We start from the raw sequence: 72,089 nt of genomic DNA, 5'->3' as shown, positions 1-72,089 counted from the left end.
TATTATGTGTGTTTTTCCGCGTTATTTGTAATTTATTTTGTACATAATGTTTCTGCCATCGTCTCTTATAACCAAAAAGAGCTTCTGGATATCAGGACAGCGATTACTCACCTCGCATTGGACGAAGATTTTTTCTTCAACGAGGCGGCCGCGAAGGATATCATACAGACACCCGACAAGGCCCAAATCCCCGTCATTCGTGTGAGGAAGATCCGGGTGCCTTGTAAGGATCCGACGGCGAGCGAGTAAACTGCCTCTTCCATCAATCCTATTAGCCAACGTTCAATCTTTTGAGAATAAAATGGACGATTTAAGATTACGGTTATCCTACCAACGGGACATTAAAAACTGTAATATCTTATGTTTCACGGAGTCGTGGCTGAACGACAACAATGATAACATTCAGCTAGCAGGCTATACGCTACATCGGCAGGACAGAACGGCTGACTCTGGTAAGACAAGGGGTGGCGGTCTGTGTATATTTGTAAACAACAGCTGGTGCACAAAATCAAATACTAAGGAAGTCTCAAGGTTTTGCTCGCCTGAGGTAGAGTATCTTATGATAAGCTGTAGACCACACTATTTACCAAGAGAGTTTTCATCTATATTTTTCATAGCTATCTATTTACCACCACAAACCAATGCTGGCATTAAGATTGCACTGAATGAGTTGTACAAGGCCATTAATCAACAGGAAAACGCTCATCCAGATGCAGCGCTCCTAGTGGCCGGGGACTTTAATGCAGGGAAACTTAAATCCGTTCTACCTAATTTCTACCAGCATGTTAAATGTGCAACCAGAGGGAAAAAAACTCTAGACCACCTTTACTCCACACACAGAGACGCATACAAAGCTCTCCCTCGCCCTCCATTTGGCAAATCTGACCATAACTCTATCCTCCTGATTCCTGCTTATAAGCAAAAACTGATGCAGGAAGCACCAGTGATTCGGTTAATAAAAAAGTGGTCAGATGACGCAGATGCTAAGCTACAGGACTGTTTTGCTAGCACAGACTGGAACATGTTCCGGGATTCTTCAGACAGCATTGAGGAGTACACCACATCAGTCACTGGCTTCATCAATAAGTGCATCGATGATGTCGTCCCCACAGTGACCGTACGTACATACATACCCCAACCAGAAGCCATGGATTACAGGAAACATCCGCACTGAGCTAAAGGGTAGAGCTGCCGCTTTCAAGGAACGGGACTCTAACCCGGACGCTTATAAGAAATCCCGCTATGACCTCCGACGAACCATCAAACAGGCAAAGAGTCAATACAGGTCTAAGATTGAATCATACTACACTGGCTCTGACGCTCGTCGGATGTGGCAGGGCTTGAAAACTATTACAGACTACAAAGGGAAGCACAGCCGCGAGCTGCCCAGTGACACAAGCCTACCAGACGAGCTAAACCACTTCTATGCTCGCTTCGAGGCAAGCAACACTGAAGCATGCATGAGAGCACCAGCTGTTCCGGATGACTATGTGATCACGCTCTCCGTAGCCGATGTGAGTAAGACTTTTAAGCAGGTCAACATTCACAAGGCCGCAGGGCCAGACGGATTACCAGGACGTGTACTCCGAGCATGTGCTGACCAACTGGCAAGTGTCTTCACTGACATTTTCAACATGTCCCTGACTGAGTCTGTAATACCAACATGTTTCAAGCAGACCACCATAGTCCCCGTGCCCAAGAACTCTAAGATAACCTGCCTAAATGACTACCGACCCGTAGCACTGACGTCTGTAGCCATGAAGTGCTTTGAAAGACTGGTCATGGCTCACATCAACAGCATAATCCCAGAAACCCTAGACCCACTCCAATTTGCATACCGCCCCAACAGATCCACAGATGATGCAATCTCTATCGCACTCCACACTGCCCTTTCCCACCTGGACAAGAGGAACACCTACGTGAGAATGCTATTCATTGACTACAGCTCAGCATTCAACACCATAGTGCCCTCTAAGCTCATCACTAAGCTAAGGATCCTGGGACTAAACACCTCCCTCTGCAACTGGATCCTGGACTTCCTGACGGGCCGCCCCCAGGTGGTAAGGGTAGGTAACAACACATCTGCCACACTGATCCTCAACACGGGGGCCCCTCAGGGGTGCGTGCTCAGTCCCCCTCCTGTACTCTCTTTTCACCCATGACTGCATGGCCAGGCACGACTCCAACACCATCATTAAGTTTGCCGACGACACAACAGTGGTAGGCCTGATCACCGACAACGATGAGACAGCCTATAGGGAGGAGGTCAGAGATCTGGCTGTGTGGTGCCAGGACAACAACCTCTCCCTCAACGTGACCAAGACAAAGGAGATGATTGTGGACTACAGGAAAAAAAAGAGGACTGAGCACGCCCCCATTCTCATCGACGGGGCTGTAGTGGAACAGGTTGAGAGCTTCAAGTTCCTTGGTGTCTACATCACCAATGAACTATCATGGTCCAAACACACCAAGACAGTCGTGAAGAGGGCACGACAAAGCCTATTCCCCCTCAGGAGACTAAAAAGTTTTGGCATGGGTCCTCAGATCCTCAAAAAATTCTACAGCTGCACCATCGAGAGCATCCTGACTGGTTGCATCACCGCCTGGTATGGCAACTGCTTGGCCTCAGACCGCAAGGCACTACAGAGGGTAGTGCGTACGGTCCAGTACATCACTGGGGCAAAGCTTCCTGCCATCCAGGACCTCTATACCAGGCGGTGTCAGAGGAAGGCCCTCAAAATTGTCAAAGACTCCAGCCACCCTAGTCATAGACTGTTCTCTCTGTTACCGCACGGCAAGCAGTACCGGAGTGCCAAGTCTAGGTCCAAAAGACTTCTCAACAGCTTCTACCCCCAAGCCATAAGACTCCTGAACAGCTAATCATGGCTACCCGGACTATTTGCACTGCCCCCCCACCCCATCCTTTTTACGCTGCTGCTACTCTGTTAAGTATTTATGCATAGTCACTTTAACCCTACCCACATGTACATATTTCCTCAACTACCTCAACTAGCCGGTGCCCCCGCACATTGACTCTGCAGCGGTACCCCCCTGTATATATAGCCTCCCTACTGTCACTTTATTTTACTTCTGCTCTTTTTTTCTCAACACTTTTTTTGTTGTTGTTTTATTCTTACTTTTTTTGTTTAAAATAAATGCACTGTTGGTTAAGGGCTGTAAGTAAGCATTTCACTGTAATGTCTGCACCTGTTGTATTCGGCGCATGTGACCAATAAAATTTGATTTGATTTGAAACCAGGCTTGCCATTCATAGCAGACTTTGAAAAGGCATTTGATAAAGTATGACTGGAGTTCATATATAAATGCCTTGAGTGTTTCAATTTTGGAGAATCTCTTATAAAATGGGTTAAAATCATGTATAGTAACCCTAGGTGTAAAATAGTAAATAATGGCTATATCTCAGAAAGTTTTAAACTTTAAAAAGGAGTAAAACAAGGATGTCCACTATCGGCATATCTATTTATTATGGCCATCGAAATGTTAGCTATTAAAATCAGATCTAACAATAATATCAAGGGATTAGAAATCCAGGGCTTAAAAACAAAGGTGTCATTGTACGCTGATGATTCATGTTTTCTTTTTAAATCCACAACTTGAATCCCTCCACAGCCTCATAGAGGATCTAGATACATCTCTGGATTACAACCAAATTATGATAAATGTACTATATTACGGAAAAATCACCCTGATTAACTCTTTAGTATTATCCCAGTTTACCAATTTGCTTATGGTCTTGCCTACGCCTAGCGAACAGTTTTTAAAAAAATTATATGAGGAAAAAAAAATCCATTTTATTTGGAACGGCAAGCCAGACAATTAAACGGGCCTATTTATATAATGAATATAAATTGGGGGGAAATACATTCTGAAATATTAAAGCATTAGATCTATCACTAAAAGCTTCAGTCATACAAAAGTTATACTTAAATCCGAACTGGTTCTCTAGCAAATTAGTACGATTGTCTCACCCCATGTTCAAGAATGGCCTTTTTCCCTTTATTCAGATTACAACCTCTCACTTTCAGTTATTTGAAAAGTTAATAATCTCCCAAATATCACTATTTAAAAAAATAACCCATAGAAAGTTGGCTGCAATGTCAATGTAATCCTCCAGAAACGACAGAACAAATAATGCAACACGTGGTTAAACTCAAATACACTAATTGATAAAAAGCCAGTATTTTTTGAAAAAATGTTTAAAAAAGGTATAATCATCGTAAATGATATCATTGGTAGGACTGGTGGAGTTATGTCGCACATGCAGATAACAAAAACATATAGACATGTCCTTTCTACCCAAAATTACAACCAAATAATTGCAGCATTACCGCAAACATGGAAGAGGAAAGTGGAAGGGTGGCCCTGCATAAAGAGCATAATTGGTTAAATAAAAAAGTATATCAGGTTCATTTAAGGACCAAAGGATTGATAGCCATCCCATATAGATTGCAAAATAGTTGGGAAGAGATTTTTGACGTACCGATTCCATGGCATAGTGTTAATGAACTGACACGCAAAACGACGCCGGATTCAAAACTTATAATTTTTCAATTTAAATTATTATACCAAATCCTTGCTACCAATATAATGGTATTTATATGGGGGATACAATCTTCCCAGCTCTGCAGATGTTGCTGCGAAGAGACAGAATCATTAGATCAATTGTTTTGGTACTGTCCATTTGTGGCTAGTTTTTGGTCACAGGTCCAGGAATGGCTGAAGGATTGCAATATTTACCTGGAGCTAACCCTGCAGATAGCACTACTGGGTGATCTGAAAAGTCATAGTCAATTGATCAATAATATAATAATACTTTTAGCAAAAATGTTTATTTTCAATTTACAATCTGTAGAAACAATGAGAATAGAAGGGTTCAGAACTTTTGTGAAACAGTACAGTTGAAAAATATATGGGAAATAGAAATCCAATATGGATGGTGTTAAGAGATAGATGGGAGGTGTTGAATGGAGCTGAAGGATGGGACTAATAACAACTATCAACAACTAATAACAGCAAGATAACTAATGTAGGGAATGCTGTGTCCATAATAAGTTTATAGGTTGAGAGCTTTTGTGAAGGAGCACAGTTGGAGAGATATGGCATATAGAAGCAAACCGGATGGACATCATGAAAATGATTGGAGAGGTTGAGGGTAGAGGAAGTTCAGGAGTAAAAACAAACAAAATAGAATCATTGTAAAATTGACTGTGTCCATAAAATGTATATAGTATGTATAAGCTGGAAGTAGAGCCCTAAGCGTTGTTGTTCACTAGTTTACTCCAATTAGGGAAGGGGTGGTGGGGTTGGAAAGTAAGAAAGGGAAATAGATAGATATATATTTAAAGATATATATTTATGCGAGGGGAAAAAAACATGGGGGATTGGATGTGATGCAGACAATTACATTGATGGAAGTTACAATCTATCTGCAATATTAAAGCTGATCTATCCCCCCCCCCACCCACCCCCCAAAAAAGTTGATCATGTTGTGAGATGGAAGCTATTTTCTGTTGGTTGTGAGCAAACATGTCCAACAGAAATAGAGGGCATATTTGTTGTCTTAAGGGGGAAGGTGTTACAGGTTTTGGATTTTACATTTATGTTTTGAGGTTGGACTTTTAGCACGTATAGCACGTTAGCACGTAGGGTGCACCGATTGGTATCGCCTCGTTAGTCAGTATGTTACACCTGTGCTGGTTGCCATCTCATTAGTGGGAAGGTGTTTCACCTGTGCTGGCCCAGGTGCTATTTAAGAGTGGCTGGCTCAGTGCTCCAGTTGTCTTGAGGGATGTGGAAGACCTTTAGTTGGCTCTCCCTATTTGATTTCTATAAAAATATTCCTTTGTCTGATTTTCCGGGTTGGGTTTTTCTTTTGTTTGCCTCTTCTTGGACAAATTGTGGGCGCTCATGGTGGGTGTCTATTAGGTTCCAGTTGTTGTTGCTGGTCATCTTTCAGTGGACACCCCCATGAGTGTCTTTCAGAATCCCTCCTAAAATCCAACCTGTTTTGTTTTGGTTGTTGCCAGTGACTCTTTGTTAGTTCCCCTTTCTGTTTTCTAGGATCTTCTATTTCAGCTCATAAAACATGGGACCAACACTTTGTGTTTATTTTTGTTCAGTGTATTTATTACGATTAAGCTTTTATCAACAAATGTTTTTTCAACTGTGCAGACATGAAACATTACTTTTATCCGCATACTGGAAAGAACACCAGAAGCAAAAAAAAGGGGGTTAAGAAAGGATGTGTCATAAAGAGCAGGTTTTCACAGGTCTGTGCCAGGTAATCATTCTCTTTGCATCCGAAATGACACACTATTACCCATATAAATCACTACTTTTGCCCAGAGCAGGGGAAAACTACTTTTCCCCTCTCAATGAAGCCATGAAGTACAAAGCCGACCCGGGTACTGCAGGCTGTTTCTAGAAAGCAAGATCCCCATTATAGGCAATGGGAAAATGGCAATCTTCGTGGTGAATATTAATGTAAAAATATAAATAATCTGAAGACAATCATGGTACCAATAATTGCTTCTATTACACCAGATGTATGTCCTTGAATTATTATTTTAAATTGGTCAAGTGTACTATAGCGTAAAAATAGGATGTAATTTCAGATGCAGCCCTCATCTTATTCCTGTACGTCCGTTAGGTCACTGTGCAAAGTTAACTATTTGCTGTGTTGTTACAGTTTTTTTTGATTGCTTAAGCACGATTTTCAAAACAGGGCCCGTGTTTTCAAAACACTACACACAATTAGCACAACCACACACCCAATTAGCAAAACACTACAGATCCTTTGCAAAATTAAACACTCTTGTAAAAACTATACACTTCTTTTTAAAAACCACACTTTGTTACCAAATGAAACACACACATTTCACATTACTATACTCTGTTTGCACGAGTTACACTCTGCTGTGATAAACCTAAAACACTTTTAGCACTTCTACTTCCCTATGATTAGAGTAGGCTACTCTCAACAAAGTACAAATATAATGTAAATTCACCAAACACTACACAAGACCAATGTTGCAGACTGAAGAAACTCATTTATTTCTCAACACGCCCAAAATGTTGACATGGAGATTCATAATACTGTAACCAAACGTCACTTTACGTATTGTAAGTTCCAAAAAAATTAAAAAAAATAACTAGACATTGTCTCTTCGCCTAGCTGGATCTGGCCAGAGAATTTCATCAACATCGCAGGCAATGTTGTCATTAGCAAGACACCTTGGAAAGAAACGTCTTGAATGACGAATCCATCCTTGCATTGCTGCTACCTCCATCTGGTCACAGGCCTCCTCCATGGCTTGGATGAGGGGTACCTCAGCCTGGAGACGGAGATCATATACCTTCCACCGCCATGCCGAGAAAAACTCTTCTATAGGGTTGAGGAATGGAGAGTATGGTGGAAGATATAGGACGGTGAAATGTGGATGTTGCTGAAACCAGTTCTGAACCAGAGCAGAGCGGTGGAAAGACACATTGTCCCAGACAACAATGTATTGCATATGATCGATTTGATTTGCTGCTGTTATGTTGTGCAATTGGTCCAAGAATGTAAGTATGAGTGCTGTGTTGTAAGGGCCCATATGGGCATGGCGGTGGAGGACCCCATTCTGTGTAATGGCTGCACAGAGTGTTATATTACCCCCACGTTGCCCTGGGACATTGACTATAGCCCTGTGGCCAATGATGTTTCTTCCCCTCCTTCGTGTTCTCGTCAGGTTGAACCCAGCCTCATCTACGTAAATGAACTCATGCTGGATCTCCTCTCCATCCATTCGTAAAACTCTCTGAAAAACAGTGTCAGGCAAAATTGTGTAGATCTAGTATACATATTACAGTACAGTAAAAGATTATGAGACAGTATGCAAGATCACACTGCTAAAGTGAATACATACCTCTGCATAATCATGCCGCAGTCGTTTCACCCTTTCGGAATTGCGCTCGAAAGGCACTCGATAAATTTGCTTCATTTGAATATGTTTTTTTTTTAGGATGCGTGCCAGTGTTGATGTTGAGACCTGATGGATATCGTTGAAAATGGCGTGGTTATTGACAATGTTAGCTTGGAGCTGCTTGAGTGTTATAGCATTGTTGGCCAAAACCATGTTTACTATCTCCCCTCTCTTGCTGTTCTGTGAACATAGGAGGCCTTCCCCCTTGTCGTCCCTGACCCTCAATCCTATGTAGAAAAAAAACAGTATACAATAGTACAGTAATTTCACAGGAAAAGGTAACAGAAGTGTTGATAGTGCATAGAATATAGTACTGTAAGCAGTTACTGAAACCGTGCAGATGTTTTTGATATGATGATTTTTACAATACCTATTTTCCAGTCGAAATGTTCTCATCACACTTGCCACTGTATATCGGCTTAGATTTGGCTGTACTCGCAGTCCAGCCTCCCTCAGCGTCAGGCCGTGGTTGACAATGTGGTCAACCAGTGTTGCGCGGATCTCATTTGTCAGATTCGGTCCTCTTTGAGCACCTTCTTGTCTTCCTCTTCCTCCCCTTCGTCCTCCTCCTCGTTCTCCTCCTCGTCCTCCTCGTCCTCCTCGTCCTCCTGGTCCTCCTCGTTCTCCTCGTTCTCCTCGTCCTCCTCCTCGTCCTCCTCGTTCTCCTCGTCCTCCTCGTCCTCCTCGTTCTCCTCGTCCTCCTCCTCGTTCTCCTCCTCCTCCTCGTCTTACTCTTTCTCTGACTCTTTCCATTGTGCTTGAAGACCGATGAACTCACCTGCTGCTTTTTATAGTGCTTATACACCTGATTGGTGTGTCTACAATTAAGCAAACGAGTGTTTGCACACCTGATGACTGTGTTGAACCAATTGGTTGGACGGTGTGGTAATTTGACAGTCAGTGCTTTGGTATTGCAAGGACGTGACTTCATGATAGATTTTTGTGTGTAATGTATGTTAAGTGTGTTTAGTGTTTTGCAAATCACTGTGTGTAGAGTTTTGCAACAAGTGTAAGGTTGACAATGTGCTTATAGTTGTGCAAATATGGGCTGATGTTTTGCTTCTTGAGTGTAAGGTTTTGCTAATAGTGTACTACTTTTAATTTTAGTGTGTAAGCAATCCAAAAAAACTGTAATACTGACCCATATGATAACCCTCCATGTTCTGAGCTGTGTGGAGCAGCCCATATACTCCACAATTGGAGGAATTCTCACTAGCTCACTGATGCAGGTGATAACACACACAACCCTACATTTTGTGAACCAATTTGGGAAATCAACCAGCAAAAAACTCCTGTGAAATGAAATGAAGCCAACGCCTGCCTCCACAAAACACCATTGCCTCTCGCAACACTCCATTTTACAGTGTGATATTAGACTGTTACATTGCAAGTTTGTTTTGTATTCTTAAAATCAGATAATCACTCCCAAAAAGCAGCAATATAAGCATTAGAAACCTTGATGTTTAATTACCAAGTCAAGTACCATAGTGTTGGAGAGTTAAGATACATTCTTAAAGTCTGTTATTGTATAAGGTTCACCTGCCTCCCCACCTCAGACGTGGACCCCTTGACTTCAGATCAGACTTGTGTTCAATTTGAAATAATTCCATATACTTTCTGTGCTTGATTGAGCTTGCCTGAGGTGCGTTTCAACAAGGGTAATAGTTAGCTATCATTAGCCAAAGTTTGCGAACATATTCCATTTGTTTTGTGTTAGCCGCGACCGTTAGCAAACAGTCGGAGAAGATAGTGTGCGGCGAACGTTAGTGTCTGTTTCGGGTCTAAACTGCCTCTAAAAATAATTAAGACTTTCTACTATATTTAGTAGGAATAGCTAAGTCGTTTTCAGTTTGAATATTGTCGCTAAAAAGCCATAGTAATCCTTACAAAAGTAGCTGTCTGATGTTTCACTGTAACATTTTGAAATGTTCATTCAAATCGTCCAACTGAAATTGTTACTCTGACGACATGGTCACTGCAAACAAAAAGCCTTGCTGAACTCGCCTCTGGCTTAATGGACCAAGAGAACAGTCACAAAGCTTATCTGGCACTCCAGGCAGGCTAGCGCAAACGCTAAAAGTATTTGGACCCAGGTCTGCTTCAGATGAGTTTGAATGGAGTTGTTTACACACACATTTACAACAGTACGGGGTAGTATGACAGTCATGTACTACATTACATTTGTCATTTAGCAGACGCTCTTATCCAGAGCCACTTACAAATTGGTGCATTCACCTTATGATAGCCAGTGGGACAACCACTTTACTATATATTTTTTTTTGGGGGGGGTAGAAGGATTACTTTTATCCCATCCCAGGTATTCCTTAAAGAGGTGGGGTATCAAGTGTCTCCGGAAGGTGGTGAGTGACTCCGCTGTCCTGGCGTCGTGAGGGAGCTTGTTCCACCATTGGGGTGCCAGAGCAGCGAACAGTTTTGACTGGGCTGAGCGGGAACTGTGCTTCCGGTAGAGGTAGGGGGGCCAGCAGGCCAGAGGTGGATGAACGCAATGCCCTCGTTTGGGTGTAGGGACTGATCAGAGCCTGAAGGTGCCATTCCCCTCACAGCTCCGTAGGCAAGCACCATGGTCTTGTAGCAGATGCAGGCTTCAACTGGAAGCCAGTGGAGTGTGGTGACGTGAGAGAACTTGGGAAGGTTGAACACCAGATGGGCTGCAGCGTTCTGCATGAGTTGTAGGGGTTTAATGGCACAGGCAGGGAGCCCAGCCAACAGCGAGTTGCAGTAATCCAGTCGGGAGATGACAAGTGCCTGGATTAGGACCTGTGCTGCTTCCTGTGTAAGGTAGGGTTGTACTCTGCGAATGTTTTAGAGCATGAACCTACAGGATCGGGTCACCACTTTGATGTTAGCGGAGAACGACAGGGTGTTGTCCAGGGTCACGCCAAGGTTCTTTGCACTCTGGGAGGAGGACACAACAGAGTTGTCAACCGTGATGGCGAGATCATGGAGCGGGCAGTCCTTCCCCGGGAGGGAGAGCAGCTCCGTCTTGCCGAGGTTCAGCTTGAGGTGGTGATCCGTCATCCACACTGTCTGCCAGACATGCAGAGATGCGATTCACCATCTGGTTATCAGAAGGGGGAAAGGAGAAGATGAATTGTGTGTCGTCTGCGTAGCAATGACAGGAGAGACCATGTGAGGATATGACAGAGCCAAGTGACTTGGTGTATAGAGAGAATAGGAGAGGGCCTAGAACTGAGCCCTGTTACATCTCCATTATGAACAAGTTGTTAAAACTGTTTATTTTTTGGGGGGGGTAGATCAGCTATAATATTGCAGATTGTAGCTTCTATCAATGTAATTGTCTGCATTTCCAATCCCCCATATATTAATTTTGTAAATTTATATTATTTAAAATACATTTTCCTTTATTTTACCCTAACCCCTCCCCTTATTGGAGTAAGCTAATGGACAACAATACTTAGGCTTATACATAATACATGCATTTAACGGACAGTATATTTTACATTAGCTGTCTTTTTGTTTTTCTGTCCCAGCCTTCAGCTACCTTCAAGACCATCCAGTTTTGATTTCTAGCTGCCATACAGTACCAGTCAAAGTTTGGACACACCTACTCATTCAAGGGTTTTTCTTTCTTTTTACTATTTTCTACATTGTAGAATAATAGTGAAGACATCAAAACTATGAAATAACACATACAGTGAGGGGAAAAAAGTATTTGATCCCCTGCTGATGTTGTACGTTTGCCCACTGACAAAGAAATGATCAGTCTAAAATTTTAATGGTAGGTTTATTTAAACAGTGAGAGACAGAATAACAACAAAAAATCCAGAAAAACGCATGTCAAAAATGTTATAAATTATTTGCATTTTAATGAGGGGAAATAAGTATTTGACCCCCCTCTCAATCAAAGATTTCTGGCTCCCAGGTGTCTTTCATACAAGTAACGAGCTGAGATTAGGAGCACACTCAAAGGGAGTGCTCCTAATCTCAGCTTGTTACCTGTATAAAAGACACCTGTCCACGGAAGCAATCGGTCAAATTCCAAACTCTCCACCATGGCCAAGACCAAAGAGCTCTCCAAGGATGTCAGGGACAAGATTGTAGACCTACACAAGGCTGGAATGGGCTACAAGACCATCGCCAAGCAGCTTGGTGAGAAGGTGACAACAGTTGGTGCGATTATTCGCAAATGGAAGAAACACAAAATAACTGTCAATCTCCCTCGGCCTGGGGCTCCATGCAAGATCTCACCTTGTGGAGTTGCAATGATCATGAGAACGGTGAGGAATCAGCCCAGAACTACAAGGGAGGATCTTGTCAATGATCTCAAGGCAGCTGGGACCATAGTCACCAAGAAAACAATTGGAAACACACTACGCCGCGAAGGACTGAAATCCTGCAGCGCCCGCAAGGTCCCCCTGCTCAAGAAAGCACATATACAGGGCCGTTTGAAGTTTGCCATGAACATCTGAATGATTCAGAGGAGAACTGGGTGAAAGTGTTGTGGTCAGATGAGACCAAAATTGAGCTCTTTGGCATCAACTCAACTCGCCGTGTTTGGAGGAGGAGGAATGCTGCCTATGACCCCAAGAACACCATCCCCACCGTCAAACATGGAGGTGGAAACATTATGCTTTGGGGGTGTTTTTCTGCTAAGGGGACAGGACAACTTCACCACATCAAAGGGACGATGGACGGGGCTATGTACCGTCAAATCTTGGGTGAGAACCTCCTTCCCTCAGCCAGGGCATTGAAAATGTGTCGTGGATGGGTATTCCAGCATGACAATGACCCAAAACACACGGCCAAGGCAACAAAGGAGTGGCTCAAGAAGAAGCACATTTAAGTCCTGGAGTGGCCTAGCCAGTCTCCAGACCTTAATCCCATAGAAAATCCGTGGAGGGAGCTGAAGGTTAGAGTTGCCAAACGTCAGCCTCGAAACCTTAATGACTTGGAGAAGATCTGCAAAGAGTAGTGGGAAAAAATCCCTCCTGAGATGTTTGCAAACCTGGTGGCCAACTACAAGAAACGTCTGACCTCTGTGATTGCCAACAAGGGTTTTGCCCCCAAGTACAAAGTTATGTTTTGCAGAGGGGTCAAATACTTATTTCCCTCATTTAAAATGCAAATCAATTTATAACATTTTTGACATGCGTTTCTCTGTTTTTTTTGTTGTTATTCTGTGTCTCACTGTTCTGTCGCGTTTGTTGAGAGACGGATTGGACCAAGGTGCAGCGTGATATGCGTACATGTTTATTTGAACTGATAAACACTCGACAAAACAACAAAAGCAACGTAACGTGAAGCTCAACAAACACAAACAAGCCAAGTTCCCACAATTAAGGTAGGCAACATGGCTACCTATGTATGATCCCCAATCAGAGACAACGATCGACAGCTGCCTCTGATTGGGAACCACACCCGGCCAACATAGAAATGTAATGACATAGAATGTCCACATAGAAATTCCCACACATAGAATGTTCACACCCTGACTCACGAACTAGCCATCTCTTTGTCAGGGCGTGACAGTACCCCCCCCCCAAAGTTGCGTACTCCGGCCGCACAAACCTGACTCATTAGGGGAGGGTCCTGGTGGGCATTCAGCCTCTGAGGCGGCTCCGGCTCCGGGCGTGATGACCTCTCCCGCTCTGCCTCCCCGTTGCACCCCTGGTCTGGTCTGGACCTCGGCGCGATGCTTCCCCTCTCCTTCTTCCCACGATGCACCAAGCCCTGTTTGGACCCTGGTGTGGGAGGCCCCGACCCTGGAGAGGGGCTGACGTCTGGGCCTGGAGTGGAGCCGCTGACCGGAGCTGAACTGGACCCCGGTGGAGCGGACTGCTCTGGCTCCGGAGTGGAGCCGCTGACTGGAGCTGGACTGGGAACACGCACCACTGGTTTGGTGCGGGGAGCAGGTACGGGCCATACTGGACTGGATACGCGCACCACTGGTTTGGTGCGGGGAGCAGGTACGGGCCGTACTGGACTGGATACACGCACCACTGGTTTGGTGCGGGGATCAGGTACGGGCCGTACTGGACTGGATACGCGCACCACTGGTTTGGTGCGGGGAGCAGGTACGGGGCGTACCGGGCTGGCGACAGGCACCACTGGTTTGGTGCGAGGAGCTGGCACGGGCCGTACTGTACTGGCTACACGCACCACTGATTTGGTGCGAGGAGCTGGCATGGGCCGTACCGTGCTGTGGAGGCGCACTGGAGGTCTGGAGCGTAGAGCTGGCACAACCCGTCCTGGCTGGATGCCCACTTCCGCACGGTACGTGCGTGGCGTTAGCACAGGACGCACTGGACTGTGCAGGCGCACTGGCGACACAGTGCGTATCTCTGCATAATATGGAGCCTGCACGGTCACACGCTTCTTAGCGTGAATACGGGGAGTTGGCTCTGCTCTGAACCCTGGCTCCGCCAACCATCCCGTGTGCACCTCCAAAAAATGTTCTTGGGGCTGCTTCTCAGGCTTTCTTCGTGACCGAGTCCTTTTGGGTCGCTGTTTCTCCTCTCCTGCCTGGGCTTCCTCCTTCGCCTAGGGTCCTCTACCAGCCAATATCTCCAAAGTCCAAAATGTCTTCCCCACCTGTGTCCAGGGTGTCTGCTGCTCCTGGGCACGCTGCTTGGTCCTTGTTTGGTGGGATCTTCTGTCACGTTACGTTGTTTTTTTTTTGTTTGTTTACTTTATAAATAAACATGTACGCATACCACACTGCACCATGGTCCAATCCGTCTCTCAACGAACGTGACACGTTCAAATAAACCTACCATTAAAATTATAGACTGATCATGTCTTTGTCAGTGGGCAAACGTACAAATTCAGCAGGGGATCAAATACTTTTTTCCCTCTAATTTTAATGGTAGGTTTATTTGAACAGTGAGAGACAGAATAACAACAAAAACATCCAGAAAAACGCATTTCAAAAATGTCATAAATTGATTTGCATTTTAATTAGGGAAATAAGTATTTGACCCCTCTGCAAAACATGACTTATTACTTGATGGCAAAACCCTTGTTGGCAATCACAGAGGTCAGACGTTTCTTGTAGTTGGCCACCAGGTTTGCAAACATCTCAGGAGGGATTTTTTCCCACTACTCTTTGCAGATCTTCTCCAAGTCATTAAGGTTTCGAGGCTGACGTTTGGCAACTCTAACCTTCAGCTCCCTCCACGGATTTTCTATGGGATTAAGGTCTGGAGACTGGCTAGGCCACTCCAGGACCTTAATGTACTTCTTCTTGAGCCACTCCTATGTTGCCTTGGCCATGTGTTTTAGGTCATTGTCAAGCTGGAATACCCATCCACAACCCATTTTCAATGCCCTGGCTGAGGGAAGGAGGTTCTCACCCAAGATTTGACGGTACATGGCCCCGTCCATCGTCCCTTTGATGCGGTGAAGTTGTCCTGTCCCCTTAGCAGAAAAACACCCCCAAAGCATAATGTTTCCACCTCCATGTTTGACGGTGGGGATGGTGTACTTGGGGTCATAGGCAGCATTCCTCCTCCTCCAAACACGGCGAGTTGAGTTGATGCCAAAGAGCTCGATTTTGATCTCATCTGACCACAACACTTTCACCCAGTTCTCCTCTGAATCATTCAGATGTTCATTGGCAAACTTCAGACGGGCCTGTATATGTGCTTTCTTGAGCAGGGGGATCTTGCGTGCGCTGTAGGATTACAGTCCTTCAAGGCGTAGTGTGTTACCAATTGTTTTCTTGGTGACTATGGTCCCAGCTGCCTTGAGATCATTGACAAGATCCTCCCGTGTAGTTCTGGGCTGATTCCTCACTGTTCTCATGATCATTGCAACTCCACAAGGTGAGATCTTGCATGGAGCCCCAGGCCGAGGGAGATTGACAGTTATTTTGTGTTTCTTCCGTTTGCGAATAATCGCACCAACTGTTGTCACCTTCTCACCAAGCTGCTTGGCGATGGTCTTGTAGGTCTACAATCTTGTCCCTGACATCCTTGGAGAGCTCTTTGGTCTTGGCCATGGTGGAGAGTTTGAAATCTGATTGATTGATTGCTTCTGTGGACAGGTGTCTTTTATACTGGTAACAAACTGAGATTAGGGGCACTCCCTTTAAGAGTGTGCTCCTAATCTCAGCTCATTACCTGTATAAAAGACACCTGGGAGCCATAAATCTTTCTGATTGAGAGGGGGTCAAATACTTATTTCCCACATTAAAATGCAAATCAATTTATAACATTTTTGACATGCGTTTTTCTGGATTTTTTTGTTGTTATTCTGTCTCTCACTGTTCAAATAAACCTACCATTAAAATTATAGACTGACAATATCTTTGTCAGTGGGCAAACCTACAAAATCAGCAGGGGATCAAATACTTTTTTCCCTCACTGTAAGCTTCGTGAGTTGGTGTTGCCATCTTCTCACAACAACGTTGCTGGACATATGGGTGTGAGGAAAACCTACAATCGCATATGAAGACATTTATTTTGGCCTAGATTAAAGAGGGATGTTTCTGATTTCATCAAAACCTGTCACACCTGTCAATTAACTGGTAAACCTAATCAAGCTATTATGCCGGTACCACTGTTTCCTATTCCTGTACTCAGTAAACCTTTTGAGTATCTAATGATTGACTGTGTTGGTCCTTTGCCTCGTTCTAAAAAGGGTAGTAATTATTTGTTGACTGTGATGTGTCAAACCACTAGGCTTCCTGCTGCCTATCCTCTCCGGCCTATTACGACTAAGTCTGTGTTAAAAGCTTTGACTCAGGGGTTCCAAACAGTGAGAGAAACTAAGGTCATTCAAAGTGATCAAGGATCTAATTTCACCTCTAATCTCTTTGGTCAGGTTCTCCAACAGCTCCATATTACAGTTTTTGTCGATTGTTTACACACATTTTCTGAAAGCATGCCTCATATTCTCAGAACTCTACACACAAATCAAAAAGCACACACACAATGGGCAAAACCCCTCAATTCTCCAGCAAAATGAAACTTTACATTCAAAACAATGTTATTTCTTATCAAAATGGTATTTTTGAACTCTCGGACACGTACTTTAATCCGATACTGAACAATAGAACACATAAATAACTCCACGCAGGGAGGAAATAACCCGCTCACTAATGACATACGTGAAGGGAAAACAATCACACACAATATCCCGATGAGAGACGGGTAATATAAGGGCAACAATCAAACATAATGACGAACAGGTGTAAACAATACAGACAAAACTAAACAGACACCGATAACATCGAACGGCAGCAGCTAGTACTCCGGGGACAACGAACGACGAAGCCTGCCCGAGCAAGGAGGAGGAGCAGCATCGGCATAATCTGTGACAGTACCCCCCCCCTGATGCGCGGCTCCAGCCGTGCGCCGACCCCGGCCTCGGGGACGGCCAGGAGGACGCGGAGCAGGGCGAGTCGGATGACTCCGGTGGAACTCTGTCAACAGGGAGGGATCTAGGATGTCCCTCCTAGGGACCCAGCACCGTTCCTCCGGACCGCAGACCCCCCATCCGACGCCTCGAATCCACGATGGAACGGACTGAGTACGCCGGAACCCCTTCGATGTCTAGTGGGGGCGGAGAGGGGCCTCTCGTACCTCATTCTCCTGGAGTGGACCAGCTACCACCGGCCTGAGGAGAGACACATGGAACGAGGGGTTAATGCGATAATTAATAGGCAGCTTTAACCTATAAAATACCTTGTTCAATCTCCTCAGGACTTTAAATGGCTCCACAAACCGCCGGCTCAGCTTCCGGCAGGGCAGGTGAAGGGGCAGGTTTCTGGTCGAGAGCAAGACCCTAACTCCCGGTGCATAAACCGGACCCTCACTGCGGTGGCGATCGGCGCTCGCCTTTTGGCGTCTGATGGCCCGCTGCAGATGGACATGCGCAGCGTTCCATGTCTCCTCCGAGCGCCGAAACCATTCATCCACCGCAGGAGCCTCGATCTGGCTCTGATGCCAGGGTGCCAGAACCGGCTGAAAGCCCAACACACACTGGAAAGGAGTAAGATTAGTGGAGGAGTGGCGGAGTGAGTTTTGGGCTATCTCTGCCCAGGGAATATACCCCGACCACTCCTCCTGCCGGTCCTGGCAGTAGGACCTCAGAAACCTACCCACATCTTGGTTTACTCTCTCCACCTGCCCATTACTCTCAGGGTGAAAACCCGAGGTAAGGCTGATCGAGACCCCCAAACGTTCCATAAACGCCCTCCACACTCTAGAGGTGAACTGGGGACCCCGATCAGACACTATATCCTCAGGCACCCCGTAGTGCCGGAAAACGTGAGTAAACAGGGCTTCGGCCGTTTGTAGGGCTGTAGGAAGACCTGGCATAGGGATGAGACGGCAGGCCTTAGAAAACCGATCCACAACGACCAAGATCGTGGTATTCCCCTGGGAGGGGGGAAGGTCCGTGACAAAATCCACCGACAGGTGAGACCACGGCCGTTGTGGAACGGGGAGAGGTTGTAACTTCCCTCTGGGCAGGTGTCTAGGCGCCTTACGCTGGGCGCACACCGAGCAGGAAGAAACGTAAACCCTCACGTCCCTGGCTAAGGTGGGCCACCAGTACTTCCCGCTAAGACAGTGCACCGTCCGACCAATACCAGGAAGACCAGAGGAGGGTGACGTGTGAGCCCAATAAATCAGTCGGTCACGGACCTCGAGCGGCACATACCTCCGTCCCTCTGGACACTCTGGGGGAGTAGGGTCGGTACGTAATGCCCGCTCGATTTCCGTGTCGACCTCCCACACCACCGGTGCCACTAGACAAGACTCCGGTAGTATGGGAGTGGGCTCAATGGACCTCTCCTCTGTGTCATATCGTCGGGACAGGGCGTCTGCCTCAACGTTCTGTGACCCTGGGATATACAGTGGGGGAAAAAAGTATTTAGTCAGCCACCAATTGTGCAAGTTCTCCCACTTAAAAAGATGAGAGAGGCCTGTAATGTTCATCATAGGTACACGTCAACTATGACAGACAAAATGGAGAAAAAAAATTCCAGAAAATCACATTGTAGGATTTTTAATGAATTTATTTGCTAATTATGGTGGAAGGAAACCCTGACACCCGGCTGCGGTGCCATCATAAGCCCTCGGGAGCGAGAGCCGAATCCCACTGGACTCCGGATGTGAGACGATAGGAGTAGCCGATGGTGGTGGTATCGTTGGAGGAGGTGTGGGCAAACCTCCTCTCTCCCATCGTCCCAAAGTGTTCATCACGTTATCCATGGCGGCACCAAGATTTTGAAGCATCGCTGCCTGTTGTAGGACGCGCTCCTCGAGTGATCCGGTCGGTGCCGTCGCTCCTGCTGACTCCATGTTGTGGTGTGTGATTCTGTCACGGCTGTCGGTGAGATGCGGTTGAAGAAGTCAGGCGCAGGACACAGAACTCTCGGATACGTACTTTAATCCAATACTGAACAATAGAACACAGAAATAACTCCACGCAGGGAGGAAATAACCCGCTCACTAATGACATACGTGAAGGGAAAACAATCACACAATATCCCGATGAGAGACAGGGGTAATATAAGGGCAACAATCAAACATAATGACGAACATGTGTAAACAATACAGACAAAACTAAACAGACACCGATAACATCGAACGGCAGCAGCTAGTACTCCGGGGACGACGAACGCCGAAGCCTGCCCGAGCAAGGAGGAGGAGCAGCCTCGGCAGAATCCGTGACAGAATGGAAAACACTTCTCCATTCATCATAATGACTTAGGCCTTTTTTTGGTTCAGTGTTGCCATTACTGCAGACAGTACATACATAAGTGTGTTGTAAAATATTTGAGAATATTGTTTTTATACTCAGAACACACAAATACACGGTAACAAATATATTTCATTTTTCCCACAAAAACAATGTACACAAAGTTGCACATACAGTGGTCTACATACAAAACAGAATAATTTAATGTATACAGTTACAGTAAAAAAAACTGCTGCGTCCTCTCTTCTGTTGCGGTCTGGCCACAGCACCTCATCCACATCACAAGCAATGTTTTCCCTGGCCAAGCAGCAGGGGAAATATCGCCTAGCGTGGCGATTCCAGCCATGAAAAGCATCAGCTGCTATATCTCCACATGCGTCTTCCATAGCTTGGAGAAGAGGTATACGCGTTTGTGGATTTCGGTCATACACTTTCCATCTCCAGGCAGAAAAAATGTCCTCAATAGGATTGAGGAATGGAGAATATGGAGGGAGAAAAACAACTAAAAAGCGTGGGTGGGCAGTGAACCAGTTACGAACCAGAGCAGCCCTGTGGAAACTTACGTTGTCCCAAATGACAACGTACCTGAGCTGCTCTGGGCCATCTACCTGATCTGGTGGAATGAGTGTGTTGTGTAGGGTGTCCAGGAATGTGATCAGATGGGCGGTGTTGTAGGGGCCAAGGGTAGCATGGTGATGGATGACGCCGTGGTGGGTAATCGCTGCACACATTGTGATGTTCCCTCCGCGCTGGCCAGGGACTTGAACAATGGCACGCTGGCCGATGATATTCCTTCCCTTCTTTCGTCTTTTTGTGAGGTTGAATCCAACCTCATCAATGAAGATGAACTGGTGCTCCACTGCAGCCACCTCTAGCTCAAGGACTCTCTGAAACACACATGACAATATCAGAAATCGACATGGAGTGGTCACTATTGTGAAGCACAATCATTATGATTACAAGACTGAAATATGTATAATTTATACAGTGTTGAGAGTATGCATCAATTGTGGGATTGTATAGGACTCACTTGCACATAGTTATCGCAATTCTTTGACTCTTTCTGAACTGCGTTCAAATGGCACCCTGTAGACCTGCTTCATCCTGAGATTATTTCTGCGCAAGACACAGTCCAGTGTTGATAAGCTTGCCCTATCAATATTTTGAAATATCTCATTGTTTTCTATTCTTTTTCTTTGTATTTGCCGTAATGTTATGGCGTTATTTTCTAGGACCATGTTCATTATTTCAGTTTCCTGTTCAGGAGACAGAACACGTTCCAGACCACCTTGTGTTGGTAATCTTTCAGTTCTGCCAAACAAATAGTAAAATGCTGTAAATACAAACTAGAAATACATTTCCCAAATACTTGAAACATACTTTATTTTTACAGTCCTACAGAACAGTCCACAGGCAATACTGTACTACTGTACTCATTGAGTACTGTATTGATATGCAGTACTGCAATTTTCTAGTGAGAGTAGATTTCTTACCTATTCTCATTTCGGAATGTCCGGATGATGGATGCTACAGTGTACCTGCTCAAATGTGGCTGTACTCTTTGCCTAGCCTCCCTCATTGTTAGACCATGGTTGACCACATGATCAACCAAAGTGGCTCGGATCTCATCAGAGATTACGGTCCTTGGCCTTCCTCGTCCTCGTCCTCCCCATCCTCCTCCTCTTACTCTCACTCCTCTGGCTCTGATTTAAGGGTTTTTATTAAAAACGTACAAAAACCATACATCATAAATAATTTCATTTCCATACAATATTTGCATCACGCCACACCATACTCACTCCAGTATCCTCTCACCCTCCTCTTTCCACCACCCCATCACTATTAACCAACCAACCAACAACCCCATCATAAAAATAAAACACTATGCCATTTAGCAGACGCTGTACTTACCGTCATGCTTGCATACATTTTACATGTGGGCGGCCCCAGGGACCGAACCCACTACCATGGCGTTACAAACGCCATGCTCTACCCACTGAGCCACATAGGACTACGAAAAATAAGAAAAAATTCACATCATGTATACCGACCCAACCATATCCCAACAATAATAATCAAAATACTATGCCATTTAGCAGACGCTTTACTTACCGTCATGCGTGCTTACATTTTACGTGGGCGGCCTCGGGGTCCGAACCCACTACCATGGCGTTACAAACGCCATGCTCTACCCACTGAGCAACATAGGACTATGTAAAAACAAACAAAAATCACATCATATATACCACCACAAACTATAACACTAAATACACCTCAGGGGAGCACCTTCCCTCCCCTTTTTCCCAGCCACAAAAACACACCCTCACACCTTCCTCCCTACCCCTCTACACTAATCCTAAACCCCCCTTCCACCTCTCCTGAGCAGCATGCTGCCCCCACTTCTTCTCCTCTCCCTTCATCCTCCCCCTCAAATTTCTCTCCACCCTCCTCACTATCCCCTCCACACCCCCTTCTCCCCCTGTCCTTTCCAATTTCTGCCTAGCCTCCCACAAACCCTGTTTAAAGAGGCTTATGAGAAGCCAGAGCAGAAACCTGTCCCTAACCGTCCCCCTCGCTCTCCCTACCCCTCTCTCTACCCTAGCCCATGTAACCACAAAATCCCCTCTCACCCTGCCTATCAGACCCTATGCCCTAGCCCACACTACCCCGGCGAAAGCACAGTCCCAAAAAACATGGTGCACCGTCTCCTCCCCGCCATAAGTTGGCCTTGGGCAGGTGGGGGATCGAGTCAAGCCATGCCCGTACAAGATGGAACGTACGGGCAAGCCCTTATGGAGGCTCAACCAATTCAGGTCCTTGAGCCTGTTATCCAGACCTCGCACCTGCACTCCTTCCCAAACCACAGCCGGGATACCCAATACCGGCTCGGGACACCCTCCCCGTCTCACCTCCTCGTACATGTGCCTGTGATCTAAACCTACTCGGGCAACTTCAACCTCGGGGTGACCACGCAGCCACTTGGCCGCATAGCCAAAGTGCGACGGCAGCTGTTCCGCCCGAGGACCCGTGTTAGTCCACACCATTACGCTTCTCGCCTGGTAAGAGAAGAACACCCGCAGGAGGTAACCAGACGGGTGTATTACTGGATGAGCCAGCTCAGTCAACAAATATGAAACAAAAATTGAATCCAGCTTGAGGGTAAAATGTGGTACCCCCCTACCTCCCTCCCCGATGGGACAGAGCATGCGTACCCTCGCGACATACTCTTGCCTGCCACCCCACATTAACTGGAACACCAGCCTCACTAGAGGCACTCTCAGACTCTCTGGCAATGGGTAGACGTACGCCATATACAATAGTGATGGCAACACATCCACCTTGAGGACCAGGACCTTGCCTATAAAAGACAATGACCTAGCCCTCCACATCCCCACCTTCCTCTGCACCACTGCGATGCACCTGTTCCAGTTCAGCGTCGCTGAGTCAGAGGTCTCAAAAAGGACCCATAGAATCTTCAGGGTCCCACTACAGAGAGATAACCCCCCAGGCACATCCGTCCTCCCACGCCATCTTCCGAAATACTTAATGGATGACTTAGCGTGATTGAGGACCGCTCCCGACGCTCGGGTGAATTCCCCTATGATGGCAAGGGACCTAGTCAGGCACGAGTCCTTGCATAGCAACAAGGAAGTGTCGTCTGCGTACTGGGTCATCTTAACATGCAGCCCACCGCTTCCAGGGATTAGCATGCCCTCCACCCCTGTGTCTGCCCTAATGGCAGCCCCCAAAGGCTCCATGTACAGAACGAAGAGGAGTGCCGAGAGCGGGCACCCCTGCCTGACCCCAGACTCAAGGTCAAAAACATCACCCATGTGACCGTTTACGTTCACCCGGCACCCTGCTTCAACATATAAAGCACGGATCCACCCTATATACTTCTCCCCGAAACCTAACCTGCCTAACACCCTGAAAAGAAAAAAGATCTATTCACTCGATCAAAGGCTTTAGCCTGGTCGAGTGCTGCTACCATTAGCGACAGCCCTCTATCCTCTGCCCAATCATTGGAGTCCCTGATCAAACTCAGGTTCCACCGAATAGAGAGTCCCTCTATCCCACACGTCTGATCCTCATGGACGACGTAGGGAAGGGCTGTGCGCAACCGGTCCGCTAGAACCTTCGCAAGTAGCTTGTAGTCTACGCACAGCATGGTCAACGGCCGCCAGTTGCCGAGATCTGTGGCATCCCCCTTCTTGTACAGAAGTGACAGCACACCTACGGCCATCGATCCCCCCGGGACCCCTGTCTCGAGGATGGCCTTCAAGACTTCGAGGACTACTGGCCCAAGTATACCCCAAAACTTGAGGTAAAACTCAGCCGGCAGCCCATCCATCCCGGGCACCTTCCCTTTTCCCATCCTCCTGAGGGCGCTCTCAACCTCCATTGCTTTTCTCTTGTCCTCCGGCACTTGCTGGGACAGGTGTTCTAAAAACACATCCCCCTGCTCTACATCTACTGCCTTCTCTTGAAAGAAACCTTGGAAATGCTCCGTGGTCACCTTGACCATTTCCTCCGTCTCTCTCACTACTCTACCGCTTTCTTCCCTAACCCCATACATTACCTTCCTACTCTGCCTTTCCCTTACTGATTTAAAGAACACGGCCGAACATGTTTCGTCGTGTTCTATAAAACCACTACGCGCCCGCATCAAGAAAGCGCGAGCCTTCCGCTCATGCACCTTCCTTAGCTGCGCCTTTAGGGCAGCGGATCTCTCCCAGTCTGCCGACCCGCCGAGGTTGCCTGCCTCAAGCTCGAGTTCTAGCAGCCTCTGGATATGATCCACCTCCCTCCTTTCCTCCCTCTTTTTCTTCTTCCACTGTCCTATTATAAAAACCCTCATCCTCACCTTCACTATTTCCCACCACTCTAACACCCCCTCACACATGGACCGGAGGCCTTCAAGCCCCCTAAAAAAATCTACAAAAGCGTTGACGAAAGCCTGCCCATCCAGCACCTCCCGTTCTAACTTCCAGTACCCCCTACCGAAGAGGCAGACTGGTGCCCCCACCTGCAGGAGCACCCCGTCGTGGTCCGAAAAGAACACAGGCAACAAGCGCCCAGACAACTGACCCAGAGACCTAGATAGGAAAATATAGTCGAGCCTCCGCTCAACCCCCCTAGAGTTGCGCCATGTTGGCCATGCCATCGCCGGAACAGTGTGCAGGCCCCCATCCACCAGACCATGGCTTGCCATTAGTCCGGCGACGGCTCCTGCACTACTATCCCTCCCCCTCCCTAAATCTACATTGAAATCCCCCCTATCACCAAGTGTCTATTTGTAGCACACAGCGGCTCCAGGCAGTCCACCATCTCCCTCCTGCCCGTTGCCAGCTGTGGCCCGTACACCACAATAACCCTATACCTACTCTCCCTTATCGTGACATCCGCTCCCAGTACCCTACCCTGCATTCCCACAAAAGTGCCCTCCACCTTCACCTCCCTATTCCCACACAGAATCCCCACCCCTGATGAATGAACCCCCCCCCTATGCCCCACACCGACTCTCCCTTGTCCCACTCCCTCCTAAACCTTAAAACATCCCCACTATCCCTTAGGTGAACCTCCTGTATAAAACAAACATCAAAACCCACCCCCTCTAAATACCCGAAAACCGCCCTTCTCTTAACACCCTCCCTTATTCCCCTCACATTTACCATAACAAAAATAACCCCTGCCATAATACATTTTACACATCACACAATACTATTCCCCAAAACTCAAAAACCAAAACAGGAGGCTCACCTGATGCTCCCCTGCTCCATCTCCTCCAGCGGTGCCTCCGACCCCCCTTCAGGTGTCCCCCCACTCTCCTCCATCTCCCCAGCCCAGAATGCCGGAATGGTGTTCGGCTCCCGGGTTCCCTGATCCCTGGGCTCACCACCATCCTCCACCATCCCATCAACCCCGAAAACGGTTGGAAAGAGCACCGGGGATCCAGCGTCCTCTGCCCCCCCCCTGCCACCCCCCAGTGGGTGACCCCGGCAGTTGTGCATTGGGAGGGGTCAGCGCTGTGGGAGCTTCTTCCCCCACTCCCCCCTTCTCTCCCATTACTCGCTTCGCCTCCCCCTCTTCCCCCCCGCCCATCTCCCTCTTCCTATCCCCAGACCTCCCCCTCCTCTTCCCTCTCTTCTTCGTCAAAACCGGCAGCGGGGAAACCATAACCCCCCTAACCCCCAGCTCCTCCCTCATCTCCCTCAGCTCCTCCTCCCCTTCTCTCGCTCTCTCCCTATTCCCCCCCTGACATCGCTCCTCTCCCCTTCTCCTCTCCTTCCAGGGCTGTGGCCGGCACCTCTCTGACCTCCTCCCGCTCCTCCGCCTCTGGCACCTCCTCTCCCACTCTCCCCTCTGTCTCCGTCGCCGTCGCCGTTCCCGCCTCTCCTGCCGTCCTCTGCCCGTCCTCCTCTTTTCCCGGCGCCTCCTCTGTTGCAGCCGGACTTCCCTCTGGCCCTTGGCTCGGGTCTGGAACTCCCTCTCCACTTCCTCCCCCATCCCTCTCTCCTGCACCTGCTCCCCCCCCCCTGCAGCCGCTGCATACGACTTGTGGCGAGCCGTGCAGTCCCTCCACAGATGTGCTGATCCTGGTGCGCCCCTGACCCACACACCCTGCACTTCCTCCCTCCACATGAGGCGAAATTATGTCCATACGTCATGCAGCGTCTGCAGAACGGAGGCTGACGGGCATAAAATAATGTCCCCCTATCAGCCCCAAGGGAAAACAGTGCTGGAGGATGAAGGTACCCCCCCAGGCCCCCTGGGTCTTCCTTCAATAAGGCCTGGAAACTCCTCCTCCCGTTCCAGAACCGGAGCGTGTCCTTGAGGAGCCTTGCTGAGGAGACATTGTCCATGTACCTCCCCAGAAAGGCCCTCACCTCCTCTTCCTTCACATGCGGGTTAAACATGTTAACCGTCACCACTCTGAAACTGTTCTTTGCCAGGCTCGCCACTTCATAGTGGCACATGGGTCTAGCCTTCTCGACCACCTTCACCCTTCCCATGACCTCGTCATGCTTCCCCTCTGTGTGTAGCACGACATCATATGCCCCTTCCAGGGGATTCGCCTGGAGGCACAACACGTCCTTTACCTCCAGCTTCAGGACCCCCATAAGTATGGTCCTCCCGAACGTCTCCCTTCCAAAGGGCTCCATCTCCTTCTCCCTCCATGCGAACCTTATCGCATTAGCAATCCCCATCCTGGGAATCGCCCTGTAGTTCTTTGAATCCGCCATCTCCGCAAGGAGAAAAGCGTTTGCACATCTGCCCCGACTCTCTTCTTTGCAAATTGGCAAGTTCCAAAAATTGTATTGCTCCAAAACAGAAGAGCTCACCTGTTGCCCTTTTATGCTAAAGCTCTGATTGCTAATTGTAAAACTGTGTGACAGGTGTTTGCCCATGTGATGAGTCAGTGTGCATATTTGAATGGCAGTGTGTTCATTGTGAAAACAAGAGATTTTCTGCATGAAAATTGTGCCAAATGCAAAGATTTGTGTGAAGTGTTTTGAAAAAAGTGTGTTGTAGAACTGCAATTTGAGTATAAAGCAGGAATTGTGCTTGTAGTTTAGCAGAATTGTTTCAGGGGATTGGTGCATGAGTTACATGTTGTGGTCATTGTGTCTCACGTACCAGTATTTGTGTGTGAACAATTGAGAAACTGTAAACACAACTTGTCTAGTGCCTATCATGCGCAAAGTCAAGGAGCACTGGAACGTTTCCATCAAACACTTAAGTCTTTGTTGAGAGCTTATTGTACTGAGATGGATAAGGATTGGGAGGAAGGGTTGCCTTGGTTACTGTTAGCCGCTAGGGAGGTTTCACAGGAGAGCACAGGTTTTAGTCCAAATGACCTTGTGTTTGGACATAGGGTGCGTGGGCTTTTATCTGTTCTCCAGGATGACTGGAAGTCTCCCGAGCCTTCCCAGTCCCTGTTATCATATGTGTGTGATTTTTCAGTGACGCTTGTATGCCGCTGGTGAAATGGCTAAAGAGAAGCTATCATCTTCACAGGACAGGATGAAGAGCATATTTGATCGCCGAGCTGAGCCTCGTCACTTTAGTCCAGGTGATCAGGTTCTTGTTGGTTCTCCTTTTCAAGCCAAGTTTCAAGGTCCATATACAGTGGTGCTCCAGTACACTGAGCAAAATAATCTAGTTGCCATTCCAGAACGGAGGAAAGCACACCAACTGTGCCATGTCAATTTGTTAAAACCCTATTATGCACGTTCCTCTGAGACTGAACAGTGGGAGTCTACAGAGGACGGTAAAACTGTTCTTTTGGCTGACACTGTTATTTCCCTGGATTCTGGTCATGCTAGGTCTGTGCGTGAGGAGGAAGATGTTTCTGGTCCCGACGATTGCATACTGCAGGGTAGATTGAAAAATTCAGAGACACTGGAGATTTTAAATAGCCTTCTTACTCATCTACCTGTTGATGGTAGGAAAGAGATGGTTGGTCTGATACTGAGATTTCCAGGTTTGTTTTCTAATACACCTACACGTACAAACTTAATAGAACATGATATTGACATTGGAGATGCTGACCCCATTCGTCAACGGTTCTATAGAGTTTCTTCAGAGAAACTGCGTTGTCTGGATGCTGAGGTCAGGTACATGCTGGAGAGTAAAATAGCAGAGCCTTCTTTCTCCAGTTGGGCTTCTCCCTGTATCTTGGTCAGTAAATCGGATGGAACAATCAGATTTTGTACGGACTACCGTAAGGTAAACGATGTCACTAAGCCAGATTCATTTCCTCTTCCTCAGATGGAGGACTGCGTTGATCAAGCCGGCGCAGCTAAGTTTGTGAGCAAATTTGAGCTGTTAAAGGGCTATTGGCAGGTGCCACTGACGAGTAGGGCACGTGAAATCTCTGCCTTTATTACACCTTTTGGTCTGTACTCGTATTCGGTTATGAGTTTCGGCCTGCGTAATGCACCTGCCACTTTTCAGCGACTTATGAACAGGGTTGTCTCTGGTCTGGCCGGGTGCGCTGTTTATCTGGACGATGTAGTGATATATGCAGATACTTGGGAGGAACATCTGTCCCGTATTCAAGCCTTGTTCGAACGTCTGGCTGCGGGTCGCCTCACGATAAATTTGGCTAAATGTGAGTTTACTCAGGCGACTGTTACATACCTTGGAAAGGTGGTTGGGCAAGGTCGTTGGGCAGGGTGAAGTGCATCCTGTTCGGGCTAAAGTGGTAGCTATTGATGCTTTTCCACCACCAACTACTAAAAAGGAACTGATGCGTTTCTTGGGAATGATTGGGTACTATCGTGGTTTTTGTAGGAACTTCTCTACTGTGGTCGCTCCCTTGACAGATTTGCTGAAAGCTAAGGCTGTGTACGTATGGTCGTCTCGTTGTCAACAGGCTTTTGAAGATGCAAAGAGGTTGCTTACCTCAACTCTGGTGCTGGCTGCTCCTCGTGTGAATTTGTCATTTACCTTGCAGGTGGATGCTAGTCATGTGGGGGCAGGTGCAGTTTGCTGCAAGCAGATGTGTCTGGGGTTGAGAGGCCTGTTAGTTTATTTTCCAAAAAGTTAAACCATTATCAGTTGAACTATTCGGTCATTGAAAAAGAAGCGCTAGCACTCATATGGGCGCTGCAACACTTCGAAGTGTATGTCGGGTCGGGAGTAGAACCTATTGTGGTCTACACCAACCATAACCCTCTCATCTTTTTGAGGTCCATGATGTGTCCTAATCAGAGGATAATGAGATGGTGTTTATTTTTACAATCCTTCCATCTAGATGTGCGGCACATCTGGGGGACTGATAACGTGATTGCTGATGCGCTCTCTCGTGCGCCCTGTTCCTGAATGTTTAGGATGCTGAGGTCTGGGGAGGAAGATGTTGGCTGGGGCAAGTGGAGGTGTGAACATGTAACAACTTGTTAATTTGGGACGCAGAGGCCGGTACGTTGTTCCGGGGTCCTTGTTGGTCCCAGGTTTTATGGGGGGGGGGTGACGACCCTTCCACTCTGTCTGCCGTATTCTCTCTCTTTGCTCTTGTTGCCTTATTAGGATGCCGGTGGGCGGAGTTGGGAGGGTCGTCAGCTACATGGGAAACACCTGGGCTTGGGTGTGTTCCAGGATAAATGGACCTCTTCCACATTCATTGAGGAGACTCTCTCCATGCAGACACCTTGATAGATTTTTGTTGTGGTATTTTTGTGGCTTTTTGGTTGTTTGCTTTGGCACCTTTCAACACCTTACATTATTACATTTATGCATGCAAAACACTCACTTACACTACTGATTACTGATTACACACCCCATTGTTAATTATACTTAGTTTACTTTAGTTAATAAATATATATTTTGGTATTCCTTGTCTCCACGTTGTCTCCCTTTTGTTTACGAACATTGAGTCAGTTCGTGACACTATGTAAATAATTAATTAAATATGCATTATCATTATTATCTCTCCCCCGATCACACATTTTAAGAATCAAGCCAGTGGTAGATTTACTAGGAGAGTTAAAATACAGGACATAACAACTTTACTGTAGCCCTACGGATGAATAGAACTGCCTTAGTGATAGTGGAGAGACTGCAGGGGGGGAAAGAAGGTGAGTATAAAGTGTGTAAGAGAAAGGGAGAGAGAGAAATGTACTAACACCAGTTACAACAGTCATCGATTTTTAATAGATTAAAATAGATTAAATAATTCCATCCCAAATACTTTACCTATGTGCAATCTACATACCACCAACCGAATCCCCTTATTTCAAATAGGCTTGCTTTTATAAAACAATCCATTCACTTCTTGTCAATGGATTCTGTCCTGATATGTGGGGATTTAAATGCCAGAACGGGGAAAGAAATTGATTACGTTGACATTCAATGGAATGCGCACATTTGGAAATACCCTACATTAAATACAACTAACAGAAACAATAGTAACAGTGCAGTTAACAAGTGGGAAACGGGTGGTGCACCGCTGTAAAAGCTTGGGTTTCTACATTGTGAACGGCAGTAGATTCTCTCAGGAGATTTCCATTCTGCTCAGCTTTAGGATGTAGTGTGCTGGACTACGCCATCACAGACATACAGTTGAAGTCAGAAGTTTACATACACCTTAGCCAAATACATTTAAAATCAGTTTTTCATCATTCCTGACATTTAATCCTAGTAAAAATTCGCTGTCTTAGGTCAGTTAGGATAACCACTTTATTTTAAGAATGTGAAATGTCAGAATATTAGTAGAGTGATTTATTTTTGCTTTTATTTCTTTCATCACATTCCCAGTGGGTCAGAAGTTTACACTCAATTAGTATTTGGTAGCATTGCCTTTAAATTGTTTAACTTGGGTCACATGTTTCGGGTAGCCTTCCACAAGCTTCCCACAATAAGTTGGGTGAATTTTGGCCCATTCCTCCTGACAGAGCTGGTGTAACTGAGTCAAGTTTGTAGGCCTCCTTGCTCGCACACGCTGTTTAGTTCTGTCCAAAATTGCCACTCCAATACCTTGACTTTGTTGTCCTTAAGCCATTTTGCCACAACTTTGGAAGTATGCTTTGGGTCATTGTCCATTTGGAAGACCCATTTGCGACCAAGCTTTAACTTCTTGACTGATGTCTTGAGATGTTGCTTCAATATATCCACATAATTTTCCTTCTTCATGATGCCATCTATTTTGTGAAGTGCACCAGTCCCTCCTGCAGCAAAGCACCCCCCACAGCATGATGCTGCCACCCCCGTGCTTCAGAGTTGGGATGGTGTTATTCGGCTTGCAAGGACTCCCTTTTTCCTCCAAACATAACAATGGTCATTATGGCCAAACAGTTCTATTTGTTTCATCAGACCAGAGGACATTTCTCCAAAAAGTATGATCTTTGTCCCCATGTGCAGTTGCAAACCGTAGTCTGGCTTTTTTATGGTGGTTTTGGAGCAGTGGCTTCTTCCTTGCTGAGCAGCCTTTCAGGTTATGTCGATATAGATTTACATTTACATCATTTAGCAGACGCTCTTATCCAGAGCGACTTACAGTTAGTGAGTGTACCGTGGGAATCGAACCCACAACCCTGGCGTTGCAAACGCCATGCTCTACCAACTGAGCTACATCCCTGCCGGCCATTCCCTCCCATATCCTGGACGACGCTGGGCCAAATGTGCGCCGCCCCATGGGTCTCCCGGTCGCGGCTGGCTACGACAGAGCCTGGATTCGAACCAGGATCTCTAGTGGCACAGCTAGCACTGCGATGCAGTACCTTAGACCAAATACCAAATTCCTCCAGCATCTTCACAAGGTATTTTGCTGTTGTTCTGGGATTGATTTACACTTTTCGCACCAAAGTACGTTCAACTCTAGGAGACAGAACGTGTCTCCTTCTTGAGTGGTATAACGGCTGCGTGGTCCCATGGTGTTTATACTTGCGTACTATTGTTTGTACAGATGAACGTGGTACCTTCAGGCGTTTGGAAATTGCTCCCAAGGATGAACCAGACTTGTGGAGGTCTACAAAAAATGTTCTGAGGTCTTGGCTGATTTCTTTTTGATTTTCCCATGATGTCAACCAAAGAGGCACTGAGTTTGAAGGTAGGCCTTGAAATACTTCTACAGGTACACCTCCAATTGACTCAAATGATGTCAATTAGCCTATCGGAACGTTCTAAAGCCATGACATCATTTTCTGGAATTTTCCAAGCTGTTTAAAGGCTCAGTCAAGTTAGTGTATGTAAACTTCTGACCCACTGTGGAGTGGTTGAGTGGTTGAAAAACGAGTTTTAATGACTCCAACCTAAGTGTATGTAAACTTCTGACTTCAACTGTACCACCTAAATAAATCAATGCCTTTGTCTGACCACTCCCAAAGGGTGCTATACTGTCAACAGTCTGACAAACCATCAGCAAACCCCCTACCTGTAGATAAACTATATTTACTAATTCCAAACATTAAATGGACAAACCAAAATGGAGGAATTCAAACTGAACATGGATAATCCTAAAATAAACGTAAAACTTCCATTAAACGCAGTCTCTATTAGCCGGCAACGACACACATTTCAGCAAATAAACAGCTGTTTCAAATAAATGCTGGGTCTAAATGAATTGTTTGAGGTTAACATGAATTGTTTATGATGTTTAATGTTTGATTTGTTACATTAAATGATTCAGTAATGACAAATGTATATCATCCGTTTTTAAATAGCCACTAATAAACTGCTAGCAGCTGAGAACTGCTATCTAACTGACATCCACAAAAACAGTCAACTTCAGCAGTACAGAACCCTAGAAATCGACTGATCTCCATCTAGTGGCTAAAGTAATAACTGACAAATGCACAGTCAAAGAGAATAATAATTGTCAAGGAAAACAATTGTTTAGGGGGGTATACTAAGACAAAAGAAATGTGAGCATGTAAATAACAGTGCAGGAATGAAGCAATTTATTAAAATGATGGAAGTGAATGCTGGAATTAAACAATTAACTAAGCAAATGAGCAAAAGCTGTGTGCATTTAAGGGGAACTGCACCTGCTGATTTGGACTCGTTTTTTTTGTCTTGTCCCTCAAGAAATGCTGGCGGCCATGACAGAAGTCAAACGCAAGTTGGCTTGAAGGTGTGGTTTGATGTGGATGTTTCTTGTGTGTCCCTGCCACCACCAAGACACACCCATCTGTCAGAACCTTGCCCACAGCGGTTTGCCCCCACTCAATCACAGCAAACAAACCTCTTGCAGGTTGAGTTCAATAACTACAGGCAGATGTATAGTGAGATGCCGGAGGAAGCTTTTAATAGGTCATTAGCCTACTGAGTAATATGACAAGAATGCAATTGCTGAATTTATGTAGCTACATTTTAAAAATCGAATCCAATTTTGTTTGTCACATGCGTCATAAACAACAAGTGTAGACTAACAGTGAAATGCTTACTTACGGGCCCTTCCCAACAATGCAGAGAGAAAAATAGAAAAATTATAACATAAGGAATAAATACACAATGAGTAACATTAACAAGATATTCTAAAGTAAGTGCTTTGATAACATTCAAATGTAGTAACAGGTCCATGTAAAATAAACAACCTTTACATAATACCATAGAAGCAGTGTTCTGCTAATATTAACAATGTGCACCTTTTCATCTTTAATTCCCAGCCAATACAAATACTGTGCCTATCGGCATTTTGTCTGGTGGTAATTGGGCTACCTTGGCAAACATGTCACTGGTCATACATTACTGTGTGGTGTCCCCTATACAGCAGGAGTTCCCTGATCCTAGGGCTGGGTGGTATACCGTATTCTACTATATGCCGGTATTGCTGCACAGACCAGTTTGGGTTTTTACTTTACCTTCTATATTTGAATGTTTGGCTTGTTAAATGTGATATGCTGTGTGTAACGTCCATTTTCATAGTTTGTACTGCTACTTGAGTCATCCCTCTCTGCTCTCTCTCCATGCCACTTTCCACACAGACCTAGCCCCGCCCCATCACTCAAGGAGTGCATTTGTTGTTGCTTGACCACGAGACACTTGCGTTCAGTCTGCATGGTCAATGCAACAATGTTGATGACAACGATGTCTCCACTTTGCTTCTTAATATAAATTACACTATTACTTTGTGTTTCTTACATCTGCAAACAGCTAGTTTGTCTTTTCTTACCAAGTTTAAGCTAAATCGTGTTAGCCGCTAATGTTTTGCCAATATCGCGCAGCCCTAACGTGGCAGTGTGGAAATGATCTCAAATGAGTGCAGGAAATGCATATTTAAATTTTTTTATTTTTTTATCCTACTTATTATTTGCCTTCTTTTGAAATGTTATCGTGTTTCCAAGGCAAATCCAAGTTGTATTGAGGTAGGCTAATGTTAGCCAACTAGCTAGCTAGCTATTATTATTATTATAACATTATATATATATAACCAGCAATCTGCAGTATGGTCTAGCTACCGGTATACTTACCACCACTGCGGACCAACGACCTCCAACCTATTCCTTCGGCAGGGCATGCAAACCGAAGTTTCCACCATCCTGCTTCAACCTAGCTGGAAGCATGCATTGCTTGGTCAATCCGTATAGCGCTTTTCAGGCTCAAACGGCCGTGATCCTTTGAACGCGTTGGTTCAGGGCGATGAAACAACAGAGCCCCATTCAATGAAGGAAAGCGAAGTGGGCGGAGATGCATCATTTGCTGACAATTGTAATCCAAACCCAACCTTACATTTACCCATTGTGACGCACTGAGGTTCCAAACTCCGTTTTAGACGAGACTGACTTTGACAAAAATGATCCTATTTACACTTTGTAGCACATTTTGACAATATAATAAATATTTGACTCATATCGATGCCACATAGGCTGTTTTCAAAGGGATTAGTTGGTTTTTAAGGGCAGTCGCTCTTTAAGGAAATAGAAGCCCGTCTCTAATAAACGCCTGTTGTGTTCAGTGATTTAAGCAAATAAACACCTGGGCTATTAATTGAGGTTTTACTGTAATTGCCATGTTAAACCACTACTTTACAACCTAACCTAGAGGGAGTAAATTCAGCAACCAAATTCATCAATAATGTATATGAAATATTGGCTTCAATTTCAAATGTTAGGATAAACAATAACATAACAAATAAAATAAAAATTGACCAAGAATGTATATCCTCCAGAAAAGTTCTACAAACGCTCTCCAACAAAAAAACACAGAAAGCCAACCAATGAGGAATTGCACCTTAACTATTCACATGCACTGGAAGCATACAAACCCCACTGGAAACGTCTTTCTCAAAACTAAGGAGACGAATCAAGTTTGGCGCGTGTGTTATTTTACACACACATTCACATTTCTCTCTTTACTCTAGCTATGCTTTACTCACCCTCTTCTGAACCCTCAACCAATTTGATGAAGCCCATAGCTCTGCTTCATATTTCTGAAAATATTAAATTAAAACTTGGCAGCGATTGGAACGAACATTCCAAAATTATATTTACACCGAACCAAAATAAATGCAACAATTTCAAATATTTTACTGAGTTACAGCTCATTTAAGGAAATCAGTCAAATGTAATAAATTCATTAGGCCCTAATCTATGGATTTCACATGACGGGGTAGGGGTGCAGCCATGGTGGGCCTTGGAGGACATAGGCCCACCCACTGGGGAGCCAGGCCTAGCCAATCAGAATGGGTTTTTCCCCACAAAAGGGCTTTATTACAGACAGAAATACTCCTCATGCTGGCGTGGTTACACGTGGTCTGCGGATGTGAGGCCGGTTGGACATACTGCCAAATTCTCTAAAACGACATTCAGGCAGCTTATGGTCGAGAAATAAACATAAAATTCTCTGGCAACAGCTCTGGTGGACATTCCTGCGGTCAGCATGCCAATTTCACGCTCCCTCAACTTGAGACATATGTGTCATTGTGTTGTGTGCAACAACAAAAACATTTTCAGCTCATGAAACACGGGACCAACACTTTGTTCAGTGTATATTATGAAGGCTGCAACCTTCTCTGGCTGTTGTAACGGATATTGCCGTAACACAAGCAAGACGCAGCCTACACATTGCATTGGGGCAAAACTGTCAGTGTTTTGTGTGATGTAATCTCTATGCTGCCATATAGCCAGAGTTGCTGAAAAAATTACTCCCTCCGAATAGCCAATGTTTGCACATTAAATCACTATTGACACCCTGTCTGTGTCTTGCTTGGTTGATATGCTGCTTACATATAGCCTATATACTGCATGTAGGTTAACTCCCCTCCTGAAAAAATACATGCAATTGCTAGATTGCCTGTTGTGTCGTGCATGCTTATGTTTGCAATAGATTACGGTTACAACAGACCAATACGTTTCTTCGAACTGTCTTTCATGCAAGTGGCAGCAGAATCACGGAGTGAGTGAGTGAGCAGCAGCTGAAAGGACTCGGTCTCAGATGGAGAAGCGGTAGCGGATCCTGAACATGCTCTGAAATCCGGAACCGCAGAAACTCCGAAAAAGAAAAGCATATCAAAATAAATCAAATTGAAGAGGCCATTGATCAAAACTCATTCTGGGAATTATACAAAAACATGAAAAACAATAAAACAGAATTAGCTATTCAAAATGGAACAATCTGGAGAAAGTACTTTGGAAACCTTTACAATACATTTTAAATAAAGGCTCTAAACCCCTCTGAGATACACAGAAACTAGAGGATTTTGAAAAATCAATTAAGCCTAAGCAGAATCCTCTAGACTTCCCCATCACAATAAATGAAATAAAATATCTAAAGAAGGCATACAGACCAGAAATGCTGAAACTGAGCAACCCTAAGCTGGTGGACTGCTTAAATTATTTAACTTAATATGGAAACTTGATGTTTCCTTGACTCAGGAACAAAGGTCTAATAACACCCATCTACAAAAAAGGAGACAAATTCAACCCTAATAACTACAGAGGGAAAGGGGATAGACAGTTGCACAATTGAATGCTTTCAACTGCAATGTGTCTTCCGCATTTAACCCAGCCCCTCCGAATCAGAGAGGTGTGGGGGACTGCCTTAATTGACATCCACGTCAACTACCTTGTGCAAAGGTAGAACGGCAGATTTTTCCACCTTGCTGGCTTAGGGATTCGAACCAACAACCTTTCGGTTACTGGCCCAATGCTCTTAACCGCTAGGCTAACCTGCCGCTAGTCATCTGTATGAGCAGTAATATGGGGAAGAACAATAACAGAATTCTTACGTTAATTAACAAAATACCCTGAACAAATGTCTAAAGTGGCTTCTTCCCCAAACCTTGCATGTTACGAACCCCGTGGCTTTAAAAGTCTAGGATGGATGGAAAAGAGACCCGTAACATAACTCATGCAAATTAGAATAGAGACACGGAAACAGTGAGAACAAAAATACACCGACAACCATAAGCTACTGTCAAACACAATGTTTATTATGAACACATGGTAAAGGTTTGGGAAAAGGGGCTGAGCAGGAGCCAAGGAATGAAACAATGTCAAAAAACCCTAAACTGATCTTGCCTGCTTCAAGAACCGCTAAGCTACTGCTAACCATACAAAAATACAGTGGGTGGTCCACTCAGGTCTAACTAGTATTTTTAGACAATGTTCTTTCTACGGGTAATGTATCCCCCTTTTCCAAGGAACACACAACATGGTTACCATACAGAGTAACCAGCAAATGAGTGAGTACACAAAAAACAGGACACCACAGTATCCATACTCACAAACAAAAATAGTCTCTGTCAGCAAACACAACTGACTGGCTTTTAAAACAATGGGATGTGTGATGTGAGTGAAAAACCAGAAACAGGTGGTGCAATGCAGAGGAATGTCCACTGATTGGTCCACCTCAGCAATCAGCAGAAAAACGGATGTCGGACAGGTGGGACACCCCAACGACCACCAATCAGGAACACAAAGGACACCTGTGATTAGGGCAGAAGGAGAGGAAAAACACATACAGGATACTGTATCCGTAACATTGCACCTCAGATCACATTTACTCCCTCCACACTCTCATAAACCTAAATATCAAAAGGAACAAGAAAAGTTTGCCTGCTTTGTAGACTTCAAGTTTGGCACGATGGACTATTATACAAACTCCTCCAAATTGGTATAGTGGGGAAAACATACGACACCTTGAAATCCTTATGAATAATAATAAATAACTGATTCTTTTTTACACTAGGACGTGGAGTTGGACTGAGGCTGCATCCCCGCCTAACATTGTTATATTTATGCAGCCCCATGCCTGTTGTACGCTGACAACTTCGTTTTGTTGTCACCCACAGAACAAGGATTACAACGGAGCGTATCCCTTGTAGAGCAGTACTGCCAAAGATGCCCACAAACAGTAAACTTAGAAAGACAAAAAACATTAATCTTTCAGAAAGCCAGATTCCAGGGAAACTGGTACCAGTTTACCTACAGTGGAACTACACTAATGCACAGTACCAGCTATAATTACCTGGGCCTGGAAATAAACTTGTCAGGGAGTTTCAGGCTGGCTACAAAGGCACCGAGTGAAAAAAAACAGAAGAGCATTTTATGCTATCAAATCCAAATTCAGCAATATAAATGTCCCAATAAATATTTGGTTACAATTTTTCTATGTAATTCTGACCCCAATACTACTGTATGGTAGCAAAGTATAGGGCTGGGCGATATGGCCAAAACATCCGATCACAATATTTTTCAAATTTGACGGTATTTTATGTTTTTGAATATCGAAATATTATTTATAAGTAGTTCATGACCCTAGGGTGGCAACACAAATTATAAGTGATTTCAAATGGGGCTTTCTCCATTCTGATTGTTTTATACTGTTCAATCCAACGAAGAAAAAAAAAAATATATTACCAGCATTCTCATCAATTTATGCATTTCCTGCACCTTTGTTATAATTTCTACACTGTGCCACACAGGGCTGCAGGATATGGGCAAAAAACGTAGGTCTAGTTAATTGTTGAACTGTTGGAATCATGGAAATAGAATGATTATTCTAATTCTATAGTTGGCAGCACCATGAATACATTGTTGTTTGACATGAAAAAGTGTTGGTCAAAGTTTCCAGGGTACCCTAATTAGATATTACAATGCATGTTTTCTTACCTCATTTAGCTAACTAGCTATTAATGCTTTGCCTATTCAGCTCTGATTTTAGAAGATAACGTTGCACAAACATGCTTCTCTAGGCCTACACAACACTGGTACCATGCTGTATTAGTTAGCTGCGTTTGCTCTGACTCTTAGTAAATTTAACCAGCTAACTAGCGATTAGCATTAGCGGTTAACATGATTTATACTGCCAAATTCTCTAAAACAACGTTGGAGACGGCTTATGTTAGAGAAACAAACATTACATTCTTTGGCAACAGCTCTGGTGGACATTCCTGCAGTCAACGTGCCAATTGCACGCGCCCTCAAATCTTTGGTATTGTGTTGTGTGACAAAACTGCACATTTTAGAGTGGCCTTTTATTGTCCCCAGCACAAGACGCACCTGTGTAATGATCATGCTGTTTAATCAGTTTCTTGATATACCACACCTGTCAGGTGGATGGATTATCTTGGCAATGGAGAAATGCTCACAAACATGGATGTAAACAAATTTGTGCACACCATTTGAGAGAGAGCTTTTTGTGCGTATGGAACATTTCTGGGATCTTTTATTTCACCTCATGAAACATGGGACCAACACTATACATGTCGCATTTATATTTTTGTTCAGTTTATGTTTTCCCCTTTCTCTAATCACCATTATTGAATAATTTATTGTTATTGTTGATGTCATTATCTCACTTCGCTTTAGCAACAGTGGCCTTGTCATTCATGCTATAAAAGCTTATCTGAATCTGAAAGTGAGAGAAGACTGAGAAAGAAAGAGACAGAGACGAGAGATATAGAAGACCGGCAGAGAAGACAGGAAGCGCGAGAGAGACCGAGAGAGAGTTAGTAAGAGAAAGTGTCTGTACCTTCTTGATGCGAGCGTAGTCAATGAGGCGTGCATAGGCGCTGGTGCCTGCGATGATCACCTTGGGCCGGAAGAGACGGCCAGTCATCTCCAGCTGGTCGTAGTCAATGAGTCATGTGGCAGGCTGGTGAGAGAGAGGAAAGGAGTGAGGGCAAGAGTGAGAGATGGAGGGCAAACACCTGTACACAAACACCTGTTAGAGACTGAAGCTTTACAGCTAAATGAGGGAATAAGAAACCTATGCATACAGGCAGAAAGCCCTGAAAAAGGTATACGTTTCTCCATATCGGTCCCATTCAATTGTCATCAACCCCAAAGCTTTGCACCCACAGCTTCTACAGGACAGGGAAACCTGCTTTATTTAGAGAGGAATAATCTCTAGATCCCTCCTCACTCCATCAAGGTGGTCTCACACACATCGCCCCTCACTACATCAAGGTAAAGATCATTTTGAGGATGGAGGACAGAGAGAATAGGACAAAGTGGTGTGTGTGTGAGAGAGTAGGATAGAGTGGACCCCGCCGGCAGGCATGTTGATTTCCTATTATCTCTCCTACAGTGGGGGCCTGCCCATTCATCCATCACACAGACACACACGCAGAGTAGAGGAGACACACACACCATTGATCACATCACCACCACAACACACACGGATAAACACACACCCAAACTTTGCACACACGCACACACACACACACTGGAGCGCGCACACACACACACCGAAGCCTTGATCAGTACAACACACCACTACTACAGGTCTACATTGATCACCAACAGTGTTTCCCCTAAGATTTTCTTCAGTAGCAGTGGCAAAGGTAGCACCACTGCACTGTAGTGAGTTGAGGAACAAGCGGTGGCTGTGCGCTCGTGGGTCTCATTCGCGCCCCTGCTCGCTCTGTTTGCTACAGATGTAACTTGTCACTGATCTTAAAGGGATATTGTGAGATTTTGGCAACTAGGCCCTTTTTCTACTTACCTAGAGTCAGTTGAACTCATGGATACCATGTTTGTGTCTCTGTGTGCAATGTGAAGGAAGTTGAAAGTTGCTAACTAGTGTTACCGCAATGACTGGAAGTCTACAGGAACAGCCAGTCATTGCGGTAACACTAGTTATCAATTGAGCTAACGCTAGTTAGCAACTTCCTTCAAACTGCATGCAAAAACATAAAAATGGTATCCATGAGTTAATCTGACTGAGTAAGTAGAAAAAGGGCTAAATTGCCAAAATCTCGCACATCTCTGCAGAAATATTAAACAAAAAAATTTGCAGTGAGGGTGCGAGGGTGTAAAGATCAGAGAGTGTGGACACTGGACAGGGTTACATTAGGGCTCTCAATTAGTCTTTCCTTGATTCCTCTTTCTCAAATTTGCGTTGGAGGAGAGGATCCAAGGTCCCTCCGTCAGACCTTCTCCTCCAAAGGGAAGGAGGTGAGGAAGGAGGACAAGCAATCGAGGAAAGGCAAATTGAGAAAAAGCCTAGTAACCTGGGCTGGGGTGACAGGGGGTCTCTACTTACGTTGAGCTTGCAGGGCATGGACTCAAAATAGATGGAGGTAGCAGAGATCCTCTTCGTGTCAGACATATAACAATGGGTCAGACTGCAGAAGGACAAAAACAATGACAACGTGTTAGGTAACATGACATTGTTATTCGGTATACATTTACATAACATATACAATATTATTTCTTAATATACGTTGTTCATGTCATCTAAATTAACAAGACAATACCTTGGAAAAATATAGTACACATTATGATAGTAAAAGATACTGAGTTAGTGGTAGTCAGTGATTTGGTGAGAGGGATTGAGAAAGTGAGAACAAGATGGAGACAGAGCGAAAGCATGAGATAATGTAGCAACAGTCACTAAAATTGTTAAAAGGTTTCAAATACAATTCTGGTAAATGCAACAGTTGGACAATGGATAAAGATACTCAAAACTTTTGAAAAAAATGTAATCATCATATATTGACTGAATTATAGCACATACCAAAAACATCCTCTGTCTAGCCATACCTCTAATCATAAATGCGATGTCTAGACTGCCTCATTAATAATTCATTACTGTTGTCACGTTCTCTTTCAAAATTCAACAAGAGAAGGTTACCCACACAATTAAAAATCAAAACGCTTGGCTCTAGATGACACCTATCTACTGTGGGGAAAAAAGTATTTAGTCAGCCACCAATTGTGCAAGTTCTCCCACTTAAAAAGATGAGAGAGGCCTGTAATTTTCATCATATGTACACGTCAACTATGACAGACAAATTGAGGAAAAAAAATCCAGAAAATCACAATGTAGGATTTTTAATGAATTTATTTGCAAATGATGGTGGAAAATAAGTATTTGGTCACCTACAAACAAGCAAGATTTCTGGCTCTCACAGACCTGTAACTTCTTCTTTAAGAGGCTCCTCTGTCCTCCACTCGTTACCTGTATTAATGGCACCTGTTTGAACTTGTTATCAATATAAAAGACACCTGTCCACAACCTCAAATAGTCACACTCCAAACTCCACTATGGCCAAGACCAAAGAGCTGTCAAAGGACACCAGAAACAAAATTGTAGATCTGCACCAGGCTGGGAAGACTGAATCTGCAATAGGTAAGCAGCTTGGTTTGAAGAAATCAACTGTGGGAGCAATTATTAGGAAATGGAAGACATACAAGACCACTGATAATCTCCCTCGATCTGGGGCTCCATGCAAGATCTCACCCCGTGGGGTCAAAATGATCACAAGAACGGTGAGCAAAAATCCCAGAACCACACGGGGGGGACCTAGTGAATGACCTGCAGAGAGCTGGGACCAAAGTAACAAAGCCTACCATCAGTAACACACTACGCCGCCAGGGACTCAAATCCTGCAGTGCCAGACGTGTCCCCCTGCTTAAGCCAGTACATGTCCAGGCCCGTCTGAAGTTTGCTAGAGTGCATTTGGATGATCCAGAAGAGGATTGGGAGAATGTCATATGGTCAGATGAAACCAAAATAGAACTTTTTGGTCAAAACTCAACTCGTCGTGTTTGGAGGACAAAGAATGCTGAGTTGCATCCAAAGAACACCATACCTACTGTGAAGCATGGGGGTGGAAACATCATGCTTTGGGGCTGTTTTTCTGCAAAGGGACCAGGACGACTGATCCGTGTAAAGGAAAGAATGAATGGGGCCATGTATCGTGAGATTTTGAGTGAAAACCTCCTTCCATCAGCAAGGGCATTGAAGATGAAACGTAGCTGGGTCTTTCAGCATGACAATGATCCCAAACACACCGCCCGGGCAACGAAGGAGTGGCTTCGGAAGAAGCATTTCAAGGTCCTGGAGTGGCCTAGCCAGTCTCCAGATCTCAACCCCATGGAGTTGAAAGTCCGTGTTGCCCAGCGACAGCCCCAAAACATCACTGCTCTAGAGGAGATATGCATGGAGGAATGGGCCAAAATACCAGCAACAGTGTGTGAAAACCTTGTGAAGACTTACAGAAAACGTTTGACCTGTGTCATTTTTTAAATTTTTTAAATTTTATTTCACCTTTATTTAACCAGGTAAGCCAGTTGAGAACAAGTTCTCATTTACAACTGCGACCTGGCCAAGATAAAGCAAAGCAGTGCGATAAAAACAACACAGAGTTACATATGGGGTAAAAAACATAAAGTCAAAAATACAACAGAAAATATATATACAGTGTGTGCAAATGTAGCAAGTTATGGAGGTAAGGCAATAAATAGGCTATAGTGCAAAATAATTACAATAGTATTAACACTGGAATGCTAGATGTGCAAGAGATTATGTGCAAATAGAGATACTGGGGTGCAAAAGAGCAAAATAAATAACAATATAGGGATGAGGTAGTTGGGTGGGCTAATTTCAGATGGGCTGTGTACAGGTGCAGTGATCGGTAAGGTGCTCTGACAACTGATGCTTAAAGTTAGTGAGGGAGATAAGAGTCTCCAGCTTCAGAGATTTTTGCAATTCGTTCCAGTCATTGGCAGCAGAGAACTGGAAGGAATGGCGGCCAAAGGAGGTGTTGGCTTTGGGAATGACCAGTGAGATATACCTGCTGGAGCGTAGACTACGGGTGGGTGCTGCTATGGTGACCAATGAGCTAATATAAGGCGGGGATTTGCCTAGCAGTGATTTATAGATGGCCTGGAGCCAGTGGGTTTGACGACGAACATGTAGTGAGGACCAGCCAACAAGAGCGTACAGGTCACAGTGGTGTGTAGCATATGGGGCTTTGGAGACAAAACGGATGGCACCTGTCAGGGTATATAACAAAGTATTGAGAAACTTTTGTTATTGACCAAATACTTATTTTCCACCATAATTTGAAAATAAATTCATTACAAATCCTACAATGTGATTTTCTGGATTTTTTTTCCTCATTTTGTCTGTCATAGTTGACGTGTACCTATGATGAAAATTACAGGCCTCTCTCATCTTTTTAAGTGGGAGAACTTGCACAATTGGTGGCTGACTAAATACTTTTTTTCCCCCACTGTATATATACTTTACATTGTTTGCGAGATCAGTTATCATATCACTATAATCTGAGTGCTCCTTTTCGGAAATTGCTTTGATTTCAGCACATCCAACTTGTAAACATTTCAACTGTTATAAATTATAACTTTTTTTTTATTGCATAAGAAGTCTATACCCACAAAAAAAGTTATTTCTTGTGATGTACAGTGCATTTGGAAAGTATTCAGACCACTTGACATTTTCCACATTTTCTTACGTTGCAACCTTATTTATAAAATGGATTAAATTGTTTCCTCATTTTAATACACACACACACACACACCCCAGTAATGACAAAGCAAAAACAGGTTTGACATTTTTGCAAATGTATATTTCAAAAAAAAACTGACAGGTGACATTTGCATAAGTATTCAGACCCTTTACTCAGTACTTTGTTGAAGCACCTTTGGCAGCGATTACAGCCTTGAGTCTTCTTGGGATGACGCTACAAGCTTGGCACACCTGTATTTGGGGAGTTTCACCCATTCTTCTCTGCAGATCTTCTCAAGCTCTGTCAGGTTGGATGGGGAGCGTCACTGCACAGCTATTTTCAGGTCTCTCCAGAGATGTTCGATCGGGTTCAAGTCCAGGCAATGGCTGGGCCACTCAAGGACATTAAGAGAATTGTGCCGAAGCCACCCGTGCGTTGTCTTGGCTGTGTGCTTAGGGTCGTTGTCCTGTTGGAAGGTGAACCTTCTACCCAGTCTGAGGTCCTGAGCGCTCTGGAGCAGGTTTTCATCAAGGATCTCTCTGTACTTTGCTCCATTCATCTTTCCCTCGATCCTGAATAGTCTCCCAGTCCCTGCTGCTGAAAAACAGCCCCACAGCATGATGCTGCCACCACCATGCTTCACCGTAGTGACGGTGCCAGGTTTCCTCCAGACATGACGCTTAGCATTCAGGCCAAAGAGTTTAATCTTAGTTTCATCAGACCAGCGAATCTTGTTTCTCATGTTCAGAGTCCTTTAGGTGCCTTTTGGCAAACTCCAAGCGGGCTGTCATGTGCCTTTTATTGAGGAGTGGCTTCTGTCTGGCCACTCTACCGTAAAGGCCTGATTGGTGGAGTGCTGCAGAGATGTTTGTCCTTCTGGAAGGTTCTCCCCTCTCCACAGGGGAACTCTGGGGTTTTATCAGAGTGACCATTGTGTTTTTGGTCACCTCCCTGACCAATGCCCTTCTCCGCAGATTGCTCAGTTTGGCCGGGCGGACAGCTCTAGGAAGAGTGTTTGTGGTTCCACACTTCTTCCATTTAAGAATGATGGAGGCCACTGTGTTCTTGGGGACCTTCAATGCTGCAGACATTTTTTGGGACCCTTTCCCAGATCTGTGCCTTGACAAAATCCTGTCTCAGAGTTCTACGGACAATTCCTTCAACCTCATTGCTTGGTTTTAGCTCTGACATGCACAGTCAACTGTGGGACCTTATATAGACAAGTGTGTCCCTTTCCAAATCATGTCCAATCAATTGCATTTACCGACAGGTGGACTCCAATTATTTTTATTTTTTTGGGGGTGTAGATCAGCTTTAATATTGCAGAGAGATTGTAACTTCCATCAATGTAATTGTCTGCATCACTTCCAAAATGTTTTTTTTTTCTCTCGCAAATACACTGCTCAAAAAAATAAAGGGAACACTAAAATAACACATCCTAGATCTGAATGAATGAAATAATCTTATTAAATACTTTTGTCTTTACATAGTTGAATGTGCTGACAACAAAATCACACAAAAATTATCAATGGAAATCAAATTTATCAACCCATGGAGGTCTGGATTTGGAGTCACCCTCAAAATTAAAGTGGAAAACCACACTACAGGCTGATCCAACTTTGATGTAATGTCCTTAAAACAAGTCAAAATGAGGCTCAGTAGTGTGTGTGGCCTCCACGTGCCTGTATGACCTCCCTACAACGCCTGGGCATGCTCCTGATGAGGTGGCAGATGGTCTCCTGAGGGATCTCCTCCCAGACCTGGACTAAAGCATCCGCCAACTCCTGGACAGTCTGTGGTGCAACGTGGCGTTGGTGGATGGAGCGAGACATGATGTCCCAGATGTGCTCAATTGGATTCAGGTCTGGGGAATGGGCGGGCCAGTCCATAGCATCAATGCCTTCCTCTTGCAGGAACTGCTGACACACTCCAGCCACATGAGGTCTAGCAAGTCTTGCATTAGGAGGAACCCAGGGCCAACGGCAACAGCATATGGTCTCACAAGGGGTCTGAGGATCTCATCTCGGTACCTAATGGCAGTCAGGCTACCTCTGGCGAGCACATGGAGGGCTGTGCGGCCCCCAAAGAAATGCCACCCCACACCATGACTGACCCACCGCCAAACCGGTCATGCTGGAGGATGTTGCAGGCAGCAGAACATTCTCCACGGCGTCTCCAGACTCTGTCACGTGTGAACCTGCTTTAATCTGTGAAGAGCACAGGGCGCCAGTGGCGAATTTGCCAATCTTGGTGTTCTCTGGCAAATGCCAAACGTCCTGCACGGTGTTGGGCTGTAAGCACAACCCCCACCTGTGGACGTCGGGCCCTCATACCACCCTCATGGATTCTGTTTCTGACCATTTGAGCAGACACATTCACATTTGTGGCCTGCTGGAGGTCATTTTTTCAGGGCTCTGGCAGTGCTCCTCCTGCTCCTCCTTGCACAAAGGCGGAGGTAGCAGTCCTGCTGCTGGGTTGTTGCCCTCCTATGGCCTCCTCCACGTCTCCTGATGTACTGGCCTGTCTCCTGGTAGCGCCTCCATGCTCTGGACACTACGCTGACAGACACAGCAAACCTTCTTGCCACAGCTCGCATTGATGTGCCATCCTGGATGAGCTACACTACCTGAGCCACTTGTGTGGGTTGTAGACTCCGTCTCATGCTACCACTAGAGTGAACGCACCGCCAGCATTCAAAAGTGACCAAAACATCAGCCAGGAAGCATAGGAACTGAGAAGTGGTCTGTGGTCACCACCTGCAAAACAAGTCCTTTATTGGGGGTGATTTGCTAATTGCCTATAATTTCCACCTATTGTCTATTCCATTTGCACAACAGCATGTGAAATGCATTGTCAATCAGTGTTGCTTCCTAAGTGGACAGTTTGATTTCACAGAAGTGTGATTGACTTGGAGTTACATTGTGTTGTTTAAGTGTTCCCTTTATTTTTTTGAGCAGTGTATATACTGTATGTATATACAGTGGGAAGAACAAGTATTTGATACACTGCCGATTTTGCAGGTTTTCCTACTTAAAGTGTATCATAGGTACACTTCAACTGTGAGAGACGGAATCTAAAACAAAAATCCAGAAAATCACATTGTATGATTTTTAAGTAATTAATTTGCATTTTATTGCCTGACATAAGTACTTGATACATCAGAAAAGCAGAACTTAATATTTGGTACAGAAACCTTTGTTAGCAATTACAGAGATCATACTTTTCCTGTAGGTCTTGACCAGGTTTGCACACACTGCAGCAGGGATTTTGGCCCACTCCTCCATACAGACCTTCTCCAGATCCTTCAGGTTTCGGGGCTGTCTCTGGGCAATACGGACTTTCAGCTCCCTCCAAAGATTTTCTATTGGGATCAGGTCTGGAGACTGGCTAGGCCACTCCAGGACCTTGAGATGCTTCTTACGGAGCCACTCCTTAGTTGCCCTGGCTGTGTGTTTCGGGTCATTGTCATGCTGGAAGACCCAGCCACGACCCATCTTCAATGCTCTTACTGAGGGAAGGAGGTTGATGGCCAAGATCTCGCGATATATGGCCCCATCCATCCTCCCCTCAATACGGTGCAGTCGTCCTGTCCCCTTTGCAGAAAAGCATCCCCAAAGAATGATGTTTCCACCACCATGCTTCACGGTTGGGATGGTGTTCTTGGGGTTGTACTCATCCTTCTTCTTCCTCCAAACACGGCGAGTGGAGTTTAGACCAAAAAGCTCTATTTTTGTCTCATCAGACCACATGACCTTCTCCCATTCCTCCTCTGGATCATCCAGATGGTCATTGGCAAACTTCAGACGGGCCTGGACATGCGCTGGCTTGAGCAGGGGGACCTTGCGTGCACTGCAGGATTTTAATCCATGACGGCGTAGTGTGTTACTAATGGGTTACTTTGAGACTGTGGTCCCAGCTCTCTTCAGGTCATTGACTATGTCCTGCCGTGTAGTTCTGGGCTGATCCCTCACCTTCCTCATGATCATTGATTTCCCACGAGGTGAGATCTTGCATGGAGCCCCAGACCGAGGTTGATTGACCGTCATCTTGAACTTCTTCCATTTTCTAATAATTGCGCCAACAGTTGTTGCCTTCTCACCAAGCTGTTTGCCTATTGTCCTGTAGCCCATCCCAGCCTTGTGCATGTCTACAATTTTATCCCTGATGTCCTTACACAGCTCTCTGGTCTTGGCCATTGTGGAGACGTTGGAGTCTGTTTGATTGAGTGTGTGGACAGGTGTCTTTTATACAGGTAACGAGTTCAAACAGGTGCAGTTAATACAGGTAATGAGTGGAGAACAGGAGGGCTTCTTAAAGAAAAACAGGTCAGTGAGAGCCGGAATTCTTACTGGTTGGTAGGTGATCAAATACTTATGTAATGCAAAAAAAAATGCAAAATAATTACTTAAAAATCACTCAGAATTCCTGACATTTAATCCTATTAAAAATTCCCTGTTTTAGGTCAGTTAGGATCACCACTTTATTTTAAGAATGTGAAATGTCAGAATAATAGTAGAGAGAATTATTTATTTCAGATTTTATTTACTTCATCACATTCCCAGTGGGTCAGAAGTTTACATATTACATTACATTTACATTTTAGTCATTTAGCAGACGCTCTTATCCAGAGCGACTTACAGGAGCAATTAGGGTTAAGTGCCTTGCTCAAGGGCACATTTACGTCATTTAGCAGACGCTCTTATCCAGAGCGACTCACCAATTGGTGCGTTCACCCTATAGCCAGTGGGATGACCACTTTACAATTTTTGGGGGGGGGTAGAAGGATTACTTTATCCTATCCCAGGTATTCCTTAAAGAGGTGGGGTTTCAAATGTCTCCGGAAGGTGGTGAGCGACTCCGCTGTGTGTGTGTGTGGGGGTGTAGAAGGATTACTTTATCCAATCCCAGGTATTCCTTAAAGAGGTGGGGTTTCAAATGTCTCCGGAAGGTGGTGAGCGACTCCGCTGTGTGTGTGTGTGGGGGGTAGAAGGATTACTTTATCCTATCCCAGGTATTCCTTAAAGAGGTGGGGTTTCCAAATGTCACCGGAAGGTGGTGAGCGACTCCGCTGTGTGTGTGTGTGGGGGGGGGGGGGGTAGAAGGATTACTTTATCCTATCCCAGGTATTCCTTAAAGAGGTGGGGTTTCAAATGTCTCCGGAAGGTGGTGAGTGACTCCGCTGTGGGTGTGGGTGGGGGGGGGTAGAAGGATTACTTTATCCTATCCCAGGTATTCCTTAAAGAGGTGGGGTTTCAAATGTCTCCGGAAGGTGGTGAGCGACTCCGCTGTGGTGTGTGGGGGGTAGAAGGATTGCTTTATCCTATCCCAGGTATTCCTTAAAGAGGTGGGGTTTCAAATGTCTCCGGAAGGTGGTGAGTGACTCCGCTGTTCTGGCGTCGTGAGGGAGCTTGTTCCACCATTGGGGTGCCAGAGCAGCGAACAGTTTTGACTGGGCTGAGCGGGAACTATGCTTCCGCAGAGGAAGGGAGCCAGCAGGCCAGAGGTGGATGAACGCAATGTCCTCGTTTGGGTGTAGGGACTGATCAGAGCCCGAAGGTACAGAGGTGCCGTTCCCCTCGCTGCTCCAAAGGCAAGCACCATGGTCTTGTAACGGATGCGAGCTTCAACTGGAAGCCAGTGGAGTGTGCGGAGGAGGGGGGTGACGTGAGAGAACTTGGGAAGGTTGAACACCAGACGGGCTGCGGCATTCTGGATGAGTTGTAGGGGTTTAATGGCACATGCAGGGAGGCCAGCCAACAGCGAGTTGCAGTAATCCAGACGGGAGATGACAAGTGCCTGGATTAGGACCTGTGCCGCTTCCTGTGTAAGGCAGGGTCGTACTCTCCGAATGTTGTAGAGCATGAACCTGCAGGAGCGGGTCACCACCTTGATGTTAGCGAAGAACGACAGGGTGTTGTCCAGGGTCACGCCAAGGCTCTTCGCACTCTGGGAGGAGGACACAACGGAGTTGTCCACCGTGATGGCGAGATCATGGAACGGGCAGTCCTTCCCCGGGAGGAAGAGCAGCTCCGTCTTGCCAGGGTTCAGCTTGAGGTGGTGATCCGTCATCCATACTGATATGTCTGCCAGACATGCAGAGATGCGATTCGCCACCTGGTTATCAGAAGGGGGAAAGGAGAAGATTAGTTGTGTATCTCATACACTCAATTAGTAATTGGTAGCATTGCCTTTAAATTGTTTAACTTGGGTCAAACGTTTCGGGTACTCTTCCACAAGCTTCCCACAATAAGTTGGGTGAATTTTGGCCCATTTCTCCTGACAGAGCTGGTGTAACTGAGTCAGGTTTGTAGACCTCCTCGCTCGCACACACTTTTTCAGTTCTGCCCACACATTTTCTATAGGATTGAGGTCATGGCTTTGTGATGGCCACTCCAATACCTTGACTTTGTTGTCCCTTAAGCCATTTTGCCACAACTTTGGAAGTATGCTTGGGGTCATTGTCCATTTGGAAGACCCACTTGCGACCAAGCTTTAACTTCCTGACTGATGTCTTGAGATGTTGCTTCAATATATCCACATAATTTTCCTTCCTCATGATGCCATCTATTTTGTGAAGTGCACCAATCCCTCCTGCAGCAAAGCACCCCCACAGCATGATGCTGCAACCCCTGTGCTTCACGGTTGGGATGGTGTTCTTCGGCTTGCAAGTACCCCCTTTTTCCTCCAAACATAATGGTCATTATGGCCAAACAGTTCTATTTTTGCTTCATCAGACCAGAGGACATTTCTCCAAAATGTACAATCTTTGTCCCCATGTGCCGTTGCAAACCGTAGTCTGGCTTTTTTATGGCGGTTTTGGAGCAGTGTCTTCTTCCTTGCTGAGAGGCTTTTCAGGTTCTGTCGATATAGGACTTGTTTTACTGTGGATATAGATACTTTTGTACCTGTTTCCTCCAGCATCTTCACAAGGTCCTTTGCTGTTGCTCTGGGATTGATTTGCACTTTTCGCACCAAAGTATGTTCATCTCTAGGATACAGAACGTGTCTCCTTCCTGAGCGGTACAATGGCTGCGTGGTCCCATGGTGTTTATACTTGCGTACTATTGTTTGTACAGATGAACGTAGTACCTTCAGGCGTTTTGAAATTGCTCCCAAGGATGAACCAGACTTTTGGAGGTCTACAATTTATTTTCTGAGGTCTTGGCTGATTTCTTTTGATTTTCCCATTATGTTAAGCGAAGAGGCACTGAGTTTGAAGGTAGGCCTTGAAATATATCCACAGGTACTCCTCCAATTGACTAAATTGATGTCAATTAGTCTATAAGAAGCTTCTAAAGCCATGACATCATTTTCTGGAATTTTCCTAGCTGTTTAAAGGCACCGTCAAGTTAGTGTATGTAAACGTCTGACCCACTGGAATTGTGATACAGTGGATTATAAGTGAAATAAGCTGTCTGTAAACAATTGTTGGAAAAAGTACATGTGTCATGCACAAAGTAGATGTCCTAACAGACTTGCCAAAACTATAGTTTGTTAACAAGAAATTTGTGGAGTAGTTGAAAAACAAGTTTTAATGACTCCAACCTAAGTGTATGTAAACTTCCGACTTCAACTGTATATAGCTATTAAAAATATATATCTATTCAAATATCTTGCATATCTTAATTTCCATCATTATCAATATGCATAATAATGTCGGCAGTTCATGCGAAGGATTGTTACCTATAACCCGGATTGCCATTGTATTACATTACATTTTTGTCAAGCAATTATTATTTTAGCAAATAATTATTGTGGTTCATCCTATATTCTCCCTAACATCCTTACCCATTTGCAACAGATGTGGGATACACACACACACACACGCACATACTCTAACACACTCACCCCCTTTCCTCCACAATAAACCATAAGCTCAGATGCTCAATGGTTGTTACATCCCAGAGCCCAACTTAAGAAAGGACCTGATTTACGAATGCATATACAGTTACAGCTGTTTGAGAAAGCATGCAAGATTGACCAAAAATGGACACATATGAGATTTGATTAACCTATGTCAAGTCCTAGGTGATGGAGATCAGATCCACCCTCTTCCCCTGAGACACAAACACTCTGGTCCCCCGTTGTAACCATTTTTCCCAAGCATCGCCGTGCAGTCAGACCATTTATTATTTTGTGCCACCAGGGCCACAATAATTTGCCCCCTCTCTGATTGTCCGAGTGTGACCCCCTCCCCATGGGTTACTGCAGCCAGTGTTGCCAGCATTGCCACTACCTGGGTGGGTGTACCCCACCGGCTAGGTACAAGGTTCTCATTAGCAGCTTTGAGAATTTCCTTGTATATTATGCTCTCCCATCAGGGGGCTCTGGCTTTGTAGGACCAACCCTGCCAGGCAGGCTCAGAATCTTGAGGGGGTGGGTCTCTGACTGCATTCATCTTTCTGTTTTGGCTGCATATAGGCAACTTACAGATGGGGACTTCTCTTTTGGTGTATGGGTCGCTCAGGTGGGTGTCTAGGATATAGGGTTGGGGACCGATCCAGCATGTGTCACGATCGTCAGGGAGAGACCAAGGCGCAGCGTGATGAACAAACATACTTTAATTAGTTAAAGTTTAAACATGATACAAAACAAGAAACGACTCGTGAAGTCCACGGTATCAATGACCGAACACGGAACAAAAACCCACAATCACAAAGGGAAAAACAGACAGTTTAAATATGGCTCCCAATCAGAGACAACCAGCCAACAGCTGACACTCGTTGCCTCTGATTGGGAGTCACTCAGGCAAACATAGAAATCAACAAACTAGAACCCCCAACATAGAAATAAACACATAGAATAAACACACCCTGGCTCAACAAATAGAGTCCCAGAGCCAGGGTGTGACAGTACCCCTAAAGACGGGACCGCACGCGCCTCAATAAGAGCAAAACAGGGGAGGGCTGGGTGGGCATACCTCCTCGGCGGCGGTTCTGGCTCCGGCCTTGCCCACCACCCTCCAACAAACCCCCCATAGCGCCCCTGGTCCGGTCTGGCCCCGCTGGCTGGAGCTGGACTGGACGTAGCAGGAGCGGTTAGCTTCAACTCCGTTAGTGGAGCGTTGACCGTACCTGGTTAGGCACCGGTGACCCAGGCACGGGTTGTGGCGGACAGACGACGCGCACTCCCTGGCTTGGTGCGTGAGGCAGGAAAGGACCGGACCTGGCTGACGATGCGCGCCCTGGCTTGGTGCGTGGAGCAGCAACGGGCCGGACCGGGCTGACGATACGCACCCCTGGCTTGTGCGTGGAGCCGGAACGGGCCTCACTGGACTGACGACTCGCACCCCCTGGCTTTGTGCGTGGAGCAGCAACGGGCCGGACCGGGCTGACAATGCGCAACCCTGGCTTGGTGCGTGGAGCCGAACGGGCCTCACCGACTGGACGCACTCGCACCCCTGGCTTGGTGCGTGGAGCAGCGACGGGCCTTACCAGGCTGACGACTTGCACCCCTGGCTTGGTGCGAGTAGCAGGAACGGGCTGGACCAGGCTGACGACTCGCACCTCTGGCTTGGTGCGAGTGGCAGGAACGGGCTGGACCAGGCTGACGACTCGCACCCTGGCTTGGTGCAGTGACGGAAGGCTGGACCAGGCACGGCACCCCGCGGAGTGGCAGGAACGGGCTGGACCAGGCTGACGACTCGCACCCCTGGCTTGGTGCGAGTGGCAGGAACAGGCCGGGCCGGGTGGCGACGCGCACCGTAGACTTGGTGCGAGTGGCAGGAACAGGCCGGGCCGGGCTGGCGACGCGCACCGTAGACTCCGGTGCGAGTGGCAGGAACAGGCCGGGCCGGGCTGGCGACGCCGCACCGTATACTCTGGTGCGAGTGGCAGGAACAGGCCGGGCCGGGCTGGCGACGCGCACCGTAGACTTGGTGCGAGTGGCAGGAACAGGCCGGGCCGGGCTGGCGACGCGCACCGTAGGCTTTGTGCGTGGAGCAGGGACAGGCCGGACTGGGCTGGCGACGCACACCGTAGGCTTGGTGCGTGAGCAGGGACAGGCCGGACCGGGCTGGCGACGCACACCGTAGGCTTGGTGCGTGGAGCAGGGACAGGCCGAACCGGGCTGTGGAGACGGATAGGAGACCTGGAGTGAAGAGCGGCCACAACCCGTCCTGGCTGAATGCCTACCCTCACACACTCTGTGTGAGGCATCCGCACAGGACGTACAGGGCGGTGTATCCATAACCTGGTGGCCTTCTGAATCCGCCCCTTTTCTGCCTCCGTCAGCCCCGTCGTCCATGCCGTGTGCCCCCCCCTAAACATTTTCTGGGGTTGCCTCTCGCCTGTCCGACGTTGACCCTGCTGACGCCGCTGCTCCTCTCTCCGTCGCCTCTCCACCGTATCACTCCATGGCCGGCGATCCATCCCGGCCAGGATTTCCTCCCAGGTCCAGGACCCTTTCCCGTCCAATATCTCCTCCCATGTCCAGGCTGCCTGCTCCTGGACACGCTGCTTGGTCCTGGTACGGTGGGTTTTTCTGTCACGATCGTCAGGGAGAGACCAAGGCGCAGCATGATGAACAAACATACTTTAATTAGTTCAAGTTTAAACATGATACAAAACAAGAAACGACTCGTGAAGTCCACGGTATCAATGACCGAACACGGAACAAAAACCCACAATCACAAAGGGAAAAACAGACAGTTTAAATATGGCTCCCAATCAGAGACAACCAGTCAACAGCTGACACTCGTTGCCTCTGATTGGGAGTCACTCAGGCAAACATAGAAATCAACAAACTAGAACCCCCAACATAGAAATAAACACATAGAATAAACACACCCTGGCTCAACAAATAGAGTCCCAGAGCCAGGGTGTGACAGCATGATAGGACAATAAAAAAATAGATTAGATGTATACTTTATTTGAAAATGTATGTCCCTCATCTGCACAAAATTAAAAGCTCTCTCTCTCTCTCACAACCCCTGCTCACAGATATATGTTGGTTCTGGGATATGCAACCATTTCCTTTCTCACTCACTTAACGCCACACTTTTCCAAACACAAAAACCACACCTTCCATCACAAAACATTCACATATACCCACATACTCTGCCTTCTATGTCTTCTGTTTGCTATGATTTTAGCTCCACTATGTTGATTGAGTACTTGTGTTCTAATTAGTTATATTTGAAGATGTATTATTTTGCTTGTCATCCTTTCTTGTAATACAGTCTTATCCCTTTATAAAATACTATAAATGTGTTTTATTTTTACAATCCCTACCATGGCTAGTATTTGGTGTTCCATTATTCGACTCTTTCAGAATAGCCATGGAGTAGTCTTTGTGTCGCGGAACATTTGGTTGTCAACATACAGTTTATCGACTATGCGAGCAACACGCTTCCCTTTAAATCTATTTTCTTTGAAGATTGGGTACAGAACTTTGCGCCGTTCTGCAATCTCCCTCGGGAACGGATCATTCATGCCTATTTTCGTGCCAGCAAGTCTTTTACCTAGGCTTTTAACCATTACTTTATCCTTAAAGAAAGCAAATTTCGCAGCTTATTCGTCACTTATTTCAAGACTCGCCTTCATCGCTGGACTCCAATTAAGGTGTAGAAACATCAAGGATGATCAATGGAAACAGGATGCACCTGAGCTCAATTTCGAGTTTCATAGCAAAGGGTCTGAATATTTATGTAAATAAGGTTTCTGTTTTTTATTTTCAATACATTTGCTAAAATTTCTAAACCTGTTTTCGCTTTGTCATTATGGGTTATTTTGTGTAGATTGATGAGGAAAATATTTGATTTAATACGTTTTAGAATAAGGCTGTAACGTAACAAAATGTGGAAAAGGGGAAGGGGTCTAAATACCTTCCAAACGCACTGTAAGTGTCGAGACGGTACGTTAAATCGCCGAACAAGAATTGGCGTTCCTATAGATGCAACGGAAAACCATTGTATTCCATTGAGTCCATTTCAGCCATTACCGGAGTGTGTTTGACAGGTCATTACAAACGTTTCCGCGGTCGTAACGTTAACGGAAAAAACAAATGGCACAAGCAAGAGTGGTAAAGAGTTGCAAGAGTAAAATGAAAGTAATCAATTCAGCGAGATTTAAGTGACAAGTGGATTTTACAGCCTTCATACACAGGAAATAGATGGCTGAAAAAGAGAGATCCTAAGGTGGGCGGGCCTGCACATTTCTGAGATAAGAAATGAAAAGACAGAAAGAAAACAAGAGAGACAAACAGACATACATACAGCTACGTACTGTCCGCCATCGGCCAGGTCCAGGCCCATGATGGGGTCACACGGGGGTTGAGGACAGCGGTGTAGGCAGAAAAGTTAGCCGGAGAGCCAGAGTAGGCTGGACGTTCACCCCCCACAGGGCTGGGTCCAGGTCAAAGGCCTCCAGCGCTCTCTTCTGACACAGCAGCTCAATCTGATCCACCACCTCAGCACCACCATAATACCGAGAGGGGAGAGGGTTAGTACTACATACCACTTCAGCTCCACCGTAATACCTAGAGGAGGAGGAGGAGAGGTTTTATACTATCTACTACCTCAGCTCCACCATAATAACTAGAGGAGAGGAGTGGGTCAGTAGGGTTGCAATATTGTGGAAACTTCTACCAGAAATCCTTGCTCCATATTCTTTACTGATTCCGGAAAACCTAGGGATGGGCATTTGACATTATTTCACTATTTGAATAATATCATGACATTTTTTTGGATATCTGAATAGGGAAATTTCTATAAAATACAATAATGCTCAACCAATCAGAATGACACAAATGCACATGGCAAGAAGTAAACAGCAGACCGGCTGCTTTTCTTCATAGTTTTTGGCTAAAAGCAACAGTGAAAGAGAAGAGATTCAGACTGGATGGCTGAATGCGCAGCAGTAGCTCAACACACAGTCTGTAAAAACTACATTCAAAATTTTGTTTCATTAAATTAACAATTTCAAATGTCATGGCATATCCTTGTAGGTAACAATGTCACAAGGATAATCTTATTTAATTTATAACAAACCTATTTTTTTTTACCCTAAACCTAGGCCTAAACTAATCTAATACTAAACGTCCGTTCTGATATCCGGATATTCGATTAACCTCACCCATCCCTAATAAAAGCCGAAGCAGACTACATTTTCTCTCTAAAGGGCCTAGAAATGGTTCAAAACAATGGCTGTGCCAATGCAGGAATTTGAATGCTGATCGAAACAGTTCAGGGGAATTGGGTGAGAAGGTGGGTGTGCGTGTGTAGGAGGGGACCTGGGGACAGAGCAACAGATGGACAGAATACAGTCATTCAATCTGACAATCCCAGTAATTTCATAAATTACATAGTAAAAACAGTGGACAGTCTGGAGACTGAAATAATGGAGAGGGAGAATCATGCCTGCCAACCCCCCCGCCAAACCCCCCAGAAGAATCAGACAAGGCTGCCATAGAAAAGGCTTCTATAAATGAGATGAAAAGTCAAGATAAGGACTACATGTAAAGTTGTTAGATGGCTGGAGTGTAACCTAGTTGAGGTGGTAACAGAACAGTGGTGTCTGCTTTACACCACAGTTCTGTTACCTCCTCAACTAGTGCTTAGTCCTACAGTATCCACAGTCTTACCTCCTGCCTGGGTACCCCTCTGAGAACTTGTTGTTGAGACAGGATGTTAGTATGGACAGTATAGTATGGCCAATCTTACCTCCTTGCCTGGGTATCCCTCTGAGTACCTGTTGTTGAGGTAGGATCTCTGGGCCTCCAGAGCAGCCTGACTGCAGAAGTTCTGTATGGAGGAGAGAAAAACCTGAAGAAACATGTACGTCAGGATCAGATCAATGCAGGAGACAGAAGGACCAGACCAAGGCAAATTAAAAACTGCTAAGTGATTAGCAGAAATCCCCCCTGGAGCCAGCAGCAATCATTACACTATCGAACCCAGTCTTCATACACTCATCTACAGAGAAAAAGAATAAAAGGCGAAAAAGCACAACCACTTCTATAAGCGGTAGCAATGTTTCCCCTCCTAGTCACCTGGCTTGGTTGCCCCCCGCCTAAGAGAGCTTGGTTTCTATTGACAGTTTTGGTTGCAGAGGGCCTGGATAATACTTTGTGGACCTTTTGGGCACTGCATGGAAAATACATTTGGGGGAAGACTAAGCGGTGGTAAGAAAATGCACCTTGTAACGTTTAATCTGAATTCTGAACACCCTCACAGTTTATTTGCCAGTGGTGCTAGTGGGGAATCCTAAGCCTGCTATAACCACCATAACTACAGTGTCAGCTCCCACCCATGAAGGGACTTGTAAGCACTATTCACAGTGTCATGGAGTTGACAGGGGACAGACAGGCACCTCAGAGTGGCATTCTGACACTCCCAGCCCAGATTATCACAGTGCCTGTCGGGTGTCAGGCCACACTCTGCCACACACACACACACGTCTGGCACAGGGGCCTCCCTATAGGGTTGTAGGCTAATGCCTCACAGACTTCACCTCCACTAGAGAAGGATTTGAGAGATAACATAACAGCTCAGGTAATAGCTTACACACACACACACACACACACACACACACACACGTAACAGCTTTCTGCTGTGTGCGTGTGCCATGCTGAGAAACAACCCCACTCACATTAGACTTGGAAATGCAATCGCTTCCTTTGTGTTTTCCTTTTAAAACAAGCAAGCAAGCGGAGCAGCAGCAAGCTGAGCTAGTGGCACCTCAACCAGGAGGCTGTAGCCTGCCTGCCGAGAGGAGGCGAGGTGGGTGTGTGTGTGTGTGTGTGTGTGTGTGTGTGTGTGTGTGTTTCAGAGGAGAGAAAGGGGGCGTTATGAAGATATAAGCTTTATCTCAGACTAGAGTGGGACAGTTTGATGTTGAGAGGTAGCTGATATACTCCACTGAGCAGGACTGGAAGGAAGGAGGGAGGGATGGATGGCGGGAGGAGGAGAGAGGAAGAGGAACAACACAGGATATAAAAGACCCGTGTGTTACAAATTTCCCTGCCGAGGGCGCTGTAGGACTTTTTTCCAGCGTGTGCTTGTTTATGTCTGGCTGGCGCCGCGTAGTTTAGCTTTCTCCCTCACCTGAGAGATTTAAATCCCCTCCAGCTCATTGCTTCAGCAAATCGGACTCTCCCCATGCATCCACACACTGTTCATGCACTGGTCATGCATGCTCACTAGTACTGCACTGGCCGGACAGGTCCGTGGCACACGGGTATAAATACAGCCAGAGCCTGGACGGTGATATTCCAGTCTCAGAACGTGGGTGGACTTATGTGCATGTTGTTATTGTTGTTTAGCTTGGCTTTGTATACTGTACCTCTGTAGTAATTATTGAGCAATTACTATGTTAAGTATGTATGGCATCTCATTGGCTTGTAGCTCTGCCTTAGGTTACTTACTGTCATGTAAATAGTCCTTTCTTGCACTGCTGTCGTTTATTACTGTTAGCAGTCATTGCTAACATTTCTGCTGTGTAATAGATGCTTATTACCTTAGATACAGTCCTTACCCATTGGGCTATTGCAGTTCTGTTCCATTTCTATTCACTATTGTAGCCAATTTGATATGCATACATTCATCCTACTCTATTTATCACACTCCATGTGTAGTCCTTTCATTTCAGTATTACAGAACCATCCCCATGTACATCTCCATCTCCACTCTGTGTGTGTGTGTGAATAAAGTTCCCTGTGTGTATTAACTCCTTGGTTCCTTTCTTACCCTGTAACCGGGGGCGGTGTCAGTGGGTCACAGACCAGCGAACACAGTTTCGGGTCATGCTCTATCATCATGTGTCTGTTTGAATAGTAAAAATCTCCTGGTTCCTTCAAATGTTTATGGAATTAAAACAAAAATATGTACTGATTTATCTAATGACTTGTATAGTGTTTCCCCTACTTATTTATTATTAGCTACGGTGGCAATGGAGGGGAGGGTGGTGGGGTTGTGGGTACGGCTTAAATCGGCCCGAAATTGGAGGCAGAGTGTCACGAACGTTAGACGGAGTAGACCAATGCGCAGCGTTAGTTGCAAACATACTTAAACTTTATTATCTTCAGTGATAATATGAACAACAAAACAACAAAACGAAACGTGCAGTCCTACGGTTTAACACAACCAACAAGGAACAAACCAAACGGAAACAAGATCCCACAAACACTATGGGAAAACAGACTGTTTAAATATGGTTCCCAATCAGAGACAACCAGCAACAGCTGACACTCAATGCCTCTGATTGAGAACCACACTAGCCAACATAGAAATAGAACACATAGAACTAAAACAAAGAAACACAAACACATAGAATCTACACACCCTGGCTCAACATATAGAGTCCCCAGAGCCAGGGTGTGACAGTACCCCCCCAAAGGCGCGGACTGCGACCGTGCCTCAACATAACCCAAACAGGGGAGGGCTGGGTGGGCATTCCTCCTCAGAGGTGGTTCCGGCTCCGGGCTTGACCACCACCCTTCAACCATCCCCCCGTGGCGCCCCTGGTCCGGTCTGGCCCCGCTGGCTGGAGCTGGACTGGACCTCGTAGAAGCGGATTGCTTAGGCTCCGGTGTGGAGCAGCTGACCGGTACCTGACCAGGCACCGGTGACCCAGGCACGGGTTGTGCTGGACTGACGACGCGCGCCCCTGGCTTGGTGCGTGGAGCAGGAACGGGCCGGACCGGGCTGACGATGCGCACCCCTGGCTTGGTGCGTGGAGCAGCAACGGGCCGGACCGGGCTGACGATGCGCACCCCTGGCTTGGTGCGTGGAGCAGGAACGGGCCGGACCGGGCTGACGATGCGCACCCCTGGCATGGTGCGTGGCGCAGGAACGGGCCGTACCGGGCTGACGATGCGCACCCCTGGCTTGGTGCGTGGCGCAGGAACGGGCCGGACCGGGCTGACGATGCGCACCCCTGGCTTGGTGCGTGGAGCAGGAACGGGCCGGACCGGGCTGACGATGCGCACCCCTGGCATGGTGCGTGGCGCAGGAACGGGCCGGACCGGGCTGACGATGCGCACCCCTGGCATGGTGCGTGGCGCAGGAACGGGCCGGGCTGGCGACGCGCACCGTAGGCTTGGTGCGAGGAGCAGGAACAGGCCGGGCTGGGCTGGCGACGCACCCCGTAGGCTTGGTGCGAGTGGCAGGAACAGGCCGGGCTGAGCTGGCGATGCGCACCGGAGGCTTGGTGCGAGGAGCAGGAACAGGCCGGGCCGGGCTGGCGACGCACACCGTAGGCTTGGTGCGGGGAGCAGGAACAGGCCGGGCTGGCGACGCACACCGTAGGCTTGGTGCGAGGAGCAGGAACAGGCCGGGCCGGGCTGGCGACGCGCACCATCCACTTAGTGCGGGGAGCAGGAACGGGCCGGACCGGACTGGTGACGCACACCACTTGCTTGGTGTGAGGAGCGGGACTGGGTTTCGTCATAACCCTCCGCTCCCTCAGCTGCCTACCGAGTTCCTCTCGCCGTGCCTCAATTCTCACCTTCTCCCTTATCGCCTCCAATAGCTCCACCCTCTGCACCACTAACTCCTGCTCCCTCTGCGCCAATAGCCCCCTTAACCTGGTGGCCTCCTCACCTAACCTCCTACTACGCACTGTAGCTGCCTCCTGCTGCCCCGTCACCCATGCCGTGTGCCCCCCCCTAAAAATGTTTTGGGGTTGCCTCTCGTCCGTCCGACGACGACACTGTTGACGCCGTTGCTCCTCTCTCCGTCGCGCCTCTACCGTCTCCTTCCATGGACGGCGATCCATCCCGGCCTGGATTTCCTCCCAGGTCCAGGACCCCTGCCCGTCCAAGATCTGCACCCACGTCCAGGCTGCCTGCTCCTGGACACGCTGCTTGGTCCTGGTATGGTGGGATCTTCTGTCACGAACGTTAGACGGAGTAGACCAATGCGCAGCGTTAGTTGCAAACATACTTAAACTTTATTATCTTCAGTGATAATATGAACAACAAAACAACAAAATGAAACGTGCAGTCCTACGGTTTAACACAACCAACAAGGAACAAACCAAACGGAAACAAGATCCCACAAACACTATAGGAAAACAGACTGTTTAAATATGGTTCCCAATCAGAGACAACCAGCAACAGCTGACACCGTTGCCTCTGATTGAGAACCACACTAGCCAACATAGAAATAGAACACATAGAACTAAAACACAGAAACACAAACACATAGAATCTACACACCCTGGCTCAACATATAGAGTCCCCAGAGCCAGGGTGTGACACAGAGAGAAAATGTGCTGTTTTCCAGCTCATTTCCTGAAATGTTATACATTTTCCATGGAGCTGAGAAATAATTGTGTGGTGTGAAAGCAAATTTCCTGCAATTCTACGCATTTTGCCATGGCTAATTCTGTGTTCTGCTGCTCAAACATTACAACAAAACCAATGGGGACCCCATTCGGAGATCCTGGGCATGTACCCTGCGTGCTCCATCAAGGTAGCCATGCCAAAAACAGATTAATTGTTTTTAGAATTGTTGATTCTCCCCGACTGTCTAGCTTTTCTTTAGGTGGTTTCTAGTTCTCAAAGATTATATTATTTCAAAAATGTATAGTAAATGACCTTTTCTACATACTACTGGTTTTAGTCATTTCAGTTTATACTGCAAGTGTTTTTCCATCCCGAACATAAACAAATATAAAATAATAATAATATTGGTGTGGCGGCAACAATTTAGCAGCGGCGGAATACAGGGGGAAAACTGTTGTACTTCACTGAGTGAGTTAGGCTGCGTTTAGATAGTATTTTAAACCCTGACCCTAGGCAACACAATGACTAGTGTCTGATTTAAATTATGGACTCTTTTGGCATAGAGGAACTACGTCGCTGCCTATGTCGATAAGGAAAAAATAATATGGGGACTTTTCCAACAAATCATGAGGCAGACATGCCAGAATGTCACAATTCAAAACCAAAGTTTGCAGGTAAAACCATTGCAGTGGTTTAGTTAAGGAAGCTGATGAAAACTAGCTACTTGCAAAATGCACTCATTAAAAATAACCTTGGTGATCTCCATCTTGCTAGCTGCTATTTTGTATTTTATTTAAGCTGATAAAGTAGTGACGTGGGCAGTGATGTAGTTCCTCTAAGAATCCATATCATTGGAACCAGACCCTAGTCACTGTGTTGCCTAGGGAAGGTTTTTGAGACTAGACTTTAGATAGGTGGCCCAATTCTGATAATTGTTTTACTAATTGGTCTTTTGACCAGTAAGATCAGCTCTGAGAAAGATCTGATGTAAAAAGATCAGATGTGATTGGTCGAAACGCAACCTGAGTGGGTCAGTCAATGATGAAGGTGGGGTCGTATGTAGGCCATCAAGCGTATCAGAGTAGGAGTGCTTATCTAGGATCAGGTTCCCCCTGTATCGTATTCATTGTGATGTAAAAGGCTAAACTGTTCCTAAATCAGCACTCCTACACTGAGACTCTTGATACATACAGCCACTGATTAAAAGTGAATGGGATTAGGCCTAAGTGTGTCTTGTAATTACTAAACTGACAGTGCCAGCCTGACAGCTCAGTTTACCTCTGTAGCGATGAGCTCCAGTCTTCTGCACCTTCTGTCCTTCTCTTTCCGCAGCCGGCCCCTGTCCATGGGGCCTCGTGCTCCACCTTATGGGTAGCGGCATGCTGACCCCTCCTTGCCCACATGCTACAGAGGGCCACCGGGGCACGCTGGCACAGTGGCTGGAAGAGGGGAGAGAGAGAGGAGACAGGGACAGAGAGAGGTTATTCATGGGTCCATGATACAAAGACAACTAGGTCGTGTTCACTTGGTGCCTTGGGCACAAAACCTTTGGAAACGGGGGATGTAAATGGCAATTGCCCAACAGCACACATCTCTTCTACAAACCTCAATAAGTTAAAACAACAATGGTAGTATCTTAATGACTTGTTATATACATTCATACACACATTGACTAAAGCTATCATAAAACCCAACAGGATTATGAATAGTTAGGTTTGTAAAATTAAGGGAATTCCAGAAATTCCGGCTGGGAGGTTCAAGTTACCGGAATTTTTCAAACCTAGTTGGCGTAGTTGGCAGTGCTTACACATCACCAGCTCTAAGCTGTTTACTGGCTGTAAATTGATGTTGTGAAGCTAGAAGTGTGTTAGAGACTGTGACTACATAATCAAAATGGCTTCTTGGGAACTTACTGTGCCTTGTGAAAAAGACGCATGGAGTGTGTTCTCTCTATATCATTGAAACAATTAACACATTTGAAACCATGTTCAAACTTCAAACACATGAAGAAGTATAAAAATAGAATCTTATGTCTCATGTAGTCCAATATGTAACGAACAATATAGTCAGCTGGGTGTTTGTGCGATATCAATAATCAGCGTGGTTGTTCAATTATGTCTATCAGCAGTACTGAGAAGAGGGAGCTAGCTAGCTCCTTTACAGCCCCAGTGTACTAGACCGCAGAGGAACAGTACAGCACTTATTCAGCACTTCCTCTTATCTAATCTCAGCTAGCTCAGAATGCCTAGCGGCTCCATACTCTGTTCCATACTGCATCCTGCTGCTGCTCACTACTGGATATTATAGAAGCTTCCCTTTTTCACACATTTAACCTAGGCCTATTCCTATCAGGACCCTTGGGAAAGAGGTCGTCTGACCTCAATGGAATTTTCATGGTTATATTAAAGGTTAGCTCCTGTTCTGGGCCCGGTTTTGTGATAGCGATGGAATTTAGGCTTAGTGTTTTAACAATGCATCTTTCCTACAATGGCCAAAGATGTAACATGCGTTTCCTAAAACACCACGCAGAGAGAACGTTAGCTAACTGCGTTGTTGAGGCATGTGTCGATACTGATAGAATCGAAAGAAAGGAAGTGCTGCTCAAGGATCAGCTTTCTTCATTAAAATCTTCATTAACATTATAATTATTCGTCAATACTGATGACGGATCAGCTCCTAGAAAGATATTGGTCGAATTCTCCTGCTCAGACATTGAATGCATTAACCAATGGTTATGTGCCACGTCATCAACTGTGTCATCGACTGACAGCTTTAACATATGTGGTTAGCTGACATGTAAAATACCTATCCAGTCGTAAGTTCTGGCAGGTGTCAGCAAAGCCTTGGCAGAGAAACAAGCCCATTATCACCAATGGCTGCAAATATTGAGTGTGAACCTTGGCTTCCACGGGACAGACAACACCCTGACCCACAACCTTGCCTAGGCATGTGACTGTAGCTTTAGCAAACTCACACTTTGCCAAATTGACACTTTGCCAAACCTGGCCCACACCAGTCTTTCGAACAGGGCTTGCACTCTACAGACATGCTCCTCCCAAGAGTCTGAGTATACGACCACGTCATCCATATACATGGCACACCCTTCCAGAACTGAGACCACCCGATACATCAGCCTCTGGAAGGTGGCTGGAGCATTCCACAAGCCAAAAGGCATCACTGTATAAGAGAACAAACCAGATGGAGTTATAAAGGCAGCAATCTCACAAGCTCTTTTGGTAAGGGGTACTTGCCAATATCCCTTTAAGAGATCAAATTTGCAAACATACTTTGCCGACCCAACTTCATCAATACAGTCCTCCATCCTAGGAAGAGGGTAAAGGTCTGCTTTGGTAACATTGTTAACTTTTCTATAATCAGTGCAAGGTCTGAAAGTGGAATCAGACTTCTTGACCGGAAGACAGGGTGAAGCCCAATTTGAACAACCTGGCTCCGCAATACCATTGTCCAACATATACTGCACCTCTGTTTCCAACTGCAGTCTCTTCTCCTGAGATACACGATAAAATCTCTGTTTAATAGGCTTAGCATCTCCGATATCTATGTCATGCTCAATTAAATGGGTTTTCGATAGAGTGTCAGAAAACAAAACAGGGTAGCTTCTAACAAGAGCTACCAATTCATCACATTTCTCAGAGTCTAAATGATCTACCAAAACCCCAAGGTTTTGCAAAGTCTGGGAGTTTTTCAACCGACCTTGTAAGACCTCATCCGAAACCCTAACTACCTCCTCTTCTCCCCCCTCCACAAAGTTAAAGCCACAAGATGTAGTGACTGGAGCAGCAGTCAACGCTGACCTCACCGCTGGAGTGCCTTCCACTTTGCTTAGATCACGGGAGTGATAACATTTTAACAGGTTCACATGGCATCATTTAGAGGACTTCCTATGACCAGGGGTTTCAATGAGATAGTTCAAATCTGACACTTTGCGCAACACAGTGAAAGGACCGCAGTACTTTGCCTGAAAAGGTTAACTTACAAGAGGCAAAAGAGTAAGTACACGATCACCGGGACTAAACCCACGGAGCTCAGCCTGTCCGTCATTTTTCAGTTTAATTTTCTGTTGAGAACATATTCGTTTTTCTTTCGCCAGTTCACCAGCCCTATACAACTTCAGCCTAAAACCATTTACATAGTCAATAAGGTTCCGAGGTGGTTCTTCAGGCAAACAACCATCCTGCAGCACTGCTAAAGGCCCATGCACCTTATGACCAAACACTAAGTCACTTGGGCTAAACCCTGTGCTTTCCTGCACTACTTCACGAGCAGCTAGTAACAGCCAAGGTAACCCCTCCTCCCAATCTGCAGACAGTTCTGTACAATATGCACGATGCAAGGATTTTAAAGTTTGATGAAAACGTTCCAAAGCTCCCTGGAATGGCATGGAACGCAGTAGACTTGTTGTGTTTAACTTTAAGCTGTTTGAGAACCTGAGCAAATAAATGGGAGGTAAAGTTAAACCCCTGATCTGACTGGATGATTTTTGGAATCCCAAATGTTGAAGTAAATGTAGTTAACGCTTTAACTACTGATTTTGAAGTTATGGTACGCAAGGAAAAAGCTGCCGGATATCTAGTTGCTTGACACATAACAGTTAATAAGTAGCTATGACCTGACTTGGACCGTGGTAAAGGCCCAACACAATCGATAATAAGATGCTCAAAAGGTTGCCCTACGGCTGGTATTGGATACAAAGGTGCTGGCTTTAAAACCTGGTTTGGCTTGCTTGTGCGCTGACACGTATCACAAGTTTAAATAAACTGAGCTACATCCCACTTTAAACGTGGCCAGAAAAAATTACGGAGTATACCATCATAAGTTTTACGAACACCCATATGACCTGCCACATCATCATGTGAAGTTTGCAACACTTTATTTCGCAAAGTAGTAGGTACAACTATTTGAAAGACTGGTTCTCCTAGACCCTGATCATAGTGTGGAACTCATTTCCTGATCAACAGCCCATCAAGAAGAAAATAACACTGAGCACTATTCCTCACCACTGAATCAGGAACAACTTTATCAAACAGATCGGCCAAGGTAGTATCGACCTTTTGCTCAGCTATCAATGAATCTCTAGAACTAGTCAACTGTTCTGTCTGGAGTTTGACTGGCAACTCAAGACTTTCTGGCTTACTCTCAACATTATTACGAGAGGCAGCGCGGGTAACAGCACAAACTGGAAATACCTTAGGAGACACACAGTTGAGATCTGGAGATACCCTTGCTGGGGACACTGAAGGTTGCTTCATAAAGATGTTTAATTTGCCATCTGCCCACACCTTACTACCCGCCAAGTAATTCCCCAAAATCATGTGTACTCCCTCTACTGGCAACTGGGGTCTAACCCCAACATCTACATCACCCTCTACCAGGCCACATTTTAGGGTAACTTCATGTAGAGGAGAGGAGAATGGAACTAAACCCATACCACGTACCATTACACATCTGCCAGTATCAGACTCCTTAGAGAATGGCAACACAGATTCCAAAATAAAATAATCTAAAGCTCCAGTGTCTCTTAAGATCTTGATTGAAACATGTTGGTTGCCATCTACCAGGGACACTACACCATCTGAAATAAAGGCTGAAAAATCACCGTGGGAAAACTGAGAATCAAACTCAACTAGTGGCTGAAAAAACTAATTCTGGTGGTCAGAGGCTGTAACAGGAGCTGCCATCACAGCAGCCATCACTGACGTTTTTGATTTAAGTAGAGGACAATCTTTCTTCCAATGTCCGTCAACTAAACAGTAGCGACAGGTATTAGCATTAACCGGTGCTTTAAGTCCTCCAGACCCAAACTTCTGCTGAGGCCTTTGAAAAGAAGCTCCAAAAAAAAGGTGACCTGTACAGGCAAAAGTCAAATCACAAACAAACTCAGAATAGGTTTGTGAATCTAACTTTTTCCTGTTACGAAAACGTTGACGACATGCCTCTGGCACAAGCTCGTAGACCTTCAGAACTGCTGATTTAACTTTATCATACACTTTACTGTCAGCTACACTCAGTGCTACAAAAGCCTCACGTGCTTTACCTGTAAGTACACATTGCAACAACATAGTCATGTCCAAATCTGACCAAGCTCTAGCTTCCGCGATACGCTCAAATAAAGCAAAGTATGTGTCTGGATCTGACTCATCAAATTTAGGCAACAAACAAAGATTCCGTGAAACATCAAACTGTGGTAGTCCCTCTGGTCTATTAGCATTTCTCAATCGCGCTATCTCCAACTGCATATTCAACAGCTCCCTCTGCTGCTCAAAAGTTAATGAAAGACTGAAAACTTGTACCCTCACTACTAGTAGATTGACCCGAAAAAACACCTATTTCCATAAGATCCTGCTTTAATTTAGCTTTAACAGTCTCTTTAAAAAAAATAGAAGAAGAAGAAGAAGGATTACTTTATCCTATCCCAGGTATTCCTTAAAGAGGTGGGGTTTCAAATGTCTCCGGAAGGTGGTGAGTGACTCCACTGTCCTGGCGTCGTGAGGGAGCTTGTTCCACCATTGGGGTGCCAGAGCAGCGAACAGTTTTGACTGGGCTGAGCGGGAACTATGCTTCCGCAGAGGTAGGGGAGCCAGCAGGCCAGAGGTGGATGAACGCAGTGCCCTCGTTTGGGTGTAGGGACTGATCAGAGCCTGAAGGTACGGAGGTGCCGTTCCCCTCACAGCTCCGTAGGCAAGCACCATGGTCTTGTAGCAGATGCGAGCTTCAACTGGAAGCCAGTGGAGTGTGCGGAGGAGCGGGGTGACATGAGAGAACTTGGGAAGGGAAAAGGAAAAGGGAAGCTCTACCCACGTTCACTGCCAACTAAAACAAAAACACCACGAGCCTCCTACTGACACTCGCTGATAAGCCTGAACAGGAGAGGACTCCCACTTGAACAACAACCCAGAAAAACCCAGAGTGAATTGCTACCCAAATTTAACTACCAAATTAACTAAACCAAAAGAACACATGGCTCTCAACGCTCTCTCCAACAATATTGGCCTAACCAAAACATCCCCTCAAACAAAAAATGTGGCAATCTGAACTAAACTAACCCAAATTGACTATAAAACAATAGTCAAATAAGCCAAATAACAAATACGTATTACAAATAAACAAACGTATCAATAATAAAGCAAAGGCAATCTAGACTAAAAGTATGCATCTTACAAATAGTTTTCACATAAACGTTATGTCCGAACTCAGAATCAAACAGGCTTCAAAAAACCAACTATGACAAAATGTTAAAGTAAACTAAAATACTAAAGTAAGACTACAATACAATTAACTTTAACGTACAGAGGAGCCCCCACTTGTCACAGGCCGGCTCATAGCCTGTGGCAAAAATGAGGGGACATGAACAACAGGTGTAGGCCAATCAAAAGGTTCTTTATTGTAAACCAAAAACTATAAACTTTAAACAAAGAAAAAGGAATGAGGTGTGGAAATGTCATAATGTAGGGGGTAGGTAAGGTGCATGGATGCATGAATCTGTGTGTGTGTGAACATGACTGAGTGGAAACTAAGTAAACCTACAAAGGAACAAACAAACCAGGATCATACCTGGAGGAGCAGGGAGAGATAGAGAGAGTGGTTAGTGAAGCAGTTTTAAATACCCTGAGTCCAGGGGGCTCCATTCACACCAACTCCAATCACTAACGACCCTCCTCTGCCTGCAGGAGGAACCGCCCCTGCACTGCAGAGGAGGGGCAGTGACAACATGCACACTAATAATTCAATATTAAACTGATTATGGCAGTAGGCAGAGTATGGAAATAGTCATGTAAACACCTTACTCTGCTTATCTTAAAATCGGCGTAAGGTCAAAACCGAAGTAAGAATACACTGATTAAAACACCTGATTTTCTGAGCAATCTTTCAAATTATTAGGACACGTAAACAGTTTAATCAGCATTCCAGCAGTGTATTTGATCTGCGCATGTGCCAGCACTGGTAGCACAAGCCTCCCTCTTATGCGCGAGTGAAGGAAGTTCAGAAAAACTGAAAGTATGCATCTTACAAATAGTTTTCACATAAACTTTATGTCCGAACTCAGAATCAAACAGGCTTCACAAAAATAACGGTGTCACGACTTCCGCTGAAGTTGGTGCCTCTCCTTGTGCGGGCGGCTATCGGCGGTCGTCGTCACCGGCTTTCTAGGTGCCACCGATCTACGTTTCTGTTTTCCATTTGTTTTGTCTGTATTGCACACACCAGATTCCCATCATGTTAATTTGTTTCCCTATTTAACCCTCTGGTTCCCACATGGTGTTGTGCGTGATTGTTATTTGTTTGGTGTTGTATACTGCTGTGAGCTGTTGTGTTTCCATGCGTGGAAATTAGATTTGTTGTTTTCAGAGTAAAGTTCGTTATTTACTCAGTTCTGTGTCCTGCGCCTACTCCGTCCTACCACTGCACACTGACACCTGACAGAATCACGCACCCGATATGGAGTCAGCAGGTGCAGCCAGTCCTCCGGTACCAGTGGAGGAGCGCGTCCAGCAGCACGCGACGATGCTCCAGAATCTCGGCTGACCATGGACCATGGAGCGATGGGAGAGAGGGGTTTTTTCCACAACCCCATCCACTTCAGGTCAACCCACACCAATGTCCACCCCTCCGTCACTTGGACCCAGTGGGATTCGGCTCTCGCTTCCGAGGGCATATGATGGGACGGCTGCCAGGGGTTCCTGCTCCAGGTGGAACTCTACCTGGCGACCATCCACCCGGCTCCCTCGGGATACGAGAGCGTGTCCGCCCTCATCTCCTGTCTGTCGGGGAGAGCGCTTGAGTGGGCCAACGCCGAATGGGGAGGAATAGACGCAGCATTGGTGCGCTATGAGGATTTCACCCGCCGCTTCCGGGCGGTCTTCGATCATCCACCGGAGAGGAGAGCGGTGGGGGAACCCTTGTTCCACCTCAGACAGGGGAGGAGGAGCGCACAGGACTTCGCACTGGACTTCCGGACCTTGGCGGCCAGCGTAGGATGGAATGAGAGTCTACGTGTGGACGTTTGTCGGGAGCTGGCATGCAGGGAC

At 45.9% G+C, this 72,089-nt stretch overlaps 1 pseudogene; it reads right to left on the bottom strand.

The window, feature by feature from the left end:
* Nucleotides 1–39,914: 39,914 nt before the first annotated feature.
* LOC121578484 lies at nt 39,915–64,389 on the bottom strand (annotated as a pseudogene).
* Between the last annotated feature and the right edge of the window lie 7,700 nt (nt 64,390–72,089).

This window comes from Coregonus clupeaformis, chromosome 12 (genome assembly GCF_020615455.1).
Source record: "Coregonus clupeaformis isolate EN_2021a chromosome 12, ASM2061545v1, whole genome shotgun sequence".
In the NCBI taxonomy this organism is placed as follows: Eukaryota; Metazoa; Chordata; class Actinopteri; order Salmoniformes; family Salmonidae; genus Coregonus; species Coregonus clupeaformis.
Note: the sequence above shows the minus strand (reverse complement) of the source record. Positions and strands in the feature narration are given on the sequence as shown.